Source organism: Squalius cephalus, assembly GCF_949319135.1.
Source record: "Squalius cephalus genome assembly, chromosome: 5".
In the NCBI taxonomy this organism is placed as follows: Eukaryota; Metazoa; Chordata; class Actinopteri; order Cypriniformes; family Leuciscidae; genus Squalius; species Squalius cephalus.
Genome location: NC_137126.1, coordinates 24746852 through 24803483, shown reverse-complemented (window position 1 = coordinate 24803483; position 56632 = coordinate 24746852). Strand labels below are relative to the sequence as shown.

The following is a 56632-nucleotide window of genomic DNA, read 5'->3' as shown; positions in this document are numbered from 1 at the left end:
GTATTAAACGGTCATGCTAACCTCTTTTTAAGAGCCTTCATGATGTATTTTTGAGTGAATTTAGATTCTGGATTTAAGCATTTCTGCTCCATACCATTTTTCAGAGTAACACTGCAAAAACACAAGACAATTTGCTGCATGATTACGTCAGTCAACATATTTAAACAGAGATAATATTGTAAATATTGATATACTTACACAATCTCCTGGTTTTCGCAAGAGGGACTTGGTGGTATGATTTCAACCTTCTCAATCAGTTTTGGAGAAACCATGTTTACACCTTTGTCAGCACAAAAACACCTGACCTTTGGAGCTCTAGCCTGGCCTGAAAGAGAAAAATCAATGCATAAACTACCATGCCATACAAAGATAGTTTCACAATATAAATGCACAATATTAAAAACTTGAATATTTGAATTTCGTAAATCTGCAAAGTCCAGAGATAAAACTCACTTTTCACCTCTACAGCAAGCAGGCAGCCCAGAACAACCATAGCTGTAAAAGTTTTCATAGTACTGATCTTCTTCACCTCCCAAATGGCTAATTAATGAAGTTATGGATGATTGAGTTCAGCTGCTTTGTTTATATGCTCTAAAAGGGGTTTCCCCCTGAGAATGTTTCAGTTTTTGTTTTTAAAGTCAAGCCTCTGAACTGGTCTGATTTCTCAGAAACACTTTCTCTCATCAAATCTGATAAGAGTTGACCTTTCCAAGAATGAGGAAGGAATTAGAGGAATTCTTGCATCAATACTATAAATTAATGTAATGAAAAACATTAGGCCATAAGATTTGTTTGCTTAGATCAGAATAAAAGTAGCAAAATGATGACTGTTTAACACACTCTAAAAACTGCACTTTGCAATAATGTCAAATAAAAAGTTTTTTTTAAATCATTTTAAATCATTGTTTTTTAACGTTTTGTCATTCTTTAAAGAAGTGCACTTATTTTGCATTGACTAACGTACTGAAGAACACATAAAGTACTTGATTAGAATTGGAACTCTTATGTGTTATTGTCAGGAGTATGTTAGTTTCTTTATATTTTGGTTTGGTTCTGTTGTGGCAAAAACAATAATTAAACAATCATCATCACTGCATAAGAGACACCAAGAATCAAATTGTATTTTAAAAGATATTTATTCTCTTGCAAGAGGCTTAGTCACAAAATCACAGCAGCTACCCCGTGACGTGAGCAAGACCTGACACCCAGCCCAGGAAATTCCCTTCTTCATACTCCTTCTTCAAGGTCTTTCCTCTGTAGTTTTCCACTCACCCACTCACGTGAGCAAGACCTGACACCCAGCCCAGGAAATTCCCTTCTTCATACTCCTTCTTCAAGGTCTTTCCACATTTAGCTGATTTAGAATAGAATGACCCCTCTAAGCCCCCTTGGCTAAATTATCTTCCATACCTAAAGAGTTAAAGGTTCTTAACCATTTGTCTTAAAGGAGAACTCCGGTCAATTTTAACATTGAGCTCATTTTTTGGTACATTTGGAGTGCTGTCAATACAGAGAACAACGACAAAAATCGGTGTTGCCTACACCGAGTTATTCTATTTTTAAAATTTGCACCCTGTTGACTTCAATGGGGCAAGTACTAAACCTGCTTTTAGCCTCTTAACATCCTTGATGTGTCATTACAAGTGCACAGAAAATGTGAGTGATTCCTTCAGAGTAAACACGAGTGAATTGAAATGTGAAAGAAATGTATAAAAATGATGTTATTTAAGCCAGCGCAAATACCTGTGTTTACATCCTGTTTTCGGGTGAAGTCCAAAGTAGTCGATTGCCGAGTTCACGCGCGTGATAAACCTATGCGCGTGAACTCGGCAATCGGAGTTCTCCTTTAAGCCTGGTTCACATGGCAGGATAATTAGGCCGATTTTAGCCCCGATTCACCCCTTCCGACAATCTTAAGGATGCTCCGATTATCGTAAAATAATCTGATCAGATATTCCTGCCGTGTGTGGTGTGTTAAGACTGCTCTCGTCTGCTCGGAAGGACGTCAGGACCGCTCCGATCTCAAATCGGGGATATCCAACATGTTGGATTTTTTTGGCCCGATTTCTCCTCGTGTGTGGTGTCCCCCGGTGGCAAACGAGCACGCAGCCTGTGGACTGTGGCGTGTAGCCAATCAGAAAGCGAGGTGACGAGGCGGCGAGGAAGCACCGGGAAACAAAATCAAAACAGCCGGCGGCATTGCGCACCCGAAAGTCCGGTGGACGTCTTTTGATAACGTTTTTTTTCCGGTTAAAAACAAACTACAACTATCGCCACTGCATCCTCTTGGTCCGCCATGATTGTTTACTCTGAAGTCACGTTTGATCTCGAAGGATTTTGCCGTCTGACCTGGGAATGCTCGGGAGTCAAATCGGTTTGTGTGTGATATGTTGATTTTTCCGTATGGCTGCGCACCACACACTGTACGACCAAAACTGTTAGACCCGTGATTTTTTAACGCCGTGTGTGGGGTCTCTCAGGTTTGGAAAATTGGCCGACAATTTTAAAATCGTCCCGTGTGAACCAGGCTTTACTGTGTGTGTCTTGCTTACGCCAGGTGCACAAACATACATAAATTCCAGAAGAGAAATGTAATGCTTAAAACCACACAATGTCTAAGAAAGTTAATGAAAAAAAAGTAAAATATAAATTTTTCTACAACAGTTCTCTTCTGGTCCTGATCCTTTTTTGTTTCTATGGTTACTGATAATGTTAAGCACCTGTCTCTAGTCCTTGTGTATTTAAGCCCATGATTTTCCTTAGTCCCTTGTTGAGTGTTAATGTCATTTTATAACGTGTAGTGCTTTGTTTTTCTCAGTGCCAATCATCAACCTGAATTCACCCTAATGGAATTAAAACCTCAAGGAAACAAATGGCAAGTTACGAAAAACGTATATATAAATATGTAAAGGGAAACCCATTAAATTGTCAGTAAATAAAATTAAAGGGGTCATATGATGGTTCTAAAAAGAACATTATTTTGTGTATTTGTTTTAACGCAATGTGTTTACGCGGTTTTAGGTTAAAAAAAAAAGTAATTATTTAACACATACCGTACATTATTGTTGCTCCTCTATGCCCCGCCTTTCTGAAACGTGTCGATTTTTACAAAGCTCATCGTTCTGAAAAGCGCGTGTGCTCTGATCGGCCAGCGATCCATTGATTAGTGATCATTGCGATCCATTGCATTGTGATTGGAATCCTGCACCTGAAATCCGAATACCTTACGCGTGTGATGGAAATGCCACGCCCCTTACCAAATTTGGAACATCAGCTCCCAAAGCAAAAATGACAGGTGACTGTCGGTGCAACCTTACCAATTTGAGCCGGAAAATGCAATGACCAAGCTGATCGATCAACTTCGCCAGTGCGACTGGACCAGAACGTATAAGATTGGTAAGGTTTTATTTCATTGGGGGACATAATTACTGATTATAATGACTTTTATACGCAGCGCGCCGTGCTATGGAGGGGAGAACATGTAAACATAAAACCATGTCTGCATTTGTGATCGTAGAAACAGCAAACAAGCGCTACACTATACTGCTCAAAACTCGCATTTGAATAGTTAGAAGCAAATTCTTAAAATATGAAAACATACTTACTGTGTCTGTGAGAAGCGCCAGACTGTACAAGATGGAATTGCCCCACTTTTTAGAATCAGCCTTTGTGCACGGCCGGCCTTGTGCTCTCGCAGGTTCTGGAAACAGTCCTCTGAAAAATGCCCAGCACACAGTCGAATATTTAATTGTACTGTTCTGGAACAGTGTTGTAAATAAAGCTTAACCGCTGTTTTATAATTGTGTCCTCTTTTGGAAGGCCAAACAAAGTAGCCTGGCTTTCGCAACGCAAAACACAGCGTCTCCACGACATGGCGGCGCCGGCAGCAACAATAAGAGAGAATAAAAGGTACGCCTTCTTTCTTTGCGTATACATTTGGGCGGTGTTATGAAACTCTACCCCCACACACTGATGTAGATTTGTGGGGGCATGTTTAAATGAAGCGTTTTAGGAAGGTGTGGCTGAGCCTTAACTTTTACAAAGAATATATCTTTGGGTTTGAGACTTTGAGCCTTGTAACTGTGAAGATTGTATACATGCACAAACAGCTACATAACACACACAAAAAAAGGAAAACAAGAAATCGCATCATATGACCCCTTTAAAACCAAATTGTCATTGACAGCTAAATTTATTTTATTAGTAAATTTATTAGTATATACAATTAGTACGATACATTTTTAATAGTTTTTTAATGGTAATGCTCTGGCACCATCTAGCTGTCAGAAAAACTATAACACACAGCCGAATTGGCTTTTTACATGTGCGATTTACTAACGAAATTACAACATGATAAATAAAAAAAGGCAAAATTTGGGTCAAATATGGACAAAGCCCATTTTTACCCAAATCTGGGTTGAAAAAAAACCCCAGCCTTTTTCAGAGTTGACATCGTGGAGGCATTTAGCATGAGGTCAAGAATGTCTACAAGGAGCTACGAGCAAGCAATCAGGATGGCTGCTCAGGTCAATGTGCAGCCTACCAGTCAACCACTGGAAAGGCAGCTGCTGGAAGGCAGACACACAGAGAAAATGTACCTGCTGATACTGTGAAGGACTACTATCATTGCAACATGGCTATACCTTTCCTAGACCATGTCATCTTGGAGTTTGAATCCAGATTTAGTCCTCTATCTGTAACCGCATCCAGGCCATCTGATTTTGGGGCGAGAGGTAGGTGGCATTTTTGAGCTTTGGGCGTTCCATGTGCTTCTTCAGCTTATCATGGTTTGCAAGTAGTTTAATCAGGGCCAAGAAGTTTTCAGGATTGCCAGCAGAATGCTGCTTCTTAGATGTACCTCTTAAGTGCAATGCACTGGCGACCACATACACTCTCTGCTACAGACTGGAGTATGTGCCTGTTTTGTTTGATATTTGCTTACTGTCCATATAAGGACCGAGATTTGGGTCTGAGGTTTTTCAACTGACTTGAGAAACGACTCAGCATTTTCGACTGCAGCTAAGTGATATGCTTATGTTGAATAGCTGATTTTTACCATGTTTTTCTTGTGCCACTTTGTGAATGGAGCATTGACTAACACTCCCATCTGCTTTCTCTCTTTGGCATCGACAAACAGGACACAGGCACAGCACACACAGAAGGCACCATCAAGCTTGGAACTGTACAGCAAGGAATTGTGTTGGAAAAATGAAGTGTTTAGAAGGCTTGTTGTGGTTCCTGAGTAAATGGTATTTCTGACCATCAGACATCTTATGCACACTCTCTGAAATTTCTTCAACTGATTTAGTGGCCTGAATGAAAAATCCTAGATCATTAAACATCTTTCTCCTGACCTTCCATGACAGGGTGTGGGTCCTCCTGATCTTCCCTGAGCTGTTGCATTTCACCTTGATCTTCCCTGAGCTGTTGCATTTCACCTTGATCTTCCCTGAGCTGTTGAATTTCACCTTGATCTTCCCTGAGCTGTTGCATAACACCTTGATCTTCCCTGAGCTGTTATGAATCATCTGTAAATATTCAGTATATGCATTGGTCAGTGATGTTGTGTTGAGTGCATTCAACATTATCTGAAATACGCTTGTATATTATTTGGCATGGATAACCAAAACTTCCCCACAAAAAGTTCCCCACAAATTCACATGACAGACCTATTAAGCTAACATTTTTTTAAAAGTGTTTTTGTTTCATGTTGAGAAACTTGAAGTTTTGAAGAAGTCACCAATTTAAATTAACATTTGTAGTATCATTAGCTTTAATTTGTCAGCTTTATTTTTTTGGCCTACACTGCACACGCACACACACAAGTGAATGGAGTGCCGAGACAGGAGTACATGCATCACACATATGCAGGGTAAAAACCTTCTAAATCAGTCACTGTAGCTAGCTAGTTCCACTGGACGGATAATGGTCAGAGTTTACTGTGTTCTTCCTTGACCCATGCTACACCCCTTTTTGGGAAAAATCTCTTGTAGTTTTTGCGTAATCCTAACAGAGACAGACACACGCAAGTGAAAACATTAGCTACCTTCAGCTACTGTGGGGTTAACGACTGTTAGCTAGCACAAAGCTAGTGTTAGTTATCTCAACGGTTAGGTTAGGAAGTAAATATAACAACCTTAACCTGTTTTGCAGTTTTTTTGAACATATGTTCAATATTCTGCGACAATGCCTGCTTTCTCTTCCGTCTCTTCTTTTTGCCCCATACTAACTATTTGGATGTACCGCCTGACATAAAAACAGTCAAAAAAATTAATTTAAATACTTTGAAATGTTATTTAACAACTGAAATGTGTTTAAACACATTGTTCATGACTTAAAAATATGCATTACATCAGTTTGGAAAAATATTTTTTTAAAAACACCTTTTTTAAAGCTTTGTTTGTCAATGACCTAAAACACTCCAATTTCATTCATGACATATATGTACATCCAAGTTCACTCAACTGCAAACTCATGACATCATATACATCCTCACACTATCAGTGAATCGGCACATAATATACTCATTGCACAGAATTAATAAATAAAGGATAACATGAAACGCTTAAAATAACACTCTGTACTTCATCTCAGCATCACCAGCATCAACAGTCTTTCTTTTAACTCGATTAGAACAATGATGGAATGCACTTTGTACATTTCATAGCTGTAAAGGATGATATAATGATTACCCATTCCCAAGCAATGCTTCTTCGAAACAATAACTTAGTATAGAATCCAAAATATTTGTAACAAGTATTTTGATTAAAACAATAATGATAATAATCACAGGTTTATTAAAAAACCTTGCCTTCACGGCTGCAGCAGTGCTATGTCCCCGCTCCCGCGGGAGCTCAGTTCCTCTGGCTAACCTTCTCCACTGCTGCAGCAGTCCCTTCTGCTCCCATCTGCTCCCAGAGGAGTGCAGTTTCTCTGGCTAACCTTGCCTTCACTGCCGCAGCAATGTTATATCCCTGCTCCCACAGGAGCTTAGTTCTCTAGCAAAATTTCCTCCTCTGCTGCAGCAGTGATGTTCCCACTGCCCCTGCAGGAGCTCAGTTTCTCTGGAAAATTGTCTCCATTGCCACAGCAGTGATATTCCCTCAAGTTTGGTTCCCCTGCTGCAGCAGTCGTCTCCTCCACTCCCGTAGGAGCCTCGTTTCTCCTTTCAACATGCATCTACTGCCGCAGCAGTGCAGCAGCATTATCTCTCTTGCTCCGGCAAGAGCTCACCTATGTGCGACCTTCCACAGCCGACTACCAGCGAGGCTCACCCTTCTGATGCCACAACAATCAAACTCTCATCTGATGACGCAAGAAGCCCTCCCGATCCAGTGACTAACCCCCTCCCTACGATTGGCACACCTTCAGCTTTGCGATCTGCAAGTTTTTGGGGATTATCAACATCATTTTCTGACTGATGTCCCACATTAGTTTGCAACTTTCTGGGGGGAGTCCTCTGGGTTCGGACAGCACGCCAGATACGCATACCATTTATTCTATCTGACTTATTTATAAGTGTGAACTCGTGAAACTCAGGGCTGCAAAGAGGAAGTGGTGCAAACCAAAAGATCCCACTGACTGAGTTTGTATCAGTAACTGTCTGCAAATGTCTCCACTACTAAAACAACATACCTTTCCTCTCTTCTCTGTCCTCATCCTCCCTCTCCTTCTTCAACTCTAACAGCTGACGACTTTGCGACATTCTTCATAAAGCGACAACCATCAGCGGCCAATTCTTCACACCACAAACTGACAAACACATATTAACAGCAGGCACACACCATGCCCCTCCTTCTCTCTGCGCTCGGAGACAAAAGTCTCTCTAACTAGGTTAGGTCCTTCAGGGTGTCGTGGAAGGGTGAGGTCTCAACATCTAGCTATGGGGTGCCTCAGGGCTCAGAGCTTGAAAGAAAGACCATCACCTTCAACTCAACCTTGCCAAGACAGAACTGCTTGTGGTCTCGGCCAACCCAACACTTCATCACAACTTCTCCATTCAGCTAGGTTTGTCAACCATAACTCCTTCCAGGAAGCCAGGAACCTTGGATTTATGATTGATAATCAGTTAAACTTCATGGACCACATTGCTAGAAATGCCTGCAGATTTGCCTTTATACAACATTAGGAAGATCAGGCCCTTCCAATTGGATCATGCTACACAACTCCTTCCCAGCTAACAGGGAACTTTTCCATAACTTTCACTAATGTTACGCAAAAGATGTTTAACTGTTAGTAAAAAACATTCCTAAATAATGTGTTGGAACGGTCTTATAATGTTTATATAGTTAAAATACATTCTCATAACTTTGAGAAATGTTCTTGGAACAATTGACTGATGTTCTCATAATGTTGAGCAAAAATGTTCTTATAACAATGTTCATGGAACGTCCTTGTGATGTTTTTTGTACTTGACTGATGTTCTCATAATATTGAGAAAACATTCTTAGAACAACATTCCAATAACAAAATTATGTTCTTAGAATGTTTTGCTAACATTCCCATTAATTTGTGAAAACTTTATTTCTGAATGTTTTCTGAACGTTCAAAACATTTTTTTAAACATTTTTTTTTGTATTAGTATTAAGAATGTTTTTTCTTTTTCTTTGTTTATGTGAAGTTAGAGGAACATTCAATTCTATTATTTTGGAAATGCTATGAAAAAGTTATTTCTTAATGTTTTCTAGACGTTCACATCACCGGGCTCACACACCTTTTTTACCTTTGCTGCAGTGTTTGAACTGTGGTGGAAACTGTTGTACCTGGAGGAATTCACAGAGAACCTGCTAACTCATGGTTCAGCCGGGACTCGAACCTAAAGCAAAAAGAGCAAAGGACAGCCGCCAGACTAAAGACCACCCAAAACGCAGAGATTTGGCCAGCTGGCATTTTGAGAATAATACTGTTTGCTTGACCAGGAGGGCCCATGTTACCGTAGACAGGAACAGCTCATAACGCTGGGCCAATGCTCGCTGGACGTGGTAGGAGGAAACATGGCAGCATGCTACGTCCGCTGGGAGACCAATGCTCGCTAGACGGAGAAAGAAAATCCAGCTGGACGACCGGGAGGGTTTGGTGGACTTTAATGTGGAACCGGTTGGTCCTGATGTAGCTTTGGAAAGCATCTAAGGACTATCTTCCGAGAGCTTGGATCTATTGCTCGGAGAGGCCTTTTTAGGCTGCTTAGGTTCCTGCCCCGATGTGGAAAAAGGAAACATAGCGTAGTGTAAGGGGGGTACAGTTGTCAGACCCAGGACCAGATATGATGAAAGACCAGGAGTCGTGAAGTTCAATCAAATAAGTAAAATTTTACTGAAGAATAGTTTGCAGTTAAATTAGTAGAGCCAGCGTCAAAGTCTCACGAGGAGGTCGCAAGCTAACTCTACCTTACACAAAAATCTCACACCAATTATACCTTTTCCAAGGACATGCATTACACAAACATTTACTTCTGATTGGCTAAGAGAACAAAGTCTAAACAATAATCCATAGCAGATAGATAAGTGGGTATATCGCCGTTAATCAGAACAGTTGTCGCCCAACTCGGAGATTTAAGTCCGCGGTGGCCTTTCAGGGTCTGAGAATGGTGTCCTCGAGTCCATATGTTGTACAACACAGAGTTCAGAACCTGCAAAGAACATCAAACACACACACACACACAACACTAACAAACAGTCCTCTTCAAGGCTGAAGAAGGCCTGAGCTCATTATCAGAAGAGCAGCATCTGTGAGATCACAAGATCTCCATCTGTGAACTGGGATACAGCATGTGAAGCGGCATTTCAACATCTTAAGCAGGAGCTCTTGCAGGCCCCGATTCTAGCCTACGCCAATTTCACCCAACCGTTTATCTTGTATACTGATGCCAGCAATGCAGGATTGGGAGCAGTTTTAGCGCAGCGACAACAAGGAGTTGAGAGAGTCATTGCCTATGCCAGTCGGAGCCTGCATCCAGCAGAACGAAACGCCTCCAATTACAGTTCCTTCAAGATAGAGCTTTTGGCAGTGAAATGGGCTATGAGTGAGAAGTTCAAAGATTACTTGTGGGGAGCTAAAGTGATGGTGGTGACCGATAATAATCCTTTGGTCCACCTACGGACCGCTAAGTTGGGGGCAGTGGAACAGCGCTGGGTGGCCCAGTTAGCCAACTATGATTACCAGCTTCAGTACCGGCCTGGCAGAGAGCATACTAATGCCGATGTATTGTCCCGACTTCCGGCGGTTGGTGAGCGTAGTCAGATGTCGCCCTTTCCTTTTGAGCCAGAGGAAGGACTGATGGTGGGGGTAGTAGAGGCCCCTGGAACCCGACTGGATGGAGTGCCCGCTAGCTGGGGATGGGACCCCGAGCGGTGGAAGGAGCTACAGAGTAGAAACGGAGATTTGGTAAAAGTGCGTTCTTACCTGCAACAAGTCTTTATGCCTGGAGCTGGGGAGAGGCAGGCCCAAACTATGGTGGTGAAGAAACTTTTGGGGCAATGGAAGAGACTCAGTCTACGAGAGGGAGTGATTTGTCGGTCAGTTCAAGACCCTGTAATGCAGGAAACGGTATACCAGGTGGTAGTGCCAGAAGAACAGCTCCCGACTTTGTTGCAAGCTTACCACACGTACACTGGACATCAAGGACAGGAGAGGACGTTGTCCTTATTGAGGAGATACTTCCACTGGTCTGGAATGGAAGCGACGGTTGAGGCATTTGTACAGAGCTGTCCTCGATGTATGCTCTTTAAGAGAAGGAGGGAGGCAAAAGCTCCGTTGGTCCCTATACGCCCTAGAGCGCCGTTACATATTGTGGTGATGGATTTCTTGACGCTGGGTCGACCGATGGACCGGTTTCAGAACATCTTGGTGGTAACGGACTTGTTCACCAAGTACGCATGGGCCACCCCTACCTTAGATCAGACAGCTGTGACAACTGCAAATGTGTTGTGGCGAACAGTAATTCAGCCCTTTGGATGCCCCGAGACCCTTCATTCTGATAAGGGCCCTAACTTTGAATCTAAGGTCATCCAAGAGCTGAGCCGCCTGCCCAGGGCAACGGGGGATGTGAAAGGTTCAATCAGACCTTGCTGGGTCTACTGGGAACTCTAAAGGCCGAGCAGCAGAGTCAGTGGACGGAATGCCTCCCCTCCTTGGTACAAGCCTATAATAACAGCGTGCATAGTACACCGGGGTATGCCCCGTCATTTTTAATGTTCGGGAGGCACATGCGCTTACCAGTTGATATGCTCTTGGGGACACAGCCAGTAGAGGGAGCTCAGAGTACGACGGAGTGGGTGGGCTGACATCACCAGCAACTCCACTATGCTTACCAACGGGTCACGGACCACCTGAGTGCAGCAGCAATCAAGAACAAACGCTTGTATGATCGAACAGCCCGAGAAGCTCCCTTGTTGCCCGGAGAGCGGGTCTTGGTGAGAGATAACCGACGCCAAGGGAAAGGAAAGCTCAGTGACCGATGGGAGAACACGCCGTATGTGGTGGAACGGCAGCAGGGGCCTGACTTACCTGTGTATACGATCCGTCCCGAAGGAAGGCTGGGTCCAGAACGAGTGCTCCATCGAAATTTACTCCGGCCTTGTCCAAATTATCCAGCACCGGTTGAGAAGGCCCCCGTAGTTCCTGTGGCTCCTGTATTCCCGCATATAGGATGGGCTGTGCTTCGTAGAATCCCTGAGCCTGAGGCAGCTGAAGCAGCCCCGCCGTCGCCGGCCCGACGGTCGCAATGTGAGACACGGGGTAGACCCCCTGAAAGGTATGGCGAATGGTCTGAAGTTAACCAGTTAAAGTTCTCTTTGGAATAAACTGTGTTTAATATTTAAATTTCAAGTAATTGTGACCTCAGGATGTTTGCTATTGTCTGTAAAGGTTTTTATTATGATCGCGGTCTTTTACGGGCTTACTAGTACGCTAGATACTATAACTTTGATGTTAGCATTGTCATTAGCAAACAAGTTTGATTTCTGTAGTTGTTTGGCCGTTCCTCTGTCGGTTTTATTTGTGTAACTTAGTTCGCAAATAAATAGAGATCAAATTCTTCAAATCAAGACACCGGGCAACGTTTTCGTGTTAATTAATCATCTTCGTAAGTCGGTATATGGTTAAATGACTCATTACAGGGCGAATGAAGACTCTGTGGCCCGCCCCTACTGCCTGTAGGAAGAATATCCCGCTTGCAAGTTCGGTGTATCCTACCCGCGTCTAAATGGCTAGCGGAGATTTTGGCTTGATCTAGCTAGATGGATGCTGCCCTTCTATGTGTCTAATTTAGCTTGCACGTTGCATCCAGGTGTTACTTTGCTTTTATTTGATTAAAAATATATAAATATATGAAAATATAAAAAAAACAAAGCAGTAGTTTGCCTCGTTCATATCGTTCGTTCCCAGTAAAAATACTAGTATGCATGACAACACAAAAAAAAAAAAAAAAAAAAAACTTGCCATCAATTGGAAAGAAAATATTGCTTTACTTACCTTGGTAGACATAACTGGTTTTGAAATAGCCGGTTCCTCTGCTCAGCTGGGTTGCTCGTGGCGAGGGGGGAGGAACAACAGTTCGTTTTTACGACATTTACGACATTTAAGCATTTACTACCAGACACTAGGGGGAGCTAGGGGGAGCTTCGTAGAGAAAAAACACTCAGGCTTGCCTGGTGTCCCTTTAATCAGATTTTAACCATTAGTGAAGCTGTGGGTTTAAATTAGGGGTGAATTAAGGGTAATTGGGACATAAGGTCGAATGTGACAGTATAACTATACAGAGTTTATTTTCTCACCTAATGAGAAATACATTAGCTTTATACAAAATGACATTAGCTTTTGCTGATTTGATAATAAGGTCCTAAAATTGTCATAGCTACTATATTGTAAAAACTTTTGATGGAAACACAAATATGATGCACTAGCACTACTGATACAAAATCAGTAAAAAAAAAAAAAAATGTTTGTATCAATGTATTTTCAGAATAGGTTGTTTTTTATTTTGTCCCATCCACCCAAACACAATTTGGGTGGATGGGACAGCATGATTTTGGGTGATTCGGACAGTGCTTAAAGGCTTTGCTAATTAAGAAAATGATTAACCTTTCAATAGCGAACCATTGTTTATGATTTAGCCTATAAATTGCAAAACAGCGTTACCGATAGGTTCTTAATGATTCTGTGTGCAAAAATGTGTGTAATGTGCGAACTACTGTTTGTACGTGTGAGTTTAAGCCACAGTAAGGAAGCATCACGACCACGTTAATGACAGTAATTAATTTGTACAGAAACCATTTAAAACGCGTATTCCCCCGATCAAATTGAGTATCCAGATGGCATGACTGTGCTTGTGATTCAATTACTGACGCGATGCAAAGTTCAACCAGGGACAGAAAATGAGAAGGTTTTGAGTTGAGCACTCACAGACTTGACCCGGCAGAGGTTGAGAGTGTGGGCTGGCGGGGACTGAATCTGCGGTGCGGCTCACTGAGGGCGGCGGCCTGACGCTGGAGGAAGGCCCGCTCCTTCGCGTGAAGTGGGCGGGATTGCCCAAGACGCGAGCATGGTGCTCGGCGGGCCTTATTGTCCATTTCTCTATGGCAGGAATTATTGAAGGGTCCGGTTTAGAGGAATACGTGGAAGGAGATTGCGGATGTTTCGGGTCCTCACCACCGCGAGGTTCTTCATCGGACGGGTAGAGCTCGACTCGGACATGTTAAGGTGGGGCGAGGCCAATAGGCTTTATGCCCAGCTCCACTACTTCCTGAACTTCAGCCAGCTCCTTTGTTTCCTGTCTGCCATTATTGGACAAACTGATTAATCCAGGTGTGCCTGACCTCAGTAACAATAATCACACACACACCTGGATTAATCAGTTTGTCCAATAATGGCAGACAGGAAACAAAGGAGCTGGCTGAAGTTCAGGAAGTAGTGGAGCTGGGCATAAAGCCTATTAAAGGCTAACTGTCAACTAGTAAGTTTGCTGTAGGCTATAGGCTACCTCTTAACTTGTTGATTGGGTTGATTAACTGAATGTGCTCCACTTGTGTTTAATTAGCTTTGATTATCTGAATGTGCTCCACAGGTGTTTAATTAGGTTTAATTATCTGAACGTGCTCCTCCCGAACTTTAATAAAACATAATTTAAAATTGTGCATTTTGCTAGACTAACTGGGACTTGCCACAGCACTTACATACTCTTAAGTTACTCTTTTGCTGATTTGATTGCTTCTATTGTTCTCGTTTGTAAGTCATGTAGCCTATAAGTTGTAAAAAATCTTTCTACCAGCCAGGTCAATCAGCTTACTGAGACAGGAACATTATTAAGTCCTGCTGTCAATTTAGTCTAAACTATTCACTTAAAATGTATTTGTGAAACAATGTTTTCAATAGTAACAATCTTGAAAGCTTTATTGAGTTTTGTGATGTTTTAGTGATTCCTGTGGAACTATTGTTTATCATAAAGCATCATATGCATTTTTATTCAGAATCTCAGAATACAAGAACTACTCTAAAAGAAGTCAGAAGATGTAATTCGTAGATAAAAAGCTTTATTTAACACTTCTTTGTGGACAATGAAAATAAAATCATACATTAAATTATAAAAAGACTGTACATATGACACATTGTTCAGTGGTCTTATGAAAATATTTTTGTGAAAACATATGTGAAAAAACAACAACAATCTTTAAAGCTATTTACAGCCAAGTGCTCAGATTAAATAATAATAATAATAATTTAATCATTTTAGGCATTAGGAAATGTTTTGAATATTTTGATATTTTAAGATCTATTTTTTTTTTTTAATTGATCTCCATTGAAGTCTATGAAGTCATTTAAAGGATGTTGGTGTTGATGTCAGGATGTTCTTCAGTGGCACAGTGACAGTTGTACTGTGTGGCACAGACTGTTGGCTCCTGTAAAAGAGAAACAATTCAGAAACAATTCATTTAATTTACTTTTATTTCCTCATGAATTAATTCATTTAGTTAATTGCCATGTGTCTCCCTCTGCCAGAGAAATTTGTGTCTATGTATTGAATATGTGAAGGATAAGTAAATAAACTTAAAGCAGATATTCTTACCTCTTTTCAAGAGCCTTTATTATGACATTTTTAGTGAATTTTGACTCAGGATTCATGCATTTCTGTCCTCCACCATTCTTCAGAGTGACACTGTGAAATGACAAAAGCGATGAGCTGAATCTTACTCAGGAGAGTTTGTGGAGTTGATGAACATTTAAATAAATGAATGCATAAAAAATTTTAGGCTATGCTTACATAATCTCATGTTTGCGACAAGATGGACTTGGAGGGATGATCTCAACCTTCTCAATGTTCTTCACTAAAACCATGTTTGCACCTTTGTCTGCACAGAAGCACCTGCCCTTTGAAGACCTTTCCTGCCCTGGAAAAGAAATTTCATTACAGTGTATTAGCTGCAGAACATCACCATAATCAAATATACAAGATATGCTGAATGATTTTGATCTATAACTCTCAGAGATCAAACTCACCTTTCACTCCTACAGCAATCAGGCAGGCAAGAAGAACAAAAGCTGCAATAGTCTTCATTGTCTTGTTCTCGATGAACTGTGCTTGTCTGGGTCAGTGAGATTATGACCGAAGGCATTCAGAGCTCATTTAAATACTCTAGGACCAGGGGTTTCCCCTCAGTTTTTGTTCTCGTTTTTTGCTTTTTTTTTCCACTTTTGCTTTTTTCACTATTCAGCTTCCTCCCCTTTTTCTCTTTTTATTGTGATTTCTCGGAAGCACCTCCTAAACCATCTTGGGAAAAAGAGAAGCTTTGATTTAGGGCACTCTTGAGATTTCCATGAATGAGGAAGTAAATATTGCTTAGACTGAAATATTGATTTTAATTGATTTTGATGTTAATTATGTAATGGTGGGAGTACTATTAGACACTGAAAGTTAGGGTATGTCAAACATGGTAATTGACTGATTTTGATGGCTTTTAATGGTTGTTTTTAAACACATCACAATCTCTTATATTGTGTGCACAAATTAAGGTATAGCAATACAGAGAAAGATAAAAAATGCACAATAAAACTATTTATCAACACAATCTTTTACAATATACAGTAACTTTTAATGAAGCAAAATATATAATGGAGCAGACTAATGACCCATTGTTTGAAAGAATAAAGGTAAAACACACAGAGGTAGGCAAGAAGCAACCAACATTTTCTATGGATTAAATCTGACTGAATCCTGGTGATCTGGTAGTTAATAACCCTAAGCTTTCTAAAATGTACAAATATTTACCCTCGTAGTGATGAAAGTGCATCCTCTTTTTGTTCTGTGAAATAAATAAATAAATCACAAATTGTGGTTAACACCCACTGGTTTTGCTGGTGTGCTTGTGGACGTTGGAGATATTTTACAAAGGCATCAAGTAACCACAAAATAGGATGTGGGACAAAACGCGTTTTCTGTGGAAGATGGTCAAACATTTTCACAACCTCTTTCAGAAAAGTCCTCAGTGTAAACAATATTTGTCAGACATGATTGTGAAAAGTTGAAGATGCTAACATAAATATTGAGGATAAATGTCTTGTTTGTCTGGTACAAGAGTGTTGCAGTAACTTATTGCGAGGCTCTGAGCCTATTGAGGCGATATACAGAGGGTTTGCAGCCCAGTCTCTCTGCAGGGCCTATAAGATGCTGGGTTGCAATGGGGCCAGTATAGGGGCATAAAGTCTGCCAAGGAGGCAGCTGGGTCACTTCGGTGAGAGTGTCTGACTGTAAGGATCCGAAACACCCGATGATGACCCCTGGAAACATCACTGATGACATCAGTCCAGGTGCAACACATGGTAATGTTTGATAAAAGTGTCCAGGTTATTCCATATTTATTCTATAAGCACTCCTGGGTTATTCAAATGACACATGCTTGGTGAGCCAAATATGTTTCAGAATAACTTTACATAAACCAAACATTCAGCATTTAAGTTTAAAAATGTCTGTTTTATGCCATATACAGTTTAAATATACAGCAAATAACTTTTGTTTTCAGATTTTTAAATATTTGAATAATGCTCTAATGTTCTAATGATGAAATTAAGTGATTGATCAGAGTTAAAATGTAGAAATACCAAATAGTTTGAGACATAAACAAAATCAGGGCATTACACAAAATTTCTCATTTCACTGGAACATCATCAAGTGTTTTCACTACCTTTTTCTTTATATAGACATTGGGTTGAAGTCATGTTATGTCACAATCATGCTGATGAAAATGAAGGAGAAACTGAAAGTCTTGTGAAATCTGGAAATGCCACTTCGGCTGCTACTTATCTTTGTGAGTGATTTTGCATGAACAGTATAATATACAGTTACTTTTTATTATAGAGACATTTTTTCATTATACAAGTTACTGTTTGCACCATAAATACATTCAATGAACTGTATGCAGTTTCTATTAACTAAACCAAGATTTTAAGTGACCAGACATAGTCCATATTTTCTGTTGTTATGGAGTTAGTTCTCCTCAAACTCAATTAACACTTGTATTCCTGTCTTTTACTGTTGGAATTGTGGATGTCTATTCAGAAAACAATCAGAATTTGACTCTCACACAATCAGTTGAACTGTCAACCAAAGTTTGTGTTTTATTTATGATTTATCCTTGCGTACCATAATTTTCTTTTAAAATTCATGAACTCGTAATCTTTAATCAAAATAACTTCCCTCCCTCTTGCAGCGACATCTCTTCTCTGATGATGTGTTTACTGGCACGAGGGCAGGATCAACCTGGCACTCACATGAGATTACAGCAATAGCAATCCACAACCATCCAACCAATTCTTAAAGGAGAACTCCGGTCAATTTTAACATTGAGCTCATTTTTTTGTAAATTTGGAGTGCTGTCAATACAGAGAACAACGACAAAAATCGGTGTTGCCAACACCGTGTTATCCTCTTTTTAAAATTTGCACCCTGTTGACTTCAATGGGGCAATGTTTAAACCTGCTTTTAGCCTCTTAATATCCTTGATGTGTCATTACAAGTGCACAGCCATGTTAGATGATTCCTTCAGAGTGAACACGAGTGAATCTGACTGCAGTAGATGTGAAAGATATGAATAAAAATGATGTTATTTAAGCCAGCGCAAATACCTGTATTTACATCCTGTTTTCGGTCGAAGTCCAAAGTAGTCGATTGTCGAGTTCACGCACATAGGTTTAGTACGTACGATCATGCGCCCGAACTCGACAATCGACTACTTTGGACTTCGACCGAAAACAGGATGTAAATACAGGTATTTGCGCTGGCTTAAATAACATCATATCTTTCACATCTACTGCAGTCAGATTCACCCGTGTTCACTCTGAAGGAATCACTCACATTGGCTGTGCACTTGTAATGACACATCAAGGATATTAAGAGGCTAAAAGCAGGTTTAAACATTGCCCCATTGAAGTCAACAGGGTGCAAATTTTAAAAAGAGGATAACACGGTGTTGGCAACACCGATTTTTGTCATTGTTTTCTGTATTGACAGCACTCCAAATTTACAAAAAAATTAGCTCAATGTTAAAATTGACCGGAGTTCTCCTTTAATGGACAAAATCAAGTCCTGACCCACCTTTTTTCTTTGTTCAATAAGCCGTTTCACTTGGATATACGTCACAATCTGCTTGTTAAGTTTGACGTCACGTCACCATTTCCATAGTCCAAACACTACCAGATGCCAAAAGCAAACAATGAATGGTGCTAATATTCACCCATGATATGATGTAATACTATCGAAAGATCATGACCCCAATGTTTTTCTCCATACAAAAATCTCAGATGGCCTGATTGATATTCATTTTTTATCAATTGTACACAAGCATCTTCATTATTCTTCAGCAGAATCATTCAATCTGAATTCGTGTTATTTTGACACCCCTTTAGTCCATTAAAAAATATAGGCATTTTTATGATTCATAGAATTATAATGTAATTCAGAGGTGTCTGTTTGACTGGGATAATGTTATTTGATTTGTCTGTCAATTATTCAACAACTGTTCAACTCATTCACTAGCAAAATGCCGCTCTGAGACGTGTCACATTTAATTCCGTGTGGCTTCGTTTTGAACTTTGTTTGAAAAGGAACTGAAAATATTGTGTCAAAAATGTATGTCACTCAATAATAACTCATTGTTTATTGAACTACAGTGTGCTGTTGGTTTGAGTATCAGCTTGTGGCTTCATGCCGATAGCTGAATGTGATGTAAACCACAAACCACACAGATCCACCACTTCTTTTTCAATAGAGGTCGGTCACGGTCTCATTACCCCTTTACTTTACATTGCATGTTCTATTTGAAAAGTCTCTATACTGATGAAAACTAGCCTGGGTTTCCCCATGCTGCCTTGAGCGATTTTATTCACGCTGCTAGGCAGCCTGGATACCATGGACCAGATTTTCCCCTCAAAAAGGGAACCAATCACAGAACGGGGAGGGAGCAGCAAGACGATGACGACGTCTATGCGACACACCGAAGCAGTTTGTTTATATTTATGGATCCAACATGGCATCAGACTCGAAGTTACCTTTCGATGCAGCCTTAGATACTGTTCTAAGTAGTTTAGAACGCAAGTTTATTTCGTCTTCTTCCTCGTCGAATTTCTGTCGCTCTACAGCGTCATCTGGTATAATTGAAACGATTGGCTATGAGCTACGTACAGGCGCATTTGATAGACATTCGTAGCGCCCAATAAACGGCTCTGGGCATTCGTAGACCACGCCTCAAATACGAGAAAATGAACATGTGGTTCCCAGACCACGTCTCAATGAGAAGAGGTCTGACGTTAACCAGGCTAGATGAAAACAGTGATTTATTGAAATTTGGAAAGGCTAACATGCACAAATTACATCAATGTGGGGAAAAAAACATGGTGTAAGACTGGTATAACTACTTGTATAATTTATTTGAGTAATATATATAAATATTATAGCAATATAAATATACTGTATATAGCAATGCTGGTGGGTCCTCAACGCCCGCTGTAATGATACACTGAAAATAACAACGAACACATACTTTGTTGTTTATTTGTACAGTACTCACTGTTCACTCTTTTTTATCACATTCTGTATGATGAAATATGAACCGTCATCAGAAATAAGCTATCAAAGAACTAATGATGATCTGTTTGCAGGATAGAGCAGATAATAAATGTGACTACCTCCTCTCTACCGTTTTCAAGAGAGACAAATTGGTTAATTTTTTTCTTCTATTAGTAATGAGGATTTGCAAAAAGCAACAACAGCCAGAGTGGAAGTTCCCATGTTTATGAGAGGAGCTTTTACAGCTTCCTTTGATCACTGTTGGAAGTAGCTTTATGTGTAGATTTGGTTTTAATTATGTGAGTAAAATGGGAATGTGCATGGCTTTTTCAGTTGATTTATCAAGTCAAGTCAAATTTATTTGTATAATGCTTCTTACATTGTTTCAAATCAGCTTTACAGAAAATCATGATGTTAATGTTTATAATATCTTAATATCTTCAAGACTTATAGTCGCAATTAGCAGATTAGAGCGAGTCGAAAATATAGTTTTTTTTTTTTTTGTAGTTGTACAAGCAATTAATCAGTTGAGATATATCATTCTACACAAGTATACACAAGTATGTATGAAATTAAAATTGGACATGCTTATGTCCAACTTCATATAAAGAAAAAAATGAGGCAGCTGACATATATATGAGTAGCCTATGTGTAAATATATCACTTTACATATGTGTATGTGGCCTTGTAAACCCTACATTATAAAATTATACCTATACATAAACCTTGTAAACCCTATTATGTAGAATTATCTACATTTATTTATTCATGTCAAACTTTTGTTTAATATGACTAATAAATCTACATTATTGCACTGACAAAAGTCTTTCTACCAGCAAGGGCTGGGTTTACCTATAGCATTGTAATCCTAAATTGATCGTAGAGACCATTGGTGGCAATTGTTCTACGATCAACTAGGCTCACGATGCTTTTGGGAAACGCAGCCCTGATCAGTCATAAACTGCAGCTTATAACTGAGACAGGAACATTAAATCCAGTCAATTTAGTCGTAACTAAATGCACTGAAATTTATTTGTGAAACAATGTTTTCAATAGTAATATTGAAAGCTTTATTGAGTTTTGTGATGTTTTAGTGATTCCTGTGGAACTATTGTTTATCATAAAGCATCACATGCATTTTTATTCAGAATCTCAGAAATTCAGAAGTCAGAAGATGTAATTCATAGATAAAAAGCTTTATTTAACACTTCTTTGAGGACAATGAAAATAATACATCACATTTAAAAAAGACTATACATATGACACAGGTCTTATGAAAATATATAAAAAAAAAAAAAAAAAATTAAGGCTTTTTACAATGCAGTGCTCACATAAAAATAATTTAATCAGCTTAGGCATTACTAAATATTTTAAGTTATTTTTTCTAAATTGAATCCCAACTTATTTAGGCAGTGTATGAATACATAAGTCTATGAAGTCATCTGAAGGATGTTGGTGCTGATGGTGTTAGGATGTTCTTCAGTGGCACAGTGACAGTTGTACTGTGTGGCACAGACTGCCGATTCCTGCAAAATCAGAAAAAAGTTAATTTAATATAATTGTGTTATTTAATTTAGTTAATTGCTATGTGTCTCCCTCTGCCAGATAAGTTTATGTCTTTGTATTGAATATATAAATGATAAGTAAATAAACTTAAAGCAGATATTCTTACCTCTTTTCAAGAGCCTTTATTATGACATTTTTAGTGAATTTTGACTCAGGATTCATGCATTTCCGTCCTGCACCATTCTTCAGAGTGACACTGTGAAATGACAAAAGCGATGAGCTGAATCTTACTCAGGAGAGTTTGTGGAGTTGATGAACATTTAAATAAATGAATGCATAAAAAATTTTAGGCTATGCTTACATAATCTCATGTTTGCGACAAGATGGACTTGGAGGGATGATCTCAACCTTCTCAATGTTCTTCACTAAAACCATGTTTGCACCTTTGTCTGCACAGAAGCACCTGCCCTTTGAAGACCTTTCCTGCCCTGGAAAAGAAATTTCATTACAGTGTATTAGCTGCAGAACATCACCATAATCAAATATACAAGATATGCTGAATGATTTTGATCTATAACTCTCAGAGATCAAACTCACCTTTCACTCCTACAGCAATCAGGCAGGCAAGAAGAACAAAAGCTGCAATAGTCTTCATTGTCTTGTTCTCGATGAACTGTGCTTGTCTGGGTCAGTGAGATTATGACCGAAGGCATTCAGAGCTCATTTAAATACTCTAGGACCAGGGGTTTTCCCTCAGTTTTTGTTCTCGTTTTTTCCCCCACTACTCCAGCTTCCTCTCCTTTTTAGTTGTGATTTCTCAGAAGTGCCTGAAATTTACATAAATGAGGACGTAAATATTGCATTAATAGACTGAAATATTCATGTTAATTATGTTTTGGTGGGAGTAATATTAGACATCATACCAAAACACTGAAAGTTCGGGCAAGTAAAACATGATAACTGATTTATTTTGATGGCTTTTATTAGCTGTTTTTAAGCACATCACAATATCTTGTGTATTTAGTGCACAAATGAAGGTATATCAGAACAGTGAAAGATAGAAAATACACCAAACTATCAATGCAATCTCTTGCAATATAACTTTTAATGAAGCAAAACTGTCATGTAACAGAGGGACAGGGAACAGGAATGCAGTGGCAGACTTAAAATGGCAGACTTAAAGGAATAGCTCACCCAAAAATGAAAATTAGCCCATGATTTACTCACCCTCAAGTCATCCTAGGTGTATATGACATTCTTATTTCAGACGAACAGAGCTCTTTTAAACTGAACAGAGCTCTTTGTATTTCAGATGCTCGATGACTGGGAGAGAGGATAGCATGATGAAGGCAAGTAGGCACAAATGAAGAATGAGTCAGGTAAGTTCATACACATTTAGTGAAAGACAAGACCATGACAAACTGAGGATGGCTCAGTTATAGCCTCTCTCTCTCTCTCTCTCTCTCTCTCTCTCTATATATATATATATATATATATATGACCACAATAAAAGGCCACTCTAAAATGTACAGTTTTATCACACAGCAAAATGTCACAGATGTTGCAAGTTTTGAGGGAGCGTGCATTTGGCATGCTGACTGCAGGAATGTCCACCAGAGCTGTTGCCTGTGAATTGAATCTTCATTTCTCTATACCGTAAGCCATCTCCAAAGGCTTTTCAGAGAATTTGGCAGTACATCCAACCGGCCTTGGATATTCAAAAATTAATTACATTTTACTTATTGTTTTTTTCAGTGTTGTTCATGTACTTTATTTTTTATTGACATGGCAGATTGTAGCAAAAATGACAGTGCTCTAATAACAGTTGTTAGCTGAATACCTTTGACATAACAATTGACATTGAACACGATGTAGATGTAATGAAGACCAAGCTCCAGTGAAATATCTTCACAATCCCCTATGATGTCTTTGTCCTTCATTATGTGTGTATTCTGAGTGGCAGTTTCTCTCTCCAGATGATGAGGTTATGATACATGACAGCATCTGAAATACACAATTGAGTTTAGAGTTACATTGTGTCTCTTCCATTTGATTATGTAAAAACAATTATGTTCATGAAGGCCAAAATTAGCAAAAATGGACAGAATGAGCCCTTTACCATGTTAAAAGAAAAAAATTCTATAAAGTCATGGTATAGCTTTAATGTTTTTAAAAAATCAAACAATATGGATCATAAATCCCATTTCTCTGTTATTTACTTTGTGGAGAAGATGAGTATCCAAAACTGAACAGAGCTGCTCACACTATATGTTCTGTTAAACCAAAAGAGAAAAAGACAATTGTCTATAAATTATAACTTTAAAAAAAATTTAAGTTATAATTTTTAGACATTTTAAGAAAAAAATCATTTACGTGTTGAGAGTATTTTGACAGTCTGTGTAGTAACTGTAGTTGTATAGCTGAGCTCCAGAAAATCAGTAATAAGAAGGCTTTAACAGTTACAGATTTGAAAAAAGGTGGGAATAAAGAACCCTAAACTTTCAGCATATAAAGGGTTCTTCAGAACAATGCGGTACTAAATCGAATTGTTACTATGTGTAAAGAACCTTTAAAGAACCATATTTTTTTAGAGTGTACATATACATAGTCTATGGGTGAGTAGGCTATAAGAGTCCTTAAAGGGATAATTCACCCAAAAATGAAAATTAGCCCATGATTTACTCACCCTGAAGCCATCCTAGGTGTATATGACATTCTTCTTTCAGACGAATAAAATTGGAGTTAGCCTATATTAAAAATGTCCTGGCTCTTCCAAACCTCATAATGGGAGTAAATGGGTATATGATTTTGGAAGTCCATCAGAGCGTATCCATCCATGATAAAAGTGCTTGAAATGGCTCTGGGGGGTTAATAAAGGCCTTCTGAAGTGAAGTGATGCGTTTGTGTAAGTAAAATATCTAGCTTCCGGCAGACGGCCCTACGCGTCGACTTACACCAAAAGAGTAACACTTGATGATGTATGACGTAGGAGTAGCGTAAGCTTTGACGCCTCTCGCAGATCAAACAGGGCTGGGCAACCGCGTTCATCATTACGTTAGTTTTAAATATGGATATTTTTCGTACACGAACGCATCGCTTCGCTTCAGAAGGCCTTTATTAACCCCCCCACTCATGAGTAGTGACAGGTGTTGCAGGTAAGTATTCTGATGTGATTGAACGAGTGGGTGTTGTGGTGCAGTGGACTATTCAGCCTGATCTCACGGCAATTCGTACGAATTCGACGAGGTGGCTAATTCGTACGAATTCATACGACCTCACTCGTACGAATTAGTAAGATTTTTCCTAAATCGTACATATTTGACGATTTACCCAATTCGTATGAATTCATACGAATGACCTACCCCTGACCCCGCCCCTAAACCTACCCTAAACCTACCCATCACGTGAGTTTAGACCAGGGTTCACCAATCTCGGTCCTGGAGGGCCGCTGTCCTGCAGAGTTTAGCTCCAACCCCAATTAAACACACCTGAACCAGCTAATCAAGGTCTCACTAGGCATACTAGAAACTTTCAAACAGGTGTGTTGGAGCTGGTTGGAGCTAAACTCTCCAGGACAGCGGCCCTCCAGGACCGAGATTGGTGAACCCTGGTTTAGACAAATCGTTCAAATTCGTACGAGTGAGGTCGTACGAATTCGTACGAATTAGCCAATTTTCCCACACTCGTCCAATTCGTACGAATTGGTCGTGAGATAGCGTTGGACTATTGCATGAAGCCGGTTTCACTTGCTACCCAGGTAATTTTGAACAAACTCTGTTTTTTCAGGCTCAAGAAGGTGGATTGGTTTTGAGCGGGTTTCTGGCCATGGCCCAGAGCAGGTTTTATTCTTGGTTAGAGATTGCAAACCAAAACTGGAACAATCAGCTGTGAGCAAAGTAACATTTATCTTATGCAATAAATCTCCTCTTATTTCACTCACTCTAAATTAAAGCAGTTTATGGTGGAATTTTTTTTTTAGAGACAAAATTTCCTGTCTTTTGCTGCTAATTGTTTATCATTAAATGTGAGCTTCTCATTAAGAATCTATTTCAGATACAGGGGAAGTGAAAACTGATGACTGATTCTGTTCCTCTGAAAACAGAAGTTTAGTTCATTTCCTAGTTTGCTGTGATGTCACTAATTTTCATCATCACTGTTTTGGCCATTTCATGATCCAAAATGTTAGTGTTTATTATTATTTTAAACATTTTAACAATGTGTGCACATGGTTTTGAACACATTTGTGGCAAATTTGATTGTTTGTTTACATTTGTTTGTACAAATGACATTATAATTATAGATGAATGTCAGTATTAAGGGTGGTTTAGTACTTGTGCAGGAATGTATTACATTTGGTCTCTAAATGTATATTTGGCTTAAAGAATTCACATCAGCTTTCAAAATTGTGATAAAACAAACTCTTCCTCATTGCCAAGAGCAATCATGACACTAAATGACAAGAGACCTGCACATATCCAAAGCTTTGAGCAAAGGCATTTCAAAGAAATGGGAAATCGAAACAGCTGTGCTTGTGAAAGTGAGACTGGGAACTATGCCTGTGCTATAAACCCCTGATCTTCTGATGGCTATATAAGCAGCTAATCGTCTTCAGTAATAACAGCCTTAGACAGTCATCAAAACCTTAAACACAATGAAGACTGCTGCAGTTATTGTTTTTCTGGTCTGTCTGCTTGCTCAAGAAGTACACGGTGAGTGTTGTTTATTAAGACCGTACTATTGATTCTGCAAGGGTATCTCTTCTAAATATTAGTTTGTTGTTATGTTCTGCAGCTAAAAAATCCTAAAAAAATAAATTCTCTTCCAGGGCAGAACAAGATTCACAATGGCAGGTGCTTCTGTGCTGGCAAAGGAGTGGATGTGGTTTTAAGAAAGAACATTGAGAAGTTTGAAATCATGCCTCCAAGTCCATCTTGTGGAAAACAAGAGATTATGTAAGAACAAAAACAATGATTTTACATGGATATTTACACATTAATGATCATACTGCTATCTCAAGATTCTTGAACGCATTCAGCTCATCTTTCCTTTTTTTATTTCCAGTGTCACTTTGAAGAGTGCAGAGCGGAAATGTTTAAATCCAGAGTCTAAATTCACCCAGAATTTAATCAGGAGGGTTCTTGAAAAGATGTAAGTGTAAATTTATTTGCTGTGTTGAACTAAAAATTTGCACCAAATTGCTATTTATTAAATTAATAAATGATATAAAAATGTATATAAACATTTCTAAAATAATATATGAACTGTTTCTGACCTTTACAGGGCCCAGCAGTCAGAGACGCTCATGTGAATCTGGATTAGCTGCTGTTTTACGCCACTGAAGAACATCCTGATACCCATGAAATGCTGTATAACCTCTAGTTGACAGTTACTACATTTGAGAACATACATCTGTATAAACATAGTGAAGTATAAAGTAGTGTTAATATTTGCTTGTTAATTTATGCAACTGACTGTGTAGTAATTTACTAAAATGTTTTAATTTTTATCCAAGTTAATTTTTTTATGTCATTATTTTATGTTATTCTTTTGTGCAGTGCTATACAATCCACTTGTTTAATTATCTTATTTCCCTGTGTTCACTGTATCCAAATAAAATAAAAAGATCCCTATATGATTGGGCTCTGTTCATTCAAAAACTGAATTACACACTGTGCAGGTCAATATAGGGTAAAATTATTTAGCATATTTTGCATACAGGACAATGATGTATTTTCCAATATATTATCAAGGGAAGAAAGCATTCGCTAATTTAGTTTTTAAAGCACAAATTTTAACATAAAAGGAGATTATACTGCCCCACTAGGGTATGATGAACCTGGTTGGGCCAAGAAGCCTCCTGAGTGGAAGCCTCTGTCATAACTGTCAGTTTTTATATAATATGCAAGAAAAAAATTATCATATGTAACAAAGGTTTAAGGTTCAAGGAAGAAGAAGGTGGGAACCGGTGAACGATAAACGTGACTTTAATTAAAAAATAAACACAAATATCAGAACGAAAGTAAAGTGGCAGTCCTTCACGGACCACTGCCACACAAACATAAACAAAACACAACGTAAAGTCCAGGCTTGGTCCTCTTCCGTCTTGCAGTTTTGTCATTCCTCCTTTTATCCTTCTGGTTCTCCTTCCGTGAGACTCATTCCCACAACTCTCTGCCCCGCTCTGCTTGCCACATACCCCCATCACCCCTCCAAGGCTGGTGGTACACCAGCACCACCATCACCAGAGTGAAAGTCCCATTGTGGGACCTGGCCTTAGTTCTTGAGTTCTTGACTAGGCCCTCAAGAACTAAGGCCAGGTCCCACTAGAGCCACTAGTCAAGCTTCTGGCTCTAAAGATGTTTTTTTACTCATGGTTATTACTTTTCTAAAGAGAATTGGGGATTTGCAGGCTCTGTCTGTCTCGCCATCCTGCTTAAACTTTGCATCCCCCAAGGCTTTGGCAAGGGGCACCCCCTTGTAACATGTATGTGATACGGCAGGCTGGTCCTCTTAACAGATTTATAGTTTGGATGTTCATGCTGTTCCAGGTTTCCATGTCCTTGAGTCAACATCCCAAAGTAATATCTGAGACCTATCCAACATTTGTGCAGACACACTACACAACCTCGAGGGGTCCAGACACTTTCTAGTGCGGTGGCATTCATATTCTCATTCTCAACAGCATATGATACGCAGCATCGAGTGTTGCTTTTGATAGGGAACATCTTGGGTTACTTGACTGTAACCCTGTTCCCTGAAAAAGCAGGAATGTGATGCTGCTTCCCATTGCCGCACTGGTGGGCATGTCTAGAGTCTCTTCAGACAAAGTTGTAACCTGGAAGCATGTCCGTTTCCTGCAATTTATATCCTCTCATGAGCTTGCATTCCAATGACGTCATCGTTAGAGGTTACTTAAGCCAAGTTCTTGGTGTGTTTGCCACACATGCTTCACAACCGGTTGAACAAAGAACATTCTCATAAGGGTATGATATCGTTCCTGCTTTTTTAGGGAACAGGGTTACAGTCAAGTAACCCAAGACAATTTTCTTCATCTTCTTCTTCTTCTTCTTCCTCTTCTTCTTCTTCTTCTTCTACACTGATGAGTCTGATGTTGAGGAGAAGGAATCCTAGACATCCCACCCTGCAAAAAATCATACCGTGTCTTACCTTATCACTAAAGACTGTCGAGCTATCCCAACCTAGTTTAGTTTAAAGCTTTAAATTTGGCATGAACCAGAAGTTGCATTAGTCTTTTCTTCCCAATCTGCTTAATAGGTCATGGTGTACACAGTAAGTAATACTGTTTCCAGATCCAGGCCTATACTCGTTTCCATTGAGAATACTATCTTAACATATCACAGATTTAAAGTAGGATTATAAGCTTTTAAAAACTCATAGTGTACAACTATAGTGTCCGGGCTCATGGTGTCCCAGGCACCAATATTTTAACAAATCATAAAAGATGAATATCTATCTGGCCATCTGAGATTTCAGTATGGAAATAAACATTAGGACCATGATCTTTCGGTAGTATTACATCACATGATGAGTGAATATTAACACCATTTATTGTTTGCTTTTGGCATCTGATAGAGTGTTTGGACCATGGAAATGGTGACATGTGACGTCAGACTTAGCAAGCAGAAAATAACATATATACAAGTGAAACAGCTTCTTGAACAAAGAAAAAAAGATAGGTTGTGCATTGATTTTGTCCATGAGGAATTGGTTGGATGGTTGTGGTTTGCTATTGCTGTGATCTCATGAGACAGGTTGATCCCGCCCTCGTGCATCATCAGAGAAGAGAAGAGATGTCACTGTAAGAGGAAGGGAAGTTAATTTGATTAAAGATTATGAGTGCACATGAATTTTAAAAAAATATCGTTACGCACGGATAAATCATTATTAAAAATAGAAATAGTCAACTTCAATTGACTTTTGTTGTGAAGCATGTGTGGCAAACACACCAAGATCTTGGCTTAAGTAACCTCTAACGATGACGTCATTGGAATGCAAGCTCGTGAGAGGATATAAATAGCATGAAACGGACACGCTTCCAGGTTACAACTTTGTCTGAAGAGACTCTAGACATGCCCACCAGTGCGGTTATGGTCACACGGTGTGTGCCACACCCCCATACCCATCTCAGGACTCCGCTGTGACTCCGCTGTGCTCCGCTGTTGTAGTGATCTCACATGCATCAATCCGAGCTAAGTGAATGCAGCAGCAGATGCCATATGCCCCAGGAGCCTATGGAGAAAAGAGATGCTACGCACAGGGGAGAGCTTGCTCTTCTCCATGTTGACCCGAAGGGGGGTAGTGGCTGCATCACTCATTGCATAGCATCACTCACTGCCAAACTGTACCCAGTATGCTCCAGAGATTGAAATAGGGTACCGCTGCCAGTTGAGCCAGCTGTGGAATAGAAAAGGCTGTTTTCGAAATGAAAACAAAAGATTCTCCACCTGGCCACCATGCGTCGAGTAAGCGCACTTTGTTGGCATCCCACATCTCTGCAAGGTTTAGCCAGAGATGACATTCCTGGACCACCAAGGTGGACATTGTCTGGCCGGGGCCTGCACTATGACTTCTGTCGCCCGGAGGCGAGGTCAGTCGTGCGCAGTTCCTGCATCAACCCCGGCTCAGAACTACCATTGTGGGGCTCTTTTAGTGCTTTGGCCTTGTGGACTTGCAGGGTGCCAATGGCATGTAAGACAAAGGCAGCCTGTTCAGCGGCACTGTAAGCCTTAGCAGCCAGGCCTGCCGTCGTCTTACAGGCCTTGGACGGGAGCTGTGGACGGTTCCTCCAGGTGGAGGATAGTGACCTCTGACCCAATGCATGCATACCTGTCAACATTTGGGTACCAAAATACGGGAGACCTGTTTTTTTGTGGGGGTTTGGGGGATTATGGGATGTACTGGATGGCAGAGGCAGGCTAAATACACATTAATGGCGCAGATATTAACATAAATATATAATGAAGTAATGAAGTCCCCATGAAATCAAAATTGACCCTATTTACTTTGTTAGCGCATATTACTAGTCTTGTGGTGAACAATTAATCCGTGCAAGTAAATTATTAAAAAAAATTTTTTACCATGGTAATCTTTAATCAAAATCTGAAAAGTTACTTCCGGTCTGGAATGGCGTCTTTTTCTGATGACGTAGGTTTGACGGCTTGGTTTGAAAACGCTTAACCACTCCCCTCAAACTGTTAGTCTGCTATGAGCGAGAGATGGAGAGGAGGAGCGCTAAGTAAAACCCTGCCCTCTGTTCAATATTCCGTTTCACTTGGAAATACGTCATAACACTGGAGAAAAGTCGTTTGCAACTTCCGGTTCACGGGGACTTTAATATATATAAATATATATATTAACATAATATTCAATAAAACTAAAAAGAAACATGAATAAGACTTATTCATGTTTCTTCTTTATTCATTTTTATCGATTGCAGTAATTAACTAGATTAATCACAAAAAAATTCTGTGATTAATCACGATGAATCGCAATTAAAAACGTTTTTAATATATTTTATAATGTAATAATTTCACAGAATCTCCAAATTAATGTAGAAACAACATAAAGACAGTATATTTTAAATATTTGTCTAATAGCAAATCTCCAGAAATTGAATAAAGTTATCTAACAGTTTGCACAGCATATATTTTTTAATTATATATAGTTCTTTAGTCAAGAGCATTGAGTGTTTTTCTCTGTTCCCTTTGTTCTTGTGTAACTTAACTGACAGAAAGCTTTAGTGGCTGCTGTCTCTTTAAAACCTGCCGCTGCTGACAGAGGATGACGGATCTCACACGCGCCTCATTCTCTCACAACTCTTCACATTCAGTTAAGACTGCTCAGTCTGCTCTTATAAGGATACTCGACAAAATGGACATTTTGGCATAATTGCGTGTGTTAGTATACGTTCAACTTCAAGCCGAAAGATAACTCGATTCTGGCGCTCAATTTGTCTTGGCTTGAATTGTTTAAAAGCATTTGCATGAATAAGAGCGCATCATATAATGTAACGCCAGGCAAAGGATGGCAGAAAAATGTATCGGTTACTAACGTAATCTTGGTTCCCTGAGATGAGGGAACGAGTACTGCGTAATTTAGCTTACGCAATGGGAAAACTCCTTTTCTTGAGAATATTGAAGCCAAATCTTTAAAACGCAGTGCAGCTGCACAGCTTACACAGATGAACGGCGAGAGCATCAGCGAGACGCGCAAACCAATCAGGGCACTTTGCGCCCTGGCACGTCAGAGCCCGCCAGAATGGGCGTGGCTTACGCCTACAAAAGCGTCCATTCTCCGCCTAGGACCTCAGGTTTAATTGACTGAAGCGATCCCCTGATCAAAGCACAAAAGCAAGATGGGTAACGCAATACTCATTCCCTCATCTCAGGGAACCGAGATTACGTTAGTAACCGAGACGTTCCCTTTCGAGAGATCTCTCGTATTGCGTAAGTTAGCTTACGCTATGGGAACCCCCTTCAAAACGTTGTGCGTGCTTAACTTCGCTCGATACGGTAGCCCGAGGCAAGATGCCTGAGGCTGTGAAAGAGTAAAGTATGAACCCAATAAGCCAGTCAGTGACGGGCTTCATATAGGGAAAAACAAGGAATGGGCCTAATGAGGGCCAAACTCTTATAATGTATATATACAGTATATATATATGAGAACCGTAGTTCGAGTTAAAACAGGACCGGATATGTATCAGGCCCAAGTTTTAGAGGGTTTGTGCTTACAGATTTTATATTGAAAGTACCCTTGACTGCAAAGTGGGAACTTGCAGGTTACAAAACCTGATAAATGTGGACGGCGAGGCCCAGCCGGCCGCCGCACAGATATCTTCCATGGGTATTCCACTTGACCAAGCCCAAGACGAGGCCATGCCTCTCGTGGAATGAGCTCTGACGCCTAAGGGGCAACGAAGGCCCTTAGACTCATAAGCCAGCGCTATAGCATCAACTATACAGCGCGATAATCTCTGCTTTGAGACGGTGAGCCCCTTGGTGCAGCCGCCAAAGCACACGAAAAGCTGTTCTGACTGTCTGAATGAGGCAGAACGCTCTAGATAAACTCTGAGAGCCCTGACGGGACAGAGTAAATTCGCATCTCTTTCGTCTTATGGTGAGGAAAGAGCTGCTAGGGAAATAACCTGTGCTCTGAAAGTCGAGAGCACTTTAGGAATATAACCATGCCTTGGCTTAAGGACGGCTCTGGAGTCGTTAGGCCCAAACTCAAGGCAGATCGCGCTCGCTGACAGCGCGTGTAATCGCCCACACTTTTACTGAAGTGGGTGCCAGTAAAGAGCGGTTTTGAGCGAGAGGTGCTTCAGGTCTGCAGACTGAAGCGGCTCAAACAGGGCACCCTTCAATGCTTCCAGGACCGGTGAAAGGTCCCAGATAGGCACAGAGGGGGGTCGCGGAGGGTTCAGCCTCCTTGCCCCTTTAAGGAAGCGGACGACGAGGTTGTTTCTTCCTAGTGATTGTCCGGCCACAAGAGCGTGGGATGCTGTTATGGTCGCCACATATACTTTGAGCATGGAGGGGGTGCGACCCGCGTCCATGAGCTCTTGTAAAAAGGCGAGTATACTTGGTGCTTCGCAAGAGTAGGGGTCCAGGCTCCATGCTGCACACCAGTCAGAGAACACCCCCCATTTCTGAGCATAGAGATGCCTAGTTGAGGGCGCTCTTGCTTCAGTGATGGTTTTCAGCACCCTATCCGGGAGACACCCCGGTACCCGTTGAGGGGCCATACATGAAGTCGGGACGGGGATGCCAGATTTTCCCGTTCAACTGCGTGAGGAGATCTCTCCTCAGCGGAATTGGCCATGGGGCTGTTTTCAGCAGTTGTGTCAACTCGGAGAACCATAACTGGGTCTTCCAGAGAGGGGCTATTAGTAGCACTGCACACTTGCTTTCCCTGATCCGTTCGATGACCTGTGGTAGCATCGTGACAGGAGGAAATGCATATAGCGGATGGCTCGGCCATTCGTGGGCAAGTTCGACATTCCCTGTTCTTTGAGAAAAATGTTCGGCAACGAGCGTTGAGGCGAAGAGGTCGACCTCTGCTTTGCCGAAGATGCTCTATATTAGCTGAACCGTCTGAGGGTGGAGAGACCATTCCCCTGGGGGAACCTTGTCTCTGGACAGCATAACCTGCAACTTGGTTCAGAATGCCTGGCACATGCACTGCCCTCAGGGAGTGCAGGTTGTACTGAGCCCATAGAATGAGACTCCTGGCCATGCCGTGCAGGTTGTTTGACCTGAGACCGCCCTGGCGATTTATGTAAGACACCACTGCCATGTTGTCCATTCGGACCATGACGTGGTGGCCTTTTAGATATGGGAGAAAAGCTTTCAGTGATAGAGCGATCGCTCTCATCTCTAGACAGTTTACATGTAGACGCTTCTCTGGGCTTGACCATAGCCCAGAGATGGGCCTGCCCTCGTAAAGGGCCCCCCAACCTAGGTTGGAGGCATCTGTCAAGATCACTTTTCTCTTTGAAACCACACCCAAACTCAAGCCAGACTGGTACCAGTCGGTCGCTTTCCAGGGAACCAGGGCTTTGATGCAGCCGTGACTCGCTCTGATTAGTAAGTGGCCAGATCGCCATGCGTTAGCTGGTACACGGGGTTTTAGCCAGTGTTGGAGAGGACGCATGCGCAGTAGTCCTAGCTGGAGTACCGTGATGCTGAGGCCATGAGACCCAACATCCTCTGAAATCTTTTGAGAGGAGTGCGAGTGCCCGCTCTGAAAGACACCGCTAGGCGTTGAATGGAGAGCGCGCGCTCTGGTGTAAGGCGCGCTTTCATTCATATAGAGTCTATCACTATACCCAGGAAAGAAATATTCTGGCTGGGAGACAGTGTGCTCTTGGAAATGTTGATTCTGAGACCCAGGCATTCTAGATGGATGAGGAGCCAGGATCTGTGAGTTATCAACTGCGCCTCCGATTGAGCTATAAGTCCAGCTGTCTTGAGCTTTTAATGCTGTGTGAACAGCACTCATGTGCGGGGGCGCGCGCTTTACAGCGGGCACATCCGTTATCACGTCTCCAGCGTGAGCTAGAGGGAAAACTGATGTGGGAACAGTTTTTATGTGTAGGGGTGCATACTTTACAGTGGGCACACAATCTACATTTATTAGCCGCTTTCCGACCGGAGGAACCTTTTCACAGTTCCTAGAACTATTGGCTAAAGTACCCGGATGTCGGCGTGTTCGCACTGCAGGAACTAGGAATGATTTTAGTTCTAGGAACTCCATTTGGAGGAGCTAATTTAGGTCCTACTTCAGAGTAGGGTCTAAACCAGCAAAATAGGAACTACCCGTGACGTTAGTGTACACTGATTGACCGAACGCACGCGGAACACCAGCACCCGCCATTTTTAAAACAGCTAGAATGTAAACACACAGATTATAGCCTATATATTTACTCCATAAACTAACTATACAAACATGGAAAACAGTGATAGATGGGTCTCTAAACCTTTATGCTGAAGAGAAAATCCAACGCAACTTTGAGGGGACCAAGCCAAACATGATTATGTTTATCTGCCCAGCTAGCTACACTGGACATCAACCACACGGCATAGGCTAATAACCTTTTTTTAATATACTGTCTACTTTCTATAACAGTTCTATCTAATAACATATTAAACAGTACTGTTAGACAGATCGGTAACTAATAAACACAGAGAATGCGAGCATTGTTTGCTCTGGCGTTCTCAGCGCCGCCAAAATAAAGGTCCGTCGCGCCGTCAAAATAAAAGTCAGCGTGCTTGCGTCACTCCCTTACCCCTCCTACCAGTTCCTATGGCCACTTGGCCAGTGCGAACGCAAACAGCAAAACCGAGTTTGGGGGAGAGTAGTTCTTTGTTTAAAAGTGGACAGTTCCTAGAACTAAGTTCCTGTAACTACTTGGTCGGAAAGCGGCTAATGTCTCTCCCGCTCTGGCTGGGGGGAGAGTTAATACAGTCAAGTCAAGTCAAGTATATTTGTATAGCGCTTTTCACAATACAGATTGTATCAAAGCAGCTTCACAGTATTAAATTAAAATAATACAACAAGGTTTGTTTCTAGTGGAATTTATTGATTGATAAAATTAAATTAAATATATAAACAAAATATCCCCAACTGAGCAAGCCAAAGGCAACAGTGGCAAGGAACCGAAAAACTCCATCAAGTGACCTAATGGTGACCTGAAACTCCATCAGGTGACCTAATGGAGAAAAAAAAAACCTTGGGAGAACCCAGGCTCAGTCGGCGGCCAGTTCTCCTCTGGCGTTTATGAACTAGAGGCTGGATTTAACTGTAAGATTAAAATTTTTAGATGAATGCCTGGCTGAAGAGATGCGTCTTTAATCTAGTTTTAAACTGTGAGAGCGAGTCTGAGCAACGAACAGTATCAGGAAGGCTATTCCAGAGTTTTGGAGCTAAATGTGAAAATGCTCTCCCTCCTTTGGTGGATCTGGATATCCTAGGTATGACCAAAAGCCTCGAATTTAGTGATCTTAAAGAGCGCGATTGATTGTAGGATGATAGAAGATCCGTTAAATAGACTGGAGCTAAGCCGTTTAGGGCTTTATAAGTCAGTAGCAATACCTTGTAATTAATACGGGACTTTATAGGTAACCAATGTAGTGATGTTAAAATCGGTGTTATATGATCATATTTTCTTGATCTAGTAAGAACTCTAGCGGCTGCATTTTGGACTAACTGTAGCTTGTTTATTGAGGATGCAGGACAACCAGCTAATAAAGCATTACAGTAATCTAGTCTCGAGGTCATGAATGCATGAACTAACTTTTCTGCATCAGAAATTGATAGCATATTACGTAGCTTAGCAATGTTTCTAAGGTGGAAAAAGGTTGTTTTTGTAACATATGAAATTTGATTTTCAAAAGACAGGTTGCAATCTAGTATAACACCCAGGTCTTTTACTGTAGAGGATAAAGTAACAGGGCATCCTACTATGTTAAAGTTGTATTGTGAGAGGTTTTGTTGGCGGTTTTTTGAACCGATAAGTACCTCTGTCTTGTCTGGATTTAATAAAAGAAAATTACGCGTCATCCAAGCTTTTATATCTTTAACACACTCTGTCAATTTGGATAATTTAGCGTTTTCATCCGGCGTGATGAAATATATATTTGAGTGTCATCAGCATAACAATGGAAACTAATTCCATGTTTCCTTATAATATTTCCAAGTAACATCATATATATTGAGAATAGGGCCTAACACAGATCCCTGCGGCACTCCATAGTTTACTGAAGTTATGATCGATTTTTCTCCATTTAAATAGACAAAATGGTAGCGGTCAGATAAGTATGATCTGAACCAGCTTAATGCTTGTCCTTGAACACCAGTATAATTTTGTAGTCGATCTAAGAGTATTGTGTGATCTATAGTATCGAACGCAGCACTAAGATCAAGTAAAACTAATATTGAGATACAGCCTTGGTCAGAAGCTAAAAGTAAATCATTTGTGATTTTAACGAGCGCAGTTTCAGTGCTATGGTGCGGCCTGAATCCAGACTGAAACTTTTCATAGATGTCATTTTCTTGCAAGAAAGAGCCCAGTTGAGCGGACACAACTTTTTCTAATATTTTAGACATAAATGGAAGATTTGAAATGGGTCTATAATTTGCTAGGTTATTATGATCTAATTGTGGTTTCTTAATGAGTGGTTTTATAACTGCCAATTTAAATGTTCTTGGAACATGACCTAAAGATAAAGATGAGTTAATAATATTAAGGAGAGGCTCTTCCACTATAGGTAACACTTCTTTCAGTAGTTTAGTTGGTATAGGATCTAATAAACATGTTGTTGTTTTAGATGAAGTGATAAGATTATTTAACTCTTTTTGTTCTATAGTTGTAAAGCACTGTAATTGTTCTTGCGGGGTGATAATTGAGGCTAAATTATAAGGCGCGATTGAAGATTGAACGTTTACAATTGTGGTTCTGATGCTTTCTATTTTCTCAGTGAAGAAGTTCATGAAATCATTACTACTAAACTATAACGGGATATTTTGTTCAGGTGACGCTTGTTTATTTGTTAGTCTAGCCACGGTGTTAAATAAAAACCTTGGATTGTTTTGGTTGTTTTCTATTAGTTTGCGGAGGTGCTCAGCCCTGGCCGCTTTTAGGGCCTTTTTATAACGTGACATACTGTCTTTCCACGCGATTCTAAAGACCTCTAAATTAGTTTGTTTCCATTTACGCTCTAAATAATGGGTTTCTCTCTTTAGAACATGCGTAGTATTGTTGTACCATGGTGCTTTACTTTTCTCTCACTCTTTTTTAATTTAATGGGTGCAACAATATCCAGTGTTCTAGAGAGAATGGTGCTCATAGTGCTAGTTAGTTCTAGTTCATCTGTTTGTTTGGGTTCAGGCAGCAGCTGAGACAGATCAGATAAGCAATTTGAGAAATTATCTATGGTGGATGGAAGGATTGTTCTGCCTGGTCGATAACGCGGCGCAGCATGACATATTACAGCAGTACGTAATATGCAAGTTACCATGTAATGGTCAGTAACATCATCACTTTGTGGAATGATATCTATATCGGTTGGATCGGTTCCATATGATATAATTAAATCGAGTGTATGATTAAGACGATGAGTGGGACCAGTGACGTTTTGCTTGACCACAAAGGAGTTTAATAAAACTGTAAACGCAGCCCCTAACGCATCATTTGAATTATCTACGTGTATGTTAAAACCTCCAACAATTAATGCTTTATCGACGTTGACCAATAGATCTGAGAGAAAATCTGCAAACTCTTTTAGGAAATCAGCGTAAGGCCCTGGCGGACTATATACGGTAGCCAAGGCAAGAGATAATAGGGATTTTTTTTCTTACATCAGAGAGCGTAACATTTAGTACAAGTACTTCAAACGAATTAAACCTGTGACCTGTTTTCTGGGTAACATTAAGAATATCTCCATAGATTGTTGCAACACCGCCGCCACGACCAATCAGACGGGGCTCATGCTTATAACAGTATCCTGGAGGAGTAGACTCATTAAGACCGAAATAATAATTTGGTTTAAGCCAGGTTTCAGTAAGGCAAAGTACATCGATGCTATTATCTGTGACGATTTCATTTACAATAACTGTCTGTGAGTGATCTAATGTTAAGAAGACCTAGCTTTAGAAATTGTTTTTGTTCACTAATAGCGAGATTTTCTGTTTTAATAACAATTAGATTTTTCCTAGATCCTGCAGTAGATTTATTATTTGATCTCACTAAACGAGGAATAGACACAGTTTCTATGCAATGTTCTACACTAGTATTTATATCAATTAAGTTGGTGCAGCAGAGACTGTAATTTGGACTTTTGGTTACTAGTCAGACGGTATTTAACATCTTGGAGATGTTATCCGACAGAAGATCCGCTCCGATTCTACTTGGGTGTAAGCCATCAGCGCGGAAGAGCCTAGGACGCTCCCAAAACAGGTTCCAATTATTTACAAAGAGCAGTGTTGGTAGTGTTTGTGTGTAGGGGTGCATACTTCACAGTAGGCACACACGCTACATTTATTAAACATCCAGCGTGAGCTGGGGGAAAATTTGAAACTGTGGGAACAGTGCTTGTGTGTAGGGGTGCATACTTCACAGTAGGCACACGCGCTACATTTATTAAACCTCCAGCGTGAGCTGGGGGAAAGTTTGAAACTGTGGGAACAGTGCTTGTGTGTAGGGGAGCATACTTCACAGTAGGCACACGCGCTACATTTATTAAACCTCCAGCGTGAGATGGGGGAAAGTTTGAAACTGTGAGAACAGTGCTTGTGTGTACTTTGTAGTGGGCATGTGACCTACATATGACACAGACAGAAAAGAGCTCTTTTTGTGCTTTATTTGCGTCACCGTAAAAACGGCGTCTGTTTGCAGGTGAACGTGTTTTGTAACAGGCCCATTGACTGCAATATCGACATTTCCAGCCGCCTGAGAAGAGGGGACTGGGGAATGTTTGAGATTCTTAGTGCTTATGTGCAGGGGTGCGTACTTTATAGTGGGCAAACGACCTACATTTATTATATCTCCAGTGCCAGAAAAAGCTAGAAAGCGCTCTTTCTTCATTAGAGTCACTGTTGGAACAGCGTATGTCTGCAGGGGAGTGTTGGATTACAAATTTATTAAATGTTTAATTTAGTTTGCAACAGTAAAAGTTGAGTATATTGAAGTTAGCATTTTAAGGTTAGGTTAGGATAATGGTATCAACAGTTTCTGCCAGACCTGTTTTCTCTATTATAAGTCACCTTTTGTCGTTAATGGCTCGAGCCAGTAGCCCCAAGACGCACCTTTTGTCTTTAATGACTCTTTGAGTCCCAGTATCACTCAGACTGATGGGATTAGCACACGAATGATTCGTCTATGCAATTTGCAATGCAATAGACTGTTATGCTGATTGAATTAGGATTGGCCAGACGTTCAGTCTAGGGTGTTTTACCTAAACCTGTATACTTAATTTGCATGCTTTGTTCAACCTCAATGTAAATCCCTCCCCCTAAATGTCTATAAATTTGCAAGGCAACTGTCTTGAGTTAGTCTTGATGATGATGAACTACAGACTACAGACTTAGAAGAATAAATCTCTTCTGCTTATAAGATCCATCTCAAGTCTCCTGGTTTTTGCTTCGATGAAGGAATAATAAGTTCCCAACAGGAGCATACATTACAGTAGACTCAACCTGCGTTTTAAATACCTCCAGCCTGAGCTAAAGAGGATTGTGTTCACTACCCATTGTAGGAAGCCAGAGATGGCTCTTTAACATGACTAAGCTGGCAATGCTTCGTCCAATCACACTTATGCTGGGATTAGATGGGAGGCGGGGTCAAAGTTGAGCCTGACCAACCCCGTCTTCGGACGCTGCCAAAGAGAGTGAGTCATGCGGGGGGCGGAGCCGGAGCCGGAGCCGGCGTGAGCTCGTTTGCTTTAGTGAAAAGATTCAGTGCAGCCGAGATTACAGGAGAATAAAGTCTGTCTCTGTGAGTCACGCGGGGGCAGGGCTGGCGTGGGCTCATCTGTTTTTGAACGCTCATCAATACTCGAACCCCGCTGTGTGAACGGGAGGGCGTGAGGGGCATGGTCGCTTTCTGTAAGTAAGAAAGCTGGCCGTGAGCACAGTGAAGAGATCAGCATAATTTTCATCTGCCGTCAATCGAAAACGGGCCTCTGGCGCGAAAGCCTTCGATTTCACCACTGAGCCACAGGGGGAAATGACGTAAGCTTACAGTTAGCTCGAGCAGAGAAGAGAGCGGCATGTTTTGTGTCGCCTGTAAAACGGCGTTTGTTTGCAGGTGTGCATATTTTTATAACAGGCTCATTTGCCGCAATATTGACATTTCCAGCCACCCGAGCTAAAGAGGGGACTGGGAAAATGTGTGAGAAATGAAGGTTGGCCCTTAGCGAGTGCAGCTTCCGTGTGGTAACGCCCAGACAGGAAGCGCAGAGGATGTGACGGTCTCTGCCGAAGGGGAAGTTCGAAGCATTTGCAACAACACCTCAAATTTGCTCTTTTAGAAAAAGTGTGACGCAACGGCGAACGTTAAATATTTACCACTGAGTCTTCTCTCCCCATTTCTACCAGTGACACTTATTCAACTTTTCGCGTCTACTACCTGCGCAGATATCGACGGTGCAACTGGGTTGTAGGTTGACAGGTTGAGCTCACAAATGGCTTGAAATTTGTATGATTTGTTGATTGTGTGCGTGAGTAGGATGCGTTGCATACAAGATCTGGCAACTGGACAACTTTGGAATAATATATTGATGTGATTATTCATATAACAAGGTTTGGGCCATACAAATTACGGGAGTTTCACGGGAGAAATAACAAAACGGGAGGGGGGCGGAAATGGGTGTGAAATACTTCCAGGGAAAACGGGAGTGTTGACAGGTATGAATGCATGACGTATAGACAAACGCGGAAGCGCAGAGGATAGAGCAAAACAAAGTCTAATACGAGAATACGAGAAGAAGAGAAGAGGAGCTTAAGTTTGTTGAACCTACCTATTTGTTTGAACTGCAAGAGGTGTCTGCTCTCACCTAAGCTTATGCTACTCCTACAACTATGTCATATGTCGGGTCAGAGGTCACTCTTTAGCCGGAAACATACTTGCGCATGGCCGTTACCGGAAGCCAGTGGTTATAGTTTATAAAGTTATAAATATTGATATTTTTCTTACAAAAATGCATCGCTTCCGTTCAGAAGGCCTTTATTAACTCTCTGGAGCTGTATATATTACTTTTATGACAGATGGATGCACTTTTTCAAAATCTCAGGTACTGTTCACTTCATTATAAAGCTTAGAGCCAGAATAATTTTTTTTTATAACTCCGACTGTGTTTGGCTGAACATACACACTTAGGTTGGCTTAAGGGTGAGTAAATTATTGGAAAATTTTCATTTTTGGGTGAACTAACCCTTTAATCTTCAGCAGGGAAGTGAATCCACCATCTCTCACAAGGAGTGAATCAAACTGGCACTCTCCATGTTCCTTGTGATTGGTTGTTTGCCGCACGTGTCACACTTTCAGGTGCACATACTTCAAATTTAATCGTAATCTTTGGATTAAACCTGAGTTGACAGAGAATGTTTATACCAAGCGTTGTGAGCCTGTGGAACCTGATTAAAACTAGGTTGGAGTAGGAGTGTTATTACTCCTACACACACAGAGACAGAGGCCATGCACAGTATATAACATATGGCATAACTAATATTTGTCCAGGAACCACTAACAAAGATCATTAACTCAGACAAAAATGATGAAACCTTGATAAGATTTTATTTGAACATTTTCTCTTGACAATAAACACAAACAGAAGAACATGTGATAACGTTTTTTTTTTAATATATATATATATAAATTAAAATACTCATAACTTATAAACTTATAAATAAAATATATATAAAATATTGTATAAAATATTTTATTGTAAAAATAATCAATACAGCTTTTTAATGACTGTTTAATAAAAATCCACACTGGCCACAACCTTCACACATGAAAATGCAGTTGAACCACTTCACACTTTTTGCTGAGCACTCCTAAAAAGAATAAACATAAATAAACATTATTCCATATTATATCATCATATTTAACACACGCACACACACACACACACACACACACACACACACACACACACACACACACATATAATATAATATAATATAATATAATATAATATAATATAATATAATATAATGTAATATTATATATATATATATATATATATATATATATATATATATATATAGCCTATATAATTTTTTTTTTTTTTTTTTTTTTTTCATTTTTAACATATGAAAGATGTTTAGCTCAAATTTTCAGTATCAATTGTAATGTCACTGATAAGACTCACCTGGTCTTATTTGCAATCCTCTCAATGATATTCTTGGTAAACAATGACTCTGGGTTTAAGCATCTTCGCCCTGCACCGTTCTTCAGCAAGACACTGTTTAGACACAGTCAAGTTATTTTAAGTGAATATAGATAAAGCAATTATGATAAAAAAAAAATCGCCTATATAAATCTTATGAACAGATAGATGAATAATTTATAGATAGATAAATAATCAATGTACTTACACAACTTCCAGATGTCCACAAGATGGACTAACAGGGTGAATTTCCACCTTCTCTATCAGCTTTGGCTTCACCATTTTTGCACCAAGACCCCGACACAAACATCTTTGGATTCCAGGCCCAGGCTGCCCTAGAGGATGATAGAAATAAATGATGAAAATGATTAGTCTGAAACAACAAAGCAACAGATTGTGTTGAGCGAGTAAAATATTAAAATAAGCAAAAATAATATTACCTTCTACAGCAACAACAGCCAAACTGATAAAAACAAGCAGAGCGGCCACAGTCTTCATTGTTCAATCTCTTGATGGTCTTCACCTTAAACCACTTGGCTGACCAAATGTGAGTAAATGAGTTGACTTGCTTCATTTTATACAAGTCTAAGACATTCTGGGATTTCCCTCTTTGATGCTTTAGCACATGGAATCTTACTGAGTTCCAGTTACACTTCCTGTATCTCATAAGATTATTAGAAACGGTGTACCCAGTTTCTGGGAAATTAACAGTAACAACATTGCAGATGATGTTAATTGCACTATGATGATATTGCACTTAAGTGTTTTAAGTGTTGTGTCATCATGTTTATATATATCACAGTACAGTTTTACTGTCATCAGATATAAGATATAATAGTAGGAGGGGAGGAGGGGGGGAGGAGGGGGGGAGGGGGGGGGAGTAAAACAGTTTTGTGATTTAAAAAGTCATTCTTTAAACTCATATTGCATTATTGCTTTGTCTTCACTATGTATGTGTGTGTGTGTGTGTTTGTTTGTTTGTTTATGGACACACACATCAGAAATATTGTAAAGACAAATCAATAATGCACAATATGAGTTTATCAAAGAATGAATTTGTTTATCTTATTATAAGTGAAATATTTCAGTTTATGTCTAAATCACACAACTGTCTTACTTGCTTTACTATTTTTAAATCTTACATCTGACAACTGCTCAACATATTTTATTTATATATGAACTCTTCTTATAATACAAAACTGTAACATCTGATATAAACATGTTATCGGTTTGGTCCTTATTCAATTCAAAAACTTCTGTTTTCTCCCCAGACACTCTGTTAGTACATGACTGGAGTGTCCTTTTGTGCTTTCACTTTCTGATAATAGGTTATTTTCTTATAAACTGCACACTTGAGATTTTCAAAGGTCTTTTCTGCAGAGGCAAAATTGAATGTACAGTACTTCACCCATTAAATATATTATTCAGCAGTCAAGGCAAGTCACATTTATTTTGATAGCACTTTATACAATATGGTTTCATATATATACTGTATATATATATATATATATACATATACAGTAAAGTAACAGAATTAATGATGCAAATTCAAATTCTGCTGTAAAGCTGCTGTAACAAGATAATTATTCAGTTCATTTCAATAACTGTCTTCAATAAAACAAGTTCAATTCTGCTTATCATCAAAACATATTCATTGTTTCATAGTAACACTCTTAAGTAAACATAACATCAAATTATCATTAGAATATTTTTTTTTATTCACAGGTCTCCTCTGGATTAGAAAGGTTTGTAATTAATTAATAAAAAGTTGAAGTTGAAGTGAATAGAGTAATAATTATGGACACAAGCTATCCAACACTTTATCAAAAAGACACCATGAGTTTTTAAAAGCTTTTAAATCTGTGATATGTTAGTATTCTCAATGGAAACGAGTAGAGGCCTGGACCCGGAAACAGTATTCGTTACGCCATGACTTAACAGAATGGGAAGTAAAGACAATTGAAAGAAAAGACTATCACAACTTCCGTTTCATTTCGACTTTAAAGCTTTAAAACTAAACTAGGCTTTCTAATTTGGAACAGCTATAGACAGTCTTTAAGAAAGGATAGGATTTTGGGCAGAAGCCCTATTATTTTCATTCATCTTCATAATACTTCACTGAGCAGAATCATTCAATCTGAATTCAGTTTTTGCTATCATGACATTCATTCAGTCCATAAAAAATTCTGGGCCTGTTTATGATTCATAGAACAATAATGTAATTCAGATGTATCTTTTTGACAGGGATGATGTTATTGGATTTGTCTCTCTGTCACGATTAACAGCTGAAGTGCCCTTGATAGCCACCCCAGGATTATTGCCACACCATCTCGGACTACATTACCCATAACCCACTGCCCAGACTAATCAACCATGATTGTCATCAGCTGTTCCTCATAGCCTTGTTAACTCTGTGTATATAAGCCTGGTTCACTCTGTCATTCATTGTGTGGTTTTGTTAGCTGTTTACACTGCATCTCTGAGCATTCTCCCTAGTTTCTTTGTCTCTTGGTTCTTGCCTGTTTCTTGGATTCTCTTTTTGCCTTTGTCCCCTGCCTGTTTGTTTGGACTGCTTTCCTGTGCTTGATCCTTTGCTTGTGTTTAGATTATACAATACTGGATTACTCAAATAAAGCTGCATTTGGATCTCAACCTTTTTTCTTGGAGCAGTTCATAACACTCTCAATTGTTCAACTAACTTGTCAAAATGAATAAATCATATGTAATGATTTATTTTTTTTATTTTTAGGAGACTTCCTCACAGGAGCCTTCATGTAAGGTCGTCTTACCCTATGATCAAATGATGTTTCTGATGTTCAAATTTGTGGTTTAAAAACTAAATTAGCAAATTCTTTCTTCCCTTGATAATATATTGGAAGATGCATCATTGTCCTGTATGCTAAAAATGCTATATAATTTTGACATGCACAGTGGGAAATTATTTTTTTCCCCTAAGAATTAACAGAGCCCATTAATTTAAGAAAATATTTTTTATTTGGACACAGATGGACAATAAAATAATTAAACACCATAAGTGGATTGTAACAGATGCACTGCACAGAAAATGTACATAAAACAAGAATATATAAAATAAAATTTTAAAAGAAATAAAACATTTTATAATTACTACATAGTCAGTTGCATAAATTAACAAGCAAATATTTACACTAAACTGTTTATACAGATGTTCTCCAGTCTAATGTCAACTATAGACGTTATACAGCATTTCATGGGTATCAGGATGTTCTTCAGTGGCGTAAAACAGCAGCTAATCCAGATTCACATGAGCGTCTCTGACTGCTGGGCCCTGTAAAGATCAGAAACTTTTTATTGAATTTTCATAAAATTAATAATTTCAAAAACTGTTTTTCAGTTTTAGTTGAACATACAGCAAAAATAAAAAATAAAAATAAATAATTGCACTTACATCTTTTCAAGAACCCTCCTGATTAACTTCTGGGTGAATTTAGACTCTGGATTCAAGCATTTCCGCTCTGCACTCTTCAAAGTGACACTGGAAATAAAATAAAAAAGGAAAGATTAGCTGAATGTGTTTAAGAATGTGTGAATATCCATGTAAAATCATTGTTTTTGTTCTTACATAATCTCTTGTTTTCCACAAGATGGACTTGGAGGCATGATTTCAAACTTCTCAATGTTCTGTAAAACCACATCCACTCCTTTGCCAGCACAGAAGCACCTGCCATTGTGAATCTTGTTCTGCCCTGGAAGAGATTTTTTTTTTTTTTTTTTTTTTTTTTTTAGGATTTTTTAGCTGTAGAACATAAAAACAAACTAATATTTAGAAGAGATACCCTTGCAGAATCAATAGTTCATAAGGTCTTAATAAGCAACACTCACCGTGTACTTCTGGAGCAAGCAGACAGACCAGAAAAGCAATAACTGCAGCAGTCTTCATTGTGTTTAAGGTGACTGTCTAAGGCTGTTATTACTGAAGACGATTAGCTGCTTATAGCCATCAGAAGATCAGGGCCCGTATCCCTAAAGATTCTGAGAATCCTCTCAGAGAGCTCCTAACTTAACCTAAAAATTCCTTGCCAGGAGTTTTAGCTTAGAAGTGATTCCAGAACATTTTCAGTGAACTCTGAGCAAGGAATGGATGGAAAATCCTATCTTAGAGAGGAGGTGTGGTTGACCCCGTTGCTAGGTATGAGTCATCATTTCAAAAGCCGTGATTGGTTGATCCTACAAGTTTGATGAAAATGAACTTTTGGTGATAATGAGCAAAGGATGTACCCTCAAATCAATAAACATAATTATACACTCTAATCTTATGCAGACTGTAATTGTAAATAATATTTCACATTCAAGAAAATATCTGGAAAATGAATAGTAAACTGTAGGGGTTATAGCCTAACATTAGAATCTAAAATATGTGAAAACTTAAGCTCATTACACCCTGTTCAAATAATGATTCGTGTCTTATTTGCTAATATTAATATCCTAGCTGGCATATTTTGTACTTTCACTCCCATATGGACCCCATTGAAAACAAGATGGCCTATCTCAAGGGGCTGTCCTTAATGAAGTAGAAATTGCAACGTTACAACTCAGTGTGGTCTTAACGAGGGTAACACGGTTCAGCTTTTATCAATGTCTGTGATTGCTGGCTGGTCTATTTATGAAGGCTTCTTAAAAAATAAAATAACAAACATGATTCCTGCACGATCCAATCTGTAGCGTCTCAATAATTCCCTGTCATCCAGTGTTTGCAGGACATCTCTCCTGCCTCCTCTGTTGGCCATTTTGTGCAGCTGCTTAGGGGAACTCCTAAGCCACTAAAAGTCCTCTTCCCTGCTCTTAGCAGATCTCGCCTTAGGAGCCCTTTTAAGCGCTAGGAATCTTGAGGAATAGCTTTTATATTAACTGGGATTTTCGTGTCACTTTTAGGGGAAATTCTAAGAAAACGTCATGACTCTGAGAATTTTCTTAGAATTTGGCCACTAGGAGCCACTTTTTGCACAAAAATTCTTTAGGGATACGGGCCCAGGGGTTTATAGCACGGGCATAGTTCCCAGTCTCACTTTCACAAGCACCGCTGTTTCGATTTCCCATTTCTTTGAAATGCCTTTGCTCAAAGCTTTGGATATGTGCTGGTCTCTTGTCATTTATTGTCATGATTGTTCTTGGCAATGAGGAAGAGTTTGTTTTATCACAATTTTGAAAGTTGATGTGAATTCTTTCAAATGCTCTTTCAGCACAAGATAAATTTAGAAACCAAATGTAATACATTTCTGTACAAGCACTAAACCACCCATATTACTGACATTCATCCAAAATTATTTGTTCAAACAAATGTCAACAATCACATGTGCCACTCCATGTGCATACATTATTAAAATATTTAAAGTGCAATAATAAACAAAGGAACAATGTTGTGATGATGAAAATCAGTTACATCACATCAAACTAGGACAAGGACCAAACTTATTTTTTCAGAGGACCTCTATACTCACTGCATCTGTATCTGAAATAGAGTCTTAATGAGAAGCTTACACACAAATAAAGATGTTTTGTGAACATCTCAAAACACAAGTTGAATGCTGAATACATAATTAAGACATATGAACCCATTCTGGTCCATATATTTACATTTACATTTATTCATTTAGCTGACGCTTTTATCCAAAGCGACTTACAATTGCTATATATGTCAGAGGTCGCATGCCTCTGGAGCAACTAGGGGTTAAGTGTCTTGCTCAGGGACACATTGGTGGCTCACAGTGGATTCGAACCCGGGTCTCTCACACCAAAGGCATGTGTCTTATCCATTGCGCCACACCACCCCCATATTTATATGGGTCCTTGATTCTTTGTATTCATGCATACAAAGCCTCACCAATCAACTTATACTGATATATAGGCTACTCCATAAGCCTCGTTGGTTAGACACTTATCACATAAATAGTCGTTTTTGCTCACTGCTGCTCTGCTTTTTAATGGGTTTTCTAAACATGCACTGCAATTATCATGGCAGTTTGTACCTATTTATATATGTTAAAAGCTATTTTGTGTGAATTTGTAAGAATTTGTATCTCATTTGTACTTGATCTCATTTGTAGATCTGCTTTAGGTTTATGGGTTTAGGGGTGCATCTTCATGCTTACTATTTTTTCTCATAAGTCAGATATTTTCATATTTATCAATTTGTACGTATACATAAGAATATAAACATAAACATAGCCATCATGTTAAGACTGCATCTTAAAGTCGGCATGAAACGAAAATTGTGATTGCAAATCCATATTATAAGTTAGCAGTTAGCCAAGTGGTAATCAGCCTCACTTTTCGGAGTCAAATTAGACCAATATACATTTTTATGTAACACAGTTATTTATTGAACAGATGGAATTCACAGATGAAACAGGTGAGTAATAGTGAAGTCATTTTTGATTACTGGTAATGAATGGTGTTTACTCTTATGTCTTTTAGAAGTGTGTGTGTGTGTGTGTTGTGTTTCTGACTGTGTCTGTTGCAGGAGAAGGTGTGGCCTGCATTCAAGCCAGCAAAGATCCTGATTGGTCTAGTCCTGATTGGTCTGGTCTTGGTTCTGGAGAAAAGGACCACCCCAAACACTCTATGGAGGCCGAATGCGTGACATTTGTTTTGATCTGTCTTGGTTTCCTCTGTGATTGTGTGCACTTTGTAAAACTAGTTTTTGTTCATTCGATTTATAATTATTAGTTTGCTGTTTTGAATTACTTTGGCCTTCAGTTATATTGTGTAAATATTAAAAAACTCAGTTTAAGGGAAGTAGAGAGTGTGAATCCATTTCTTTTGCATATATTGTTTTGAAGGGAGTGGATTCTGGAATCCAGTGCTGCTTCAATGTACATCTAATGAGTGATTATAGTCAATGTATGAATCCATTTTTTTTCCTTCTAAATATCAAATGAGTTGAATGACTTCTCGGCTTATGAGAATTTACTTTGTTATAGAAGTTACCAGTGTGAATACTGAAATGATGTCTATTATGCCCGGCGTCCAGAAATGAAATATGAACTTGTTTTGTTTGAGAAAGGTCTCGACAACATGTGTTAAAACATATAATATAGTCATTGGAACCAATAGTTTGAGTGACCATTGCGTATAGCTAAAGTCTTTACTTTACTGTGTTATACTAAACTGTCCTCTCCTTGATAGAAAGAATGTTTGATGTTATGAGAAAACTCTCCTGTTTATAGTTAGAGCCTGGCCAAATCCAACCTTGAAAAAGCTGTGTCGGTGTGTGTGTTAGTCTTTTTGGTTACAGGTTAAGGAACCACTGGCATTATTGGAGATTGACTGAGTTGTTCTGGACAGGCTGCCCAGCAACCCGAATCTGCGACCTGGGGCCTGTTTCAGAAAGGAGGTTAAGTGAAAACTCTGAGTATGTTAACCCTGAAATGAGGGAAACTCTGGGTTTTCTGTTTCAGAATGGGAGGTATGTCAAACCTGAGAAAGCAGAGTAAGTCAAGCCCGTTTCTGAAAGAGAGGTAACTTATACTCAGAGTCAGTTACCATGGTAACTTACTCTGTGAACCTAACCTGGTTTTCTTTTACACCTGATTCAACTCATCAGCTCATTAACCCATGTGATAATGAGCTGATGAGTTGAATCAGGTGTGTTTGATTAGGGAGACAAAGAAAACGTGCAGTGTTGGGGTGCCGGCAGGACAGGTTTGGGAACCACTGGTCTATAACTCCTTAACTGGCAACTGAAAATACAGTAATAGATTAGAGTTACATAATGTAGTTCTAAACTAATTCTACAGAATTAAACTGTGGCATTTACTGAAAATCACTGAACTGTGTTCACCTGTGCAACAGAAGTTGATGGACCGTCCTTCTGCTGTTCTTGCACACTCTGGGGGCGCGGGGAGAGATAAGAATACCCGTTTATACTTAGATTTAAACTTAGATTCTATAGGCTACTCCACATAAAAATGTGAAAAAATCTGAATGTGTAGATTGTTTGATGTGTAGACACATAATATTAACATTACCACTGTAGGCCTCTCTGTGGCAGCAGAAACTTTTTCTTTATCCCCATCGTCCTGTGAAGATGAGCATTTGGTCGAGTACACTTTATAACACTATTTGTCATAATTTCTGGTGTATTGACAGGAGGCTCCAAAAGACAGATATTACCATCCGAATCTGTTGGGACCAACAAAAAACCCAACCCAAAGTAAAATAAATGGAAATATCAAAAATAGCCTATATAAAAAATAACACATATGTAAACCTCTTACATTTTATGAAGGCCCTTGGATCTTCGGGAGTGACTTGCCCTGAAGTCCCTCCAGGTATTCCCTCAGCCGAAAATGCTGCTGCACTGCTAGACACTGGATGCTATTTAGTTATTTTAATATGTCAAATGTAAAGTCAGGTAGCCTACACCCATGATGCTCAAGCCTTACTTGATTGAATTATGTTTTTATATTTAATTTTCAGCTGCTGCCATGTTCTTTTAATACCTGCAGGATTACACCTACATGAAAATTAAAATTAGGTTGAATAACATACTGTTCTTCCAGTTTCACCTCTGATATTATAACAGTTGGGTAAGTTACTTGTATTACTAACTACAAATGACATCTTCAACAGTGTAATTAGATTAATGTAATAATGACTATCTTCAGAAAGTATTGGTCTACTTATTACTAAATCCCATATCAACCTCAACCACTTGAACAATACAAGGAGGGACAAGAAACTGCACTTTTAATGCTTTCAAATAAACAATATACAATTGCATGAATTTTTCTTGAATTGACCAAAGTGTGTAGAGGGACAAGGTTACATTAAAAATATACCTTTTAAAAATGTATGTTAAATATACAGAATTGTTCTATAGTCTAATGCAATTACATCAGATTTTACTTTAAATTACAGAAGAATTAAGAGTAATCCCTTTAATTAAATGACAGTATTTAGATTACTTGATAATTAATTACACCCATCACTGTATAATAGTAATTAAAATGTAAACGTACGCATTGACTCAAGCAACTATTTTCTCCCTAGCTAACTCTCTGTCCTTCGCTGCTGGAGCCGATATTTAAAAAATAATAATAATATGTGTTCGTACTCTCCATATGCTTGCAGAAGCTCATCCAGTTCTGCTGGTGAGAAATATGCAGACCTCTTTTTGTCTGGCGCTGTTGTCATGGTGACTCATAATATCTGCACTCCATTGATAATGGCTCCGAGTCAGTCAACTCGGAGTTGATTGAACTAACTCATTTCAGCTGTTCTGGAACCGAAAACTCAGAGTTTCCCATCTCAGGGTAAGTCAACTCAGAGTTCAAGTTTTAACTCAGAGTTGGTTGAACCTCCTTTCTGAAACAGGCCCCAGATGATAAGTGATTGAGAAGCTCTTTACTGTGGTTGATGAGTGAGCTGATGAGGGACAGGTGCAGATGATTACAATTCTGGTGAGAGTGAGCACTGGGTGTGTGTAATAGATGAGCCTGGTGACACCGTGACAGTGCATCCACCTCCACTACAAAAGGTTTGTATGCGGTCTTCCACTTGTCCCCCTCACGTGTCCCGATGAGGTTAAAGGTGCTTCAGAGGTCCAGCTTTGTGAAGACTGTTCGCACCTCGGAGATGTTCTGAAGCAGCTGGGTCGAGGGGAAGGGGAGACCGGAACTTTATCAATCTTGTTGAGAACTGGGTAATCAATGCAAGCCTCTATCGTTCTTGGCCACAAAGAAAAAATTGGAAGCAGCAGGGGAAGTCAGAGGTTGGAAATAGCCTTGATAACTGAAACAGAAATATCAGCAGCAGTGTTACCATGGTGGGACTGGAAACAAATGATGTCGAATAGGTTCTGTGTGAGTGGCCCTGTAGTTCCCGTAGCGCTTAATATTACCAGTGTTTGGACTGTCTTCTGATTGGTAGGTCATTTTTGCAGTTTCCCCATGACTGTTGAATATTCCACATAGTTCCCACAGACTCATTCACAGTGCTGTTATTGTCCTCTACAATGGCTTTTGTTGTACCATTGTAATCTTAGTAGTTAGACATTTCTGTTCAACCTTGTTTTGTGCTCTGAAAATTTCCCATTGATATGTGGGCTTAGTTCAATTTGTTCCTTTTTTCATTTTGTTTGTCTTGTTTTTGTTTGGCACAGCAAACCTCAGTTTTGGGATGATGTTACAACCCCAAGTCCAGAAACGTTGGGACATTTTGTAGAATGCAATAAAATCAAGAATCTGTGATTTCTTAATTCTTATTTAACTGACAAGAGTACAAAGATTAAAAATTTCAATGTTTTCACTGGCATTTGATGAATTTTGATTTTGATGGCACACTAAAAAAAAAAGGCGCTTGTCTGAAGTTTAAAATCATTGGTTACCCGTAAGCCAATCACATAACGTTTGGTTATGCGCCGGCTCAGCCGCATCTAACTTCCACTGTAAACATATGTATGATGCGAAAACAAAACCATCGAGCGAAATACCGGAGTGAACATGGCTGTGAACGACTTTTGCAGATTATGTGAAGTAAATCTACGCATCCACGGTACAATCGGCGTCTACGTCACGGATCTCAGCCCGCCCTCTGTTCGCAGGCTTGGGATGGTTACTTTAAAAATGTATTCCGTTACAGTTACAAATTACTTCCTAAAAAAAGTATTCAGTAATGTAATCCAAGTACTATAATATGAAAGTAATGTAACTGATTACTTTTGGATTACTTCAAGGTCACGTATATAAATAAAGTCAAGCAAGAAGAAATATTATATAAAAAAAAAATATATATATATATTTATTAAGAATTTGGTCCAGTGTACAATATTTGCAAAATATACACACAGGCCTGAATATATATTTATGTAAAGGGCTATACAGACATCTAGTGGCTAATTCATGGTATTACAGATTATTTTGTTTTATTTTTAACCAATTTTTAACTCAAAAATGAAAACACAACATTTAAAATTTTTACACAATCTCCATATTAGTTTATTTTAAAATAGGCCAACATGTTGACTAAAGCCGTGATCTTTCTTAATTTGCCTGACTGAACTTGGGGCGTTGACAGTGGGAGTTCCCCTACGTTACCTAGACAGCGAACATCGCGTTACATTTTGGGTACTAAAAAAGCTACTCTCCTAATTTCTACAAAATAGCATAGTCTAGTAGCCAACTAGGTGAACCCGGAAATGTTGAGTACACCAAAGTTTTTTTGCAGAAATGTGAAGTATGGGTCCCCAGCATACAGAAACTGCCGGATGCTAATTCGCATATGTTGAGCAATTTGCATAATTAGCATAATTAGCATTATTAGCTTAATCGTCCATTTTTAGCAGATATTTTACACTGTATGGCCAATTTCTACAATATGTGAGTGGTTTTAGAGGATGCTGATTTCATTTTTGGCATTTTCAGATTTCAAAGAGCTAATTTTATTACATATTTTGATTTATTTAGGCAAATTCTGATTACTTTCAGTTATAATTTTAGGTTATTTTTATGGTATACAAAATAACTTACATTTCAGAATCTTGAGTGCTCTTGTGAATAATGATGCATTGTTTAGGGTGTGGTGAGGCTGAATCCCCTCCTGACACTTTTGAAGATTCAAAATTGCTTTTTGGATAAACGATGAATATTTGTTAGGCTGAATGTTATGCATTTCTGGAGGGAAAAGCAATGCGGGTATTTGACATAACTTGGATCTTGCAACTGTATGATACATATTAATGGGGTAGCTCTTTAAGACACCCAATGAGATGACATCACCTAAACCCATCACCATGTGTGATCAACAAACTATGTACAAATATTCACTGTATACATGCCATTCAAGACAGGCCACGCAAGTCGCTAGGGCAACTCCCGAATGGCAGAAGGGCTGTCCAGGTTGGTCCGCAAGTCGCAAGATCCAACGGGGACCCAGTTAAAACTCCACCAGATGCAAGAGTTAAAACTGAGTCTGGCCAACCCAGGTGAGCCCGCCACACCAAAAGCTAACCAAAAGGGCCTCACCTCCGCACCACACAAAGCACACACTGGCTACCACCTTCAGGCAAACTGCTATGCCTCACAAGTAATTAACAAAAGGCAGCCTCATCATCTTCACTATCCTCGTCTGTCCTGGTGAGTCGAGCAATGGTCAAAAGACACTTATATTCTTCATTTTAGACACCTTCATCACTGTGACGATCTTGCACAACATCGTAGGCCTACCAGTCCAGGGGAAGAGGAGTAGAATGGAAGCATCATGCCTCCTCTGTGCTCTAGAAACCCTCTCTTGGATGCTCTCTTGGACAGTAGCTGTTCTTGGCACTTCTTTCAGAGCGGGTGGAGTCAGCTTCTTAGGGCCTGTATAATGTTCAATGGCAAGACTGCTGTTAGCTACCGGACAGAATTTCTCAGCTTGGAGCTTTGTCAGACGGGGAACTTTTAGTGACGTAAACCCACCGTCTGGAGTCGCCACTCCAGGGAACAGGATCCCTGCAGGATTTTGCGCAAACTGAGTGGCCATGGCATGTCTTGTGCGGCAACCATTGGGTGTGAAGACTACAAGATCAAAGTTATCACCCCAACTGTGAATAGGGCCAATGCACCTCTTCAGTCCATACCCACAGGTACTTACACTGAAAAAAATGATTAATTGAACTTAATCAATTTTAGTTCAACTTAACGCATTTGTTTAAATGTAGGTAAAATAAATTGAATGCAACCACTTACGATAAAAAAATTGATTAAATTCAACGAATCATTTATTTCAGTGTATCTGCATCATCTGAGGCGTATTTGGCAGCTGATTTCCGGAACCCGGAGGACCTCATCATATGTTACAACAAGACCATGCTCATTTAGGTACTGAAACAGTTCTGAACTATGATGAAGTTTTACAGCTAGCCCCAAAGTTGTGTGATTCCAGCTTTTACGGATGTGCTGCTGGATGCATTGAGCAAGTGTGAGTGCTGGTTTGGTCACCGTTTCTACCCTGGACACAAGACTGGAGACAAGTCTTAGGAGAGTTGGACTTGTATATTGAATGACCCTTTCATGCCTAAAGCTGCCAAAGTCGTATTCACGAGGCAATGGAATATTCTGGACCTCTCCCCGCACTTTTCTGACAAACTTGTCGACATCATCATCGTCATCAGTGAAGAGGCCAGTTTGTCCTACTAATTTGAGTTATTTAGCAATGTACGGCCTAAAGCCAACAATCGTCTGACATCCTTCAACTCTCAGTACAATAACAGCATCACCATAATAATCACACAGGTGTGCTAGCATTTGTTTCCGGCACAAACTCCCAGAATTAGCTACAAAAACATCATGTAATTTGGAGACAGTCCAAGTCACTGACTTGTTTGCACTCATGTAGTCTATGACCGAAGCTAGGCAGCTGTCAATTGGTTTACTAGCAGTTGCATTAGAGTCAATAGGTACCTTCCTGAAAGCATTGTAACACTTGGAGTGATACTGAGCATCAGCTGCAGGTAGGTCCATGATGCCATTCACCCGTAGCTTCACAACTTCTGCCCAATCATCCTGCCGTTCATTAGCCTGGAAAGCCAGACCTACATCAAGATGTTAGGTCTGGCAACTCACCATTGGCACGGCTCAATCCGAGGGGCGGGATAAATGGTTGTCTTTCAAATTCCCTCTTCACGCAATAGGATAGCGCTACA

The 56632-nt window shown here is 39.6% G+C and overlaps 6 protein-coding genes across 6 annotated transcripts in view; 1 reads left to right on the top strand and 5 right to left on the bottom strand.

Moving 5' to 3' along the window:
- The window catches only part of LOC307159622 (C-X-C motif chemokine 11-6-like), a 1632-nt gene extending 984 nt beyond the window's left edge, over window positions 1-648 (bottom strand). Inside the window, exons 1-3 of the mRNA XM_079873091.1 lie at window positions 454-648; window positions 199-325; window positions 22-111 (exon numbers count right to left, since the gene is read on the bottom strand). Of these exons, the coding sequence (XP_079729217.1) occupies window positions 22-111; window positions 199-325; window positions 454-511 (275 nt within the window). The 5' untranslated portion in view covers window positions 512-648. The remainder of the gene's footprint in view (window positions 1-21; window positions 112-198; window positions 326-453) is intronic.
- A 13865-nt stretch (window positions 649-14513) lies between these two features.
- LOC307159620 (C-X-C motif chemokine 11-6-like) lies at window positions 14514-15609 on the bottom strand. Its single transcript, XM_079873089.1, has 4 exons — window positions 15493-15609; window positions 15257-15383; window positions 15062-15151; window positions 14514-14894 (listed from the first exon to the last, which is right to left on the bottom strand). Exons 1-4 carry the CDS (start codon window positions 15548-15550, stop codon window positions 14810-14812), a joined length of 360 nt encoding a protein of 119 aa, XP_079729215.1. The 5' UTR covers window positions 15551-15609; the 3' UTR covers window positions 14514-14809.
- A 5620-nt stretch (window positions 15610-21229) lies between these two features.
- LOC307158302 (C-X-C motif chemokine 11-6-like) lies at window positions 21230-22820 on the bottom strand. The gene is made up of 5 exons (XM_079870736.1): window positions 22787-22820; window positions 22157-22386; window positions 21921-22047; window positions 21726-21815; window positions 21230-21579 (listed from the first exon to the last, which is right to left on the bottom strand). Exons 2-5 carry the CDS (start codon window positions 22212-22214, stop codon window positions 21492-21494), a joined length of 363 nt encoding a protein of 120 aa, XP_079726862.1. The 5' UTR covers window positions 22215-22386; window positions 22787-22820; the 3' UTR covers window positions 21230-21491.
- Window positions 22821-26176: 3356 nt separating this feature from the next.
- On the top strand, window positions 26177-27211 carry LOC307159611 (C-X-C motif chemokine 11-6-like). Its single transcript, XM_079873082.1, has 4 exons — window positions 26177-26268; window positions 26385-26511; window positions 26621-26707; window positions 26840-27211. The coding sequence occupies exons 1-4, from the start codon at window positions 26211-26213 to the stop codon at window positions 26865-26867; spliced, it is 300 nt and encodes a 99-aa protein (XP_079729208.1). The 5' UTR covers window positions 26177-26210; the 3' UTR covers window positions 26868-27211.
- A 15289-nt stretch (window positions 27212-42500) lies between these two features.
- On the bottom strand, window positions 42501-43501 carry cxcl11.1 (chemokine (C-X-C motif) ligand 11, duplicate 1). Its single transcript, XM_079872220.1, has 4 exons — window positions 43410-43501; window positions 43178-43304; window positions 42952-43044; window positions 42501-42634 (listed from the first exon to the last, which is right to left on the bottom strand). The coding sequence occupies exons 1-4, from the start codon at window positions 43465-43467 to the stop codon at window positions 42613-42615; spliced, it is 300 nt and encodes a 99-aa protein (XP_079728346.1). The 5' UTR covers window positions 43468-43501; the 3' UTR covers window positions 42501-42612.
- Window positions 43502-45949: 2448 nt separating this feature from the next.
- Window positions 45950-46894, bottom strand: LOC307159063 (C-X-C motif chemokine 11-6-like). The gene is made up of 4 exons (XM_079872221.1): window positions 46831-46894; window positions 46571-46694; window positions 46397-46483; window positions 45950-46276 (listed from the first exon to the last, which is right to left on the bottom strand). Exons 1-4 carry the CDS (start codon window positions 46886-46888, stop codon window positions 46249-46251), a joined length of 297 nt encoding a protein of 98 aa, XP_079728347.1. The 5' UTR covers window positions 46889-46894; the 3' UTR covers window positions 45950-46248.
- Window positions 46895-56632: the final 9738 nt, after the last annotated feature.

Bases quoted from the DNA above. Each gene is read 5' to 3' on its own strand.
- LOC307159620 (XM_079873089.1), bottom strand. From the start codon at position 15,550: ATGAAGACTATTGCAGCTTTTGTTCTTCTTGCCTGCCTGATTGCTGTA. The intron at 15,384-15,492 runs GTGAGTTTGATC...TTTCTTTTCCAG, and splicing joins GATTGCTGTAGGAGTGAAAG to GGCAGGAAAGGTCTTCAAAG. The intron at 14,895-15,061 runs GTAAGAATATCT...TCTCTTTTACAG, and splicing joins ATAAAGGCTCTTGAAAAGAG to GAGCCAACAGTCTGTGCCAC.
- LOC307158302 (XM_079870736.1), bottom strand. From the start codon at position 22,214: ATGAAGACTATTGCAGCTTTTGTTCTTCTTGCCTGCCTGATTGCTGTA. The intron at 22,048-22,156 runs GTGAGTTTGATC...TTTCTTTTCCAG, and splicing joins GATTGCTGTAGGAGTGAAAG to GGCAGGAAAGGTCTTCAAAG. The intron at 21,816-21,920 runs GTAAGCATAGCC...GTCATTTCACAG, and splicing joins TGTCGCAAACATGAGATTAT to TGTCACTCTGAAGAATGGTG.
- LOC307159611 (XM_079873082.1), top strand. From the start codon at position 26,211: ATGAAGACTGCTGCAGTTATTGTTTTTCTGGTCTGTCTGCTTGCTCAA. The intron at 26,269-26,384 runs GTGAGTGTTGTT...ATTCTCTTCCAG, and splicing joins GCTTGCTCAAGAAGTACACG to GGCAGAACAAGATTCACAAT. The intron at 26,512-26,620 runs GTAAGAACAAAA...TTTTATTTCCAG, and splicing joins TGTGGAAAACAAGAGATTAT to TGTCACTTTGAAGAGTGCAG.
- cxcl11.1 (XM_079872220.1), bottom strand. From the start codon at position 43,467: ATGAAGACTGTGGCCGCTCTGCTTGTTTTTATCAGTTTGGCTGTTGTT. The intron at 43,305-43,409 runs GTAATATTATTT...ATCATCCTCTAG, and splicing joins GGCTGTTGTTGCTGTAGAAG to GGCAGCCTGGGCCTGGAATC. The intron at 43,045-43,177 runs GTAAGTACATTG...GTGTCTAAACAG, and splicing joins TGTGGACATCTGGAAGTTGT to TGTCTTGCTGAAGAACGGTG.
- LOC307159063 (XM_079872221.1), bottom strand. From the start codon at position 46,888: ATGAAGACTGCTGCAGTTATTGCTTTTCTGGTCTGTCTGCTTGCTCCA. The intron at 46,484-46,570 runs GTAAGAACAAAA...TTTTATTTCCAG, and splicing joins TGTGGAAAACAAGAGATTAT to TGTCACTTTGAAGAGTGCAG. The intron at 46,277-46,396 runs GTAAGTGCAATT...TGATCTTTACAG, and splicing joins AGGAGGGTTCTTGAAAAGAT to GGCCCAGCAGTCAGAGACGC.